This window comes from Chiloscyllium plagiosum, chromosome 43, assembly GCF_004010195.1.
Source record: "Chiloscyllium plagiosum isolate BGI_BamShark_2017 chromosome 43, ASM401019v2, whole genome shotgun sequence".
NCBI classification, from domain to species: Eukaryota; Metazoa; Chordata; class Chondrichthyes; order Orectolobiformes; family Hemiscylliidae; genus Chiloscyllium; species Chiloscyllium plagiosum.
The window spans coordinates 13,243,277-13,315,365 of record NC_057752.1 but is presented as its reverse complement, the minus strand read 5'-3'; the positions used below and the strand labels follow the sequence as shown (position 1 = coordinate 13,315,365).

At 44.5% G+C, this 72,089-nt stretch overlaps 1 protein-coding gene across 1 annotated transcript; it reads left to right on the top strand.

The window, feature by feature from the left end:
• The first annotated feature begins 46,885 nt into the window (after positions 1 to 46,885).
• LOC122543430 (transcription factor Sp5-like) lies at positions 46,886 to 57,175 on the top strand. Its single transcript, XM_043682144.1, has 2 exons — positions 46,886 to 46,920; positions 55,293 to 57,175. Exon 2 carries the CDS (start codon positions 55,358 to 55,360, stop codon positions 56,282 to 56,284), a length of 927 nt encoding a protein of 308 aa, XP_043538079.1. The 5' UTR covers positions 46,886 to 46,920; positions 55,293 to 55,357; the 3' UTR covers positions 56,285 to 57,175.
• The last annotated feature ends 14,914 nt before the right edge of the window (positions 57,176 to 72,089 follow it).

The window sequence follows — 72,089 nt, the reverse complement described above, 5'->3', positions numbered from 1 at the left end:
AGCCACAGGAATGTGACCCTCCCCTTAAGGACAGCTTGTATTATGTCGCAGTATGATGGATTCTTGTATCTCAAATGTAATGTAACCAGCTATAAAATATTGTGGAATAAGCGTCTACTCTTTATCAAGACTGAGCCAGTCTTCTGCTGAGGACTTTGTGAGAAACATCCCTTGCCACTTGGTACCAATATCTCAGACTAATGCCAACAAGAAAGATTGGTAACTGCAAATCTACGCAAGGCATCTGAGTTGGTGTGTCTGGACACGGTCACAACATTGTAAGAAGTTTGAATGGATTCCTTTGCCAATTTCATCAGCTTAGAAAACATAACACACCTCCTGACTCCCCGAAGCCTGTCCCACCATCTCCAACTCACAAGTCAGGAGTGTGAGGGAATACTCCCCACTTGTCCTGGATGGGGGCAGCTCCAACAACACTCAAGAAGCTCGACACCATCCAGGACAAAGCAGCCGCTTGATTGGCCCCACATCCACAAACATCCACTCGCTCCGACGCTCAGTAGCAGCAGTGTGTACCATCTACAAGATGCGCTGCAGAAATTCACCAAAGATCCTCAGACAGCACCTTCCCGACCCACGGCCACTTCCATCTAGAAGGACAAGGGCAGCAGATACATGGGAACACCAGCCCCTTCAAGTTCCCCTCTGAGCCCCTCACCATCCTGACTTGGAAATATATCGCTGTTTGTTCAGTGTCGCTGGGTCAAAATCCTGGAATTCCCTCCCTCAGGGGATTGTGGGTCTACCCACAGCACATGGACTGCAGCAGTTCACCCCACCTTGCTCCCCCACTCAATCAGATCACGACTGATTCGACCCACAGTTCCATTTACCTGCCTTTGGGCTCCATTTCGCCTGACACTCTGAACAACTGGAAATCCAAATAGTGCACGTGTACTAGCTTTCCTTTGTCTAACTTGCTCATTACCTCCTCAAAGAATTCTAACAGATTTGTCAGGCATGACCTCCCCTTGATGAAGCCATGCTGACTCAGCCCTATTTTACCATACACTTCCAATTACTCCACAATCTCATCCTTAATAATAGACTCTAACATCTTAACAATACCCAAGGTTAGGCTAACTGACCTACAATTTCCTGTCTTCTGCCTTGCTCCCTTCTTAAATGGAGGAATTTACATTAGCCATTTTCCAGTCCTCTGGGACCCTCCCTGACCCCAGTGATTCCTGGAAGATCACCACCAATGCCTCCACAATCTCCTCAGCTCTCTCCTTCAGAACTCTGGGGTGTAGTCCATCAGGTCTGAGTGATTTATCCACCTTCAGCCTCCCCAGCACCTTCTCCTTAATGATGGCCACTGCACTAACCTCTGTCCCCTGACTCTCTTGAAGCTCTGGTATGCTGCTGGTGTCTCCCACTGTGTAACCTGATACAAAATTCCTGTTCAGTTCCTCTTTGTTCCCCAGTGCTACGTCTCCAGCCTCATTCTCCAGGGGTCCAACATCCACTCTTGCCTCTCTCTTACCCTTTAGGTATCGAAAAATACTCTTGCAATCTTCCGTTATATTATGAGCTAGCTTACTCTTAAATTTCATCTTCTTCCCCCTTATTGCTGTTTTTTTTTAGTTATTCTCTGCTGGTTTTTAAAGTCTTCCCAATCCTCTGGCTTCCCACTAATCTTCACCACACTGTATGCGTTTTCCTTTTGCTTTTATGTTGTCCCTGACTTCTGAATTTAAATTCAGTGTTAAAATAATTTGAGAATTGAAAGATAGCTAAAGTGACCAGAAAGCTGTCAGATCGTTGCACAAATGCAACTGGTCCAATATCCAACCTTGCATTTTCTTTGCATCTTTTGTGACTTTCAGGCTGCCCCACTGTGTGGAAACAGGCCATTCGGCCCAACAAGTCCACACCAACCCTCCGAAAACCCACCCAGACCCATTCCATTCCTCTACATTTACTCCTGATTAAGGTACCTAACCTACATAGCCCTGAACACTATGAGCAATTTAGTGTGGTCAATTCACCGAACCTGCACATCTTTGGACTGTGGGAGGAAACCGGAGCACCCAAAGGAAACCCATGCAGACACGGGGAGAGTGTACAAACTCCACACAGTCGCCCGAGGCTAGAATCAAACCCAGGTCCCTGGTGCTGTGAGGCAGCAGTGCTACCCACTGAGCCACTGTGCCATCCTTCGGGAATGGAGTCACTGCTGTAGTGTGGGAAACAGGGTGGCCGCCCTTACCCAGTCTGGCCTATATATGACCAACACCCCAATGTGGTTGACATTACACTGTCCTGCAGCATTTCATTGAAACCATTACATTTCAGTGGTTCGAGCAGAAGATTCACCAGCTTTCCCACTGTTGGAAAATTGACATGCCACTGGCAACACAACAAACATGCCCCCACTGCTTTCTCATGCCATTTTGTTAACCTTCTTGCTTCTGTCTTTTGTCCTCAAATGGCTCCGATCACACTGGCTAATATCAATCCTGTGGAGTTCTGTGCTGTTAGACCATAAGACTAAACATACCATCAGATCTAATAGCAGAATTCAGCCATTTGGCCCAGTGAGTCTCATTCAATCACAGTTGATATGTTTCTCAACCCCATTCTCCTGTTTATTGAAAGAAGTTTCAGTAAAAGAGGAGATTTGGATCTCATTACATATGCTCAGGCTGGAGGTACAGCTGTAACATTAAGACCCAGTTCTCCAAGCTTAGCTTGCTCCAAGCAAGTCTCCAACCCAATGGAAGCCTTGTACTTCAGGCGTATAGCACAGGTCAGTGTTCAGAGATGAAGCACTTTATGACGGTGGCTCAGTGGTTAGCGCTGCTGTCACACAGGGCCAGGGACCTGGGTTCGATTCCAGCCTTTGGTGACTGTTTATGTGGAGTTTGCACATTCTGTGTGTTTCCTCCCACAGTCTGAAGATTAGCTGAATTGGCTATGCCATTGTGTCCAGGAGTGTGTAGGCTAGTTTGGTTAGCCATGGGAAATGCAGGGTTACAGGGATAGGGTAGGGAGGTGAGTCTGGGTGGGATACTCCTCCTCAGAGGGTTGGTGTGGACACAATGGGCTGAATGGCCTGCTTCCACACTGTAAGGATTTGATGATAACTATAATCCAATTGGATAGTGTGGTTACTGATGACCCTAACAACTCAGGTAGTTCCTGAGTGTTGTTCTGTAGCTGAGAGGTGTGTAAAGGAACTCTACAATTGGCTCTGCACAGTAGGGCTATTGGAGGGGATAATTCAGGCAGGATTCAAGATCCTGACTACAGAACTCTTGTAACACATAGCCGGGAATGGGTACTTCAATATACTGCTGCCCCCTTGTCATACCTGTGGAAGAAGGGCCACTCGTACAAGTTGTTGAAAGTGGATCTGTAAAGAAAGACGTGCATTCATATAGCACCTCAGGATGACCCAAAAGACGTTACAGCTAATAAAGCACTGTTGTAAGTGCAGGAAATGCAGCAGCTAATGTCTGCACAGCAAGCTCTCATACACAGCAGTGTGGTGATTAACAGAGACAAAGGGATGAATGTTGACCTGGACACTCGGGAAAGCTGCCCTGCTCTTTTTAAAATAGTGCCATCGATCCACCCAGCTGGGAAGGCATGATAAGGCTGGTATCTTCTGCTCTCTCGGAGCTCGGGATGGGCACTTAAATAGGTGCGGTTGGTGCCGGAGCCAAACTCTGCCACCTGCCTGGAAATAGTCTGGGTGGGAAGGCCCTCGATCAAACTTCCTCACCCTCTGCTAATTTGAGGCCTTTAATCGGCCAACTGATGACTACTTCCGGGCTTTTGCCCAGCTGCAGTCAGGTCAGTTGCCACGTAACCTACCTGAGAGCTCAACGAGCTCATCACCTCCAAGACAAGCCTTAATCAAAGGCAATCAGTACCTCATTGAGCAATTGGACACAGACCAGGGGGTGCCTATTGGGTCTCACTCCCCCCTATCTTGCCCCTGCTTCCAGTCACCTGTCCCCTCTCCACATGTTCCCCACCCCCTACTCATTCCACCACAAATAATTTCACCCCAGGCTGCTCTGCATTCCTGGAAGTTTGGAGGTGCAATTCCAGCAGCAGCCTTGACCTGGTCTGTGACGCTGCTGAGCACATGGGTTGCTAGCCTGTGACGAGCCAGCAACCTTTACTGGGCTCGTCACAGGCTAGCAACCGATTTGTCTGGCTGGCTTATCATTTGGCGGGCTTTCCTTGGAAGAGGCAGTGTATCCAGCCAGCAGGTGAGACACACACCCCCAACCCCTAAAGCCTCAACAAGACTCTCACTAAGGGCTCAGTCTGAAATCGGAAATGAAAGATGACATTTCCAACAGTAGAACACTCCTTCAATGCTGCACTGAGAATGTCAGCCTAGATATTGTGCAAAGATCTCTGGAATGGGACTTAAACCCACAATCTTCTGTTATAATAACAGTAAATATCAAACATTGAATTCAACTTCCATCATCTGATTGTTATACCTGAGGGCTTTGATGGAATAAGATGTTTTTGTATAAAGGAAGGAACACACTTGAATGCACATAGAGTCTCTACAGTTGGAAGCAGACCATTCAGCCCATCAAGTACACATAGATCCTCTGAACAAGCATCCAATCCTAACCCATCCTACCCAAAAACCCTGCATTCCCCAAGGCCAATCCACCTAACTTGCACACCTTTGGACTGTGGGAGGAAACCTGCACACAGGGAGAACATGCAAACTCCATACAGACAGTAGCCTGAGGCTGGAATCAAACCCAGGTCCTTGGCACCACGAGGTAGTGGTGCCTACCACTGAGCTACCGTGCCAGCTAATTCAGCTAACCACAGATTGAGGTAAGCTTCGTGAGACCCATATGCAATCAACAAAATGACTGCACTGACATTCCCAATTGTATTTAAAGATGTCACCATGAGGCAACTGAGTCAGTGCCAAGAAATTTGCACCGCCTATTTTCATTCATGTGTGTGGTAGTTTCACGTCTTGGGGATGAAAGGCATGCCTGCTAGTTAGCCAGCTTGGAAAGACAATGCAGCCAGACTCAGGAATGCACACTGAACTATATTTCGACAGCTGCCTTTGAGCAGAGCAGAGAGGAAGAAAAAACATTTATAAGTGAGGACTGGAAGACTTTCTCCCAGCATCTCAGAAGACAACATCCAATAGAAAAGCAAATTAGTGAATAAAATATTCACTGAGAACTCAACCTTTGGCAAACAGGGTTAAGGAGAATCCAAAGGGATTCTACAAATACATTAAAGACGAAAGGGTAACTAGGGACAGAATAGGGCCCCTTAAAGATCAGCAAGGCCAGCTATGTGTGGAACCAGAAGAGATCGGGGAGATATACTAAACGAGTATTTTGCATCAGAGTTTACTGGAGAGAAGAATATGGAAGATGAGTGGAAATTTGTGGAAATAAATAGTGACCTCTTGAAAAATGTCTATATTACAGAGGAGGAAGTGCTGGATGTCTTGAAACGGTTAAAGGTGGATAAATCCCCAGGACCTGATCAGGTGTACCCTAGAGGCCTAGTACCCTGGGCCTCTTGCTGAAATATTTGTATCATCGATAGTCACAGGTGAGATGCCTGAAGACTGGAGGTTGGCTAACGTGGTGCCACTGTTTAAAAAGGGTGGTAAGGACAAGCCAGGGAACTATAGACCAATGAGCCTGACCTCAGTGGTGGGCAAGTTGTTGGAGGGAAAACTGAGGGATAGGATTTACACGTATTTGGAAAGGGAAGGACTGATTCGGGATAGTCAACATGGCTTTGTGCGTGGGAAAGCATGTCTCACAAACTTGATTTAGTTTTTTGAAGAAGCAACAAAGAGGATTGATGAGGGCAGAGCGGTAGATGTGATCTATATGGATTTCAGTAAGGCATTCGACAGGGTTTCTCATAGGAGACTGATTAGCAAAGTTAGATCTCATGGAATGATTTGGAGATACCGGTGTTGGACTGGGGTGTACAAAGTTAAAAATCACACAACACCAGGTTATAGTCCAACAGGTTTAATTGGAAGCACACTAGCTTTCGGAGCGACGCTCCTTCATCAGGTGGTAGATCTCATGGAATACAGGAAGAACTGGCCATTTGGATACAGAACTGGCTCAAAGGTAGAAGACAGAGGGTGGTGGTGGAGGATTGTTTTTCAGACCGGAGGACTGTGACCAATGGTGTGCCACAAGGATCGGTGCTGGGTCCACTACTTTTCCTCATTTATATAAATAATTTGGATGTGAACAGAGGAGGTCTGGTTCGTAAGTTTTCAGATGACACCAAAATTGGAGGTGTAGTGGACAGCGAAGAGGGTTACCTCAGATTACAATGGGATCTTGATCAGATGGGCCAATGGGCTGAGAAGTGGCAGATGGAGTTAAATTTAGATAAATGTGAGGTGCTGCATTTTGGGAAAGCAAATCTTAGCAGGACTTATCTTAATGGTAAGGTCCTAGGGAGTGTTGCTGAACAAAGAGACCTTGGAGTGCAGGTTCATAGCTCCTTTAAGGTGGAGTCGCAGGTAGATAGGATAGTGAAGAAGGCGTTTGGTATGCTTTCCTTTATTGGTCAATGCACTGAGTATAGGAGTTGGGTCGTCATGTTGTGGATGTACAGGACATTGGTTAGGCCACTTTTGGAATACTGCATGCAATTCTGGTCTCCTTGCTATAGGAAGGATGTTGTGAAACCTGAAAGGGTGCAGAAAAGATTTACAAGGATGTTGCCAGGGTTGGAGGATTTGAGCTATAGGGAGAGGCTGAACAGGCTGGGGCTGTTTTCCCTGGAGCGTCGGAGGCTGAGGGGTGACCTCATAGAGGTTTATAAAATCATGAGGGGCATAGATAGGATAAATAGACAAGGTTTTTTCCTTGGGGTGGGGAAGTCCAAAACTAGAGGGCATAGGTTTAAAGTGAGTGGGGAAAGATATAAAAGGGAACTTAGGAGTAACTTTTTCACACAGAGGGTGGTACGTGTATGGAATGAGCTGCCAGAGGAAGTGGTGGAGGCTGGTACAATGACAACATTTAAAAGGCATCTGGGTGGTTATATGAAGGGTTTGGAGGGATATGGGCCAAATGCTGGCAAATGGGACTAAATTAATTTCTGATATCCGGTCGGCATGGACGAGTTGGATCGTAGGATCCATTTCCATGCTGTACATCTCTGTGACTCATGACACTAAATGTGTGCTGTTTTCTAGCTCTGTCACAGCTTTCCTGTCATCAAACAATGTCTGTGCTTATCTTGAAGCATTCAGGCAACATCTGAAAAGCATCCACTCCCCCCCCACCCCCCAAACCTCTCTTCCCTGCCATCTCTGCTAGATCTTGTCCTTCCAATTCTCAAAGAGCCAGTGTTCCAGGAGAGGACAAAGTCAAACACTTCAAAGATGCTCTTGACGTTAATGATTGGGGCGGGGGGGGGGGGGGCTCGCTCCCAATTGTTTGAAATGGCAACAACTTGTCCATTGAACTATATCACGCTGAGTCTTCAAGATGAGGCAAAGGAGCTACAGAGAAGGAAGGGAGAGGGAGCAAATCCTGCCTTGCGGATCCCACGACCTCACGGGACTACATCCTGCCCCCAGGTGCCCTAAGACCCAGGGCCTCGAGAACGAGCCTGCTCACTCACATGAAAATCCACAACAGAAACTCAACAATCCTGTCATCTGGAAATTGACAGACAGCCAATGACGATGGCTACAGCCCACACTGACACAAGCATGACATAATCAAACAGGGAGGCGATGGCCTAGTGAAATTATCGCTGGAATACTCATCTGCACTCCTCAGTTCATCCTGGGGACACGGGCTTGAATCCCGCCACAGCCAATGGTGAAATTTGTCGGAAAAGCCCCATCGGGTTCACTCATGTCCTTTAGGGAAGGAAACTGCCATCCTTACTTGGTCTGGCCCAACATGTGACTCCAGACCCACAGCAATGGGGTTGGTTCTCAACTGCCCTCAGGGCAATTAGCGATGGGCAATAAATGCTGGGCCTAGCCAGCAACGCCCTCATCCCATGAATGAGTAAAGGAAAAATAAACTCCATAATTCCAGTGAAGAGCTCTCAGAGATTTGAGCTGCTGAAGCCAATTACAGACGTAGGGAGGGATAAGAGATGTTGAAACCAAAGAGATCAGGAATTTTAAAATGAAGGAGTTTTCAGCCAGTGTGGTGCAGTTTTCTCCAATAAAGGTCAATGAGCACAGGGATGATGGAGGAATGGCAGAGTTACACATGGTTTTCGGATTCAACTCATCCTCGCAGGTAGGTTTCACCATCTCACGACATTCCTCAGACCGCTTCTCTCATCTCACTCTTTCCAGCCTGCACTGAGTGGGGCTGAGCTACGATGTCGAGTCAACGACACTTGACTGTATACAACTCTTCAACGACCCCTTGAGGACTGACATGGCTCTAGCAGCTGGTGGGGCGGACCAATGAAGTGGGGCAGAGCACTGATAATGCACCAAGAACAGGGATCAAGGTGTTTGTGAAGAAGGAACATGGACTGAGGTATGCTTTTTGTTTCATCACTGCACGGTGCTCAGAAACAAACTTCATATTGCCTGCAAGTTTGATCAAAAGTGGAGATGAATTTAACTGCGCTGAAGACATCACAAGTAAATGTACACACGGGAGTTCAAAGCTCTCAAAATGCCTTGAGGTAATCAGGGAAGATTACCCATTTTAAATATTCTGACGCTCCTTTTATATCAGAAAAAGCTTTTCTCCAGGTCTGCTTTTCAGTTGGCGTGTCAGGAGGCTGTTGAAGTGAAGTATTGATGTCGACAATTAAAGATGGCTGTGGTTCTAGTCTAATGTTATCTCACATGAAGGTCCTTTGATCAAAAAAGCTCCTGATCAGACTTCAGAAGTTGTTCAATGTCTGAGGTCCAGCCTGCACTTGCCGACACAAATTAAACGAGTGCCTTGGGTTCTGAAAGCAATAAATTCCTATTCTTCTTCATATTTCCACTTCAGCTGGCACAGTGCATGACCAATGCCTTTAGCTGAACACCTGTGCACTATTCTGAATAAAACAGGGGATGTGACTGATTCATGTGAGAACAAGAATTATTATGCAACGTGCTGTTAAATAGAGATGCGGCAGAAGGCTTTGGATTGACAGCTTGCTTGACCTTCAGTCAAACTTGTTCAATCCTGTCAATGTACGTGAAAGAATGAAACTCTGTTGTATCCTTCTCCAAGCTCTAACATTATCATGAGTGACCCTACCTGAACTACAGCAAAAAGACATCAGGTGCCTCCACAGTGCCAGACCCCCTTGAAGTCGACCACAGAAGAGTTATCAGAATTTTCATTCAGAATGTTTGAAACTAAGTCGTGTAAGGAAGAAGATTAGACAACTGAAAATTAGTCAGCGAGGCAGAGCTTTAACACGGTGGCTCAATGGTTAACACTGCTGCCTCACAGCACCAGGGACCCGGGTTCAATTCCAACCTCGGGGACTGTCTGTGTGGAGTTTGCACGTTCTCCCTGTGCCTGCGTGGGTTTCCTCTGGGTGCTCTGGTTTCCTCCCACAGTCCAAAGGTGTGCAGGTTTGGGTGAATTGGCTGTACTAAATTGTCCCATAGTATTCAAAGGATGTGTAGGTTAGGATGGATTGGCCATGCTAAATTGCCCCTGGGTGCTCTGGTTTCCTCCCACAGTCCAAAGGTGTGCAGGTTTGGGTGAATTGGCTGTACTAAATTGTCCCATAGTATTCAAGGATGTGTAGGTTAGGATGGATTGGCCATGCTAAATTGCCCACAGTGTTCAGGGATGTGCAGGTTAGGTGCATTAGTCAAGGGAAAAGTAGAGTAATAGAGTAGGGGAATGGGTGTGGGTGTGACGCTCTACAGAGGGTCAATGGGGACTTGTTGAGCCAAATGGCCTGTTTCCACACTGCAGGGATTCTATGATGAGAAAGATAGAGAGGGAAATCCAGAGTGTAGGGCCTGGTCAGATGAAGGCTTGGTGTAGCCATTAAAATGGGGGATATTCAAAAGCCACACTATTGCTTGGTAATGCACCAATCTAAGGTCATCAGTTGCACTTACAATTGTTAGAAAGTAAATATATTCAGATGTGGGCAATTATCTTTCGGAGGAGAAAGGAATACATCCATGCTTTGCACCCTACCAAAGTTAAAAGTATAGGGGATAATCATTTCCCATGGTAACACCTTGAGCAATCAGATCTGACTGGAGGCCTGTGACCAGCAGTGTGCCACAAAGATCGGTGTTGGATCCACTGCTTTTCATTATTTATATAAATAGTTCGGATGTGAACATAGAAGTTAGTAAGTTTATAGATTACACCAAAATTGGAGGTGTAGTGGACAGCGAAGAAGGTTACCTCAGATTACCACAGGATCTGGATCAGATGGGCCAATGGGCTGAGAAATGGCAGATGGAGTTTAATTCAGATAAATGCGAGGTACTGCATTTTTGGAAAGCAAATCTTAGCAGGACTTATACACTTAAAGGTAAGGTCCTAGGGAATGTTGCTCAACAAAGAGACCTTGGAGTGCAGGTTCATAGTTCCTTAAAAGTGGAGTCGCAGGTAGATAGGAAAATGAAGAAGGTATTTGGTATGCTTTCCTTAATTGGTCAGAGTATTGAGTACAGGAGTTGGGAGGTCATGTTGCGGCTGTATAGGGCATTGGTTAGGCCACATTTGGAATACGGAGTTCAGTTCTGGTCTCCTTGCTATAGGAAGGATGTTGTGAAACTTGAAAGGGTGCAGAAAAGATTTACAAGGATGTTGCCAGGATTGGAGGGTTTGAGCTACAGGGAGAGGCTGAACAGGCTGGGGCTGTTTTCCCTGGAGCGTCGGAGGCTGAGGGGTGACCTTACAGAGGTTTATAAAATCATGAGGGGCATGAGGGTAAGTAGACAAGATCTTTTCCCTGGGGTGGGAGAGTCCAGATGAGAGGGCATAAGTTTAGGGTGAGACGGGAAAGATTTAAAATGGACCTAAGGGGCAACTTCTTCACACAGAGGGAATGGAATGAGCTGCCAGAGGAGGTGGTGGAGGCTGGTACAATTACAACATTTAAAAGGAACGGTATATCAATAGGAAAGGGTTAGAGGGATACGGACCAAGTGCAGGGAAATCGGATTGGACTAATTTAGGATACCTGGTTGGCATGGACGAGTTGGACCAAAGGGTCTGTTTCTGTGCTGTACATCTTTATGACGTGTCAACCAATCAGCATCCTTTCCTCATACAGTATAAATTGTTATTCCCTTGTGTCTGTTCTCACGAGTGCAAGATGCAAACCTTCAGTGGAATGTCTCTTTCTCTAGCAACACTCAGGCCAGAATTAGGGGAGTGCAAAGATCTCAGCAGTTTTGGGACTAAAGGAGATCTCCGGTCTAATTCATCCACACCAACCAGGTTTCCCCAAACTAAATGCCTGGGCAGTATGGTGGCTCAGTGGTTAGCCCTGCTGTCTTACAGCAGCAGGGACCTAGGTTCAATCCCCACCTCAGATGACGGTGTGTGTGGAGTTTGTATGTTTTCCCTGTGTCTGCGTGGGTTTCCTCCAAGTGCTCCGGTTTCCTCCCACAATCCAAAATTGGTGCATCATTCAGGGGGAATGGGTCTGGGTGGGTTACTCTTTGGAGGGTCGATGTGGGCCGATGGGCCTGTTTCCATACTGTAGATAATCTAAACTAGTCCCACCTGCCTGTGTTTGGTTCATATCCCTCCAAACCTTTCCTATTCATGTACTTCTCCAAATGTCTTTTAAATGTTGTAGCTGTACTCCCATTCACCACTTCCTCTGGCAGTTCACACACGCACTACCCTCTGTGTGAAAAAGTCAGATCCGTTTTAAATCTTTTCCTTCTCACCTTAAACCTATGCCCCCCGCCCCCTCTAGTTTTGAACTCACCCGCCAGTGGGAAAAGAATTGGTTTACATTAGGTTGATTGTTGGTTTGGACTCAATGGGCTGAATGGCCTGCTCTCACACTGAAGGGATTCTATGAAGTGGCTCCATGTACCAGTAGAAAACTAGATGCAAGAGGTAATGATGGATCAGATTCTAATGCAAGGCAGACAGCTCCACGAAGGCCATGAATCACCTCAAACCCTACAGCGCAACAAACAGTGCTCTCCGCATGAGCTTCATCTCACCGTATCAACATCAATCAATGTTAATCTGAGGGCGTGTCCGCCCTTTCAGGCAGATGTAGGTGAGAGCTGTGGATGGCATTATTTCTAAGATGACCAGTGGAGATCTCCCCCAGCCAATGTTCATCTCTCAAGCTCCACTGCTAAACCCAAGCTATCCGGTTATTATCACCTTGCTGTTTATGGAACCTTGCTGTGTAGAAATCGGTCGTTGTGTTTCGACATTACAAAAGAGAGTACACTTCAACAGTATTGAATTGCTTGCTACACACTTTGCAATATCTTGAGGGTGTAAAAGGTGATCATCTTTCATTGCATATCTGGCTTCCATTTATCTACATCATACTGAACAACTCTAATTCTTTGGTCAAAGACAATTATCCTGTATTGCTGATTGAAATTATGTTGAGGTTGTACAGGACATTGGTGAGGTCTCATCTGGAGGACTGTGCCCAGTTCTGCTCTCCCTGTTACAGGAAGGATATTATTAAGCTGGAGAGGGTTCAGAAGAGATTTACCAGGATGTTGCCGGGATTGGAGGGCTTGGGTTAAGGGGAGAGGCTGGATTGGCTGGGACGTTTTTCACTGGAGCGTAGAAGGTTGAGGGGCGACCTTGAGGTTTATAAAATCATGAGGGGCGTGGATAGGGTGAATAGCAGGTGTCTTTTCCCTGGGGGTTGGATTTTGAGACTAAGGGACACATTTTTAAGGTGAGAGGAGAAAGATTTAAAAAGGACATGAGGGGCAACTCTTTTATACAGAGTTGGGATGAACTTCCTGAGGAAGTGGTAGATATGGGTACAGTTACAATGTTTAAAAGACATTTGGATAAGGACATGAATAAGAAATGTTTGGAGGGATATAGACCAGGAGCAGGCAGGTGGGACTAGTTTAGTTTGGGGATTATGGTCGGCGTGGACTGGGTGGGCCAAAGGGTCTTTTTCTGTGCTGTATGACTGTATAACTGACTTGTGACTATCTGATGGCTCTTCAGCCGTTCAGCTCTCTGGGAAAGGGCAGCCAGGCTATATATTGGGTGAAAGAAAATCACCGTAAGGGAGCACATTGCAAAGGTGCTTTGTCATAGAGCTACCTGCAGGGTTTGAAGGTGAGAAATCCTGACCTGGATGCAATTGCAAAACAGCAGGGAAACATAAAACAGATTGATGGGGTTATCCTGTAAGGAGTGATTGAGTCAAACAGGCTTATATTTGCTGGAGTTTAGAAGAATGAGAGAGGGTCTCATTGAAACACAAAAATGCCTTTGATTTCAGATCCTTTGATCCAAGTGGGCTTGACAGGTAGATGCTAAAATGTTGCCCTAAAAAAGTGGAAGAGGCACATGACGCCACTGTCTCATATAGTCAATGTGCATAATAACCTGGCCGCCATATATATTGCACTGGATGAACTGGCTTTTCATGTTTAAGCCCTGATTTTTAAACTGTGTTGCCTAGTTCTAGTCTCTCACACAAGAAGAAACATCCTTTCGGCATTATTCTGGCTCTACCTTTCAATAAGCTCGCCTTTCAATCTTCGAAACTCCAATAGGTAGACACAGCTGTCCATCTTTTCCTCAATAATAGCCTCACCCATCCCAGGAATCAGTCGGGTGAACTGCTTCCAGTGCAATTACTGGATCACGGAATTGTTACCACACAGAAAGAGGCCTTTTGGCCCATCGTCTCTGCGCTGGCTCTTCAAACCAGCACTATTACCTAGTACCAAACTCCTGCTTTCTCTCCATACCTGACACATTCTCTCGATCTAAGTAACCATCCAATGCCCTCTTGAATCCGTCAGTTGAACCTCCCTTCATTGTACTTCCTGTCAGCGCATTCCAGCCCCTAACGACTGGATGAAAAAGTTGTTTTCTGACCATGCATTTACTTCTTATGCAAATCACTTGAAACCTGTGCCTCTTGTTCTTGTCCTTTTTACGGGAAGGAGTAGCTTCTCCCTAACTACTTCATCCAGCCCCCTCATAATATCAAAAACCTCTCTCAGATCTTCCCTTAGCCTTCTTCTCTCCCAACCTCTTCAATCTATCCTTTCTCCTGTCCTTTCTTATCCAGGGAGACCAGTACTCCAAGGTAGTCTCAACAATATTTTGTACATCTACAGCCAATCATCAACGCTTTCTATATTCTCGCCATAAATGACATCACGTTTGCTTTCGAATCACTTGCTGGACCAAGAAACTAACTTTGTGATTCACTTACCAGGACACCTAGATCCCTCGGGATCTCAGAGTTCTGCAACCTCTCTCCATTTATAAATGAGCTGTTTTTCTATCCTTCCTATCAAAGTGGGTAGATTAGATTACTTACAGTGTGGAAACAGGTCCTTCGGCCCAACAAGTCCACACCGACCTTATTACTCGATTTGCCAGATTTTTGCCCACTCACTTAACCCATCAATATTCCTTTGCAGACTCTTGCATCCCCTTCAAGATTAACTTCCCTAACTATCCAAGTAATTAGCAACATGAGCAACCATATATCTGGTCCCTTTATCCAGGTCACTGATATAGTTTGCAACAAGTTATGTCCCAGCGCTGCTTTCTGTGGCTCTTCACTTGGAACATCTTGCCAACCTAAGAATGACCAATTTGTGCTTTGTCCTTTTAGCTGACCAATCCTCTGTTCATACAAATATGTTACCTCCCTCCATCACCACCTCTTATTGTCTGCAGTAAATATGCACCCAGATCTACCTCAACCACGGCTCAATTTTAAAATTCTCATCCTTTTTTTCAAACCCCTCTGCAAACTTTGATCTCACTTCTCCCTCTCTCTCGAACCTCTAATCCCACAACACTCAGATCTCTGAATCCCTCTCATTCTGGCCTCTTGAGCACCCCCCAATTTTAATCATTCTGCCACTGACAACCAATTCACAGAATCCCTCCAGTGTGGAAGCAGACCATTTGGTCCATCAAGTCCATACTGAGCCTCCAAAGAGCACCCCAAGCAGCCCATCCCCTGACCCTATCTCTGCATTTCCCTTGGGCTAATCCACCCTAACCTGCACAGCTTTGGACTGTGGGAGGAAACCAGAGCACCTGGAGGAAACCCACACAGACACGAACCCGGGTCCCTGGCGCTGTGAGGCAGCAGTGCTAACCACTGACCTGCCCGATTGGTTGTCCCAGCATTAAGCTCTGAAGTGGCCTCCGTAAAGGCTCTCCATCTCAAATGTTTGGTCACCAGTCCTAATATCTCCCTAGGTGGTTCAGTGTCAAATTATATTGGCTAAGTATTTGGCAACACGATGGCTTAGTGGTTGGCACTGCTACCTCACAACGTCAGGGACTTGGGTTCAATTCCAGCCTCAGGTGACTGCACGGTGTCTGCATGGGTTTCCTCCCACAGTCCAAAGATGTGCAGGTTAAGTAGATTGCCAATGCTAAATTGCCCATAATGTCGTTGGGTGGGTTAGCCATAGGAAATATAGGATTTGAAGGGGGAGGTGGTGCTCTTCAGAGGATTAGTGTGGACTTGATGGGCCAAATGGCCTCCTTCTTACACATGGTTGGAATTCTATTATGTTAACCATGCCTGATAAATGCAAGTCGTTATTGGTAAGGGAAGGCCATTGTTTAGTTTTACAAACACAAATCCTCCTCAGAATAAAAACAGCAAACATTACAATGTGACTGCATTTTCCCAGTTTCAAAACATATTCAGGACCCAGCATTGCATCTAAACCAAATTAATATTGCTCACCACGATGAACCACCTCACCCCTCCGCCCCCTCACTCCCTGGATATGGTTTCGTCAATGAAGGCTGGAGAAGCCAATCTTGTCTTCTTAAGGGCACAATTTGAGGGGATGCTGGGAGAGGGAGAGCATTTAACGATCGGACAAAGGCTGTTGCTTGACTAGACAGAGCATAACATTTTCATTAGCCTGAATGGACGAGACAAGCCTGCGAGCGTGTACCTCCTTAAACAGATGGTGAAGGCAGCTGGCTGCATTTTGGTGAAGTGTAACAACTCCAGGCTGGCGGTCAGCTAAGGAGCTGGGAGCTCGGGGGAACAGGGGGAGGAGAAGATGTCAGGATGCTGGGGACAGGGGAAGATCCACGGAAACAAATGGATAGGCGATTGAATCAGTTACTCTCCGCCAGGAACAACCGACATCAAGGACTTGCTTTTACCCAGAACTGCAAAATTCTGCGGATGCTGAAAATCGGAAATAAAGCCAGAGAATGCTGGAGAAACTCAGCAAGTCTGGCAGCCTCTGCGGAGGGAATTAGAATTCAATCGGATTGTCACGTGTACTCAAGGAATACAAGGATACATTGGAAAGCATACAAATTCCTCAGCACCATCTTGAAATACAAAGCCGGAATTTTTTTTTTTAAAAAAGACAAGAAAACAAAAGGACAGAGCCATAAAAGGGGGAAAGTCCAGCTCATGAACTCTTATTGCTTTGAGCTTAGCCCTGTCCCTGGAGCTTTGGTGAGTATCTTCCTGGCACATGCTCCACCAGTCACCAGGAGGAGCCGGCTCTGTTGCTACTGCTACTCAGGAGGCTGGGCCCATTCTCGCCCTGTGGTCGATGCCAAGAACAGCTTTTAAAGAGAAACAAAAAGGAGCAAAGAAAAGGAAGAAAGCAGAGAAAACAGAAGACCCGGGCAAGGAGCTCAAATACAGTGTCACTACTCTGCCACCAATGGGTGGCATGGTGGCTCAGTGGTTAGCACTACTGCTTCACAGCACCAGGGTCCCAGGTTCAGTTCTAGCCTTGGGTGACTGTCTGTGTGGAGTTTGCACATTCTCCTCGTGTCTGTGTGGGTTTGCTCCGGTTTCTTCCCACAGTCCAAAGATGTGCAGGTTTGGTGAATTGGCCATGCTACATTGCCCATAGTGCTAGGTGCATTAATCAGAGGGAAATGGGTCTGGGTGGGTTACTCTTCGGAGGGTCAGTGTGGACTGATTGGGCCAAAGGGCCTGTCTCCACACTGTAGGGAATCTAATCTTGTTAGAAAGAAAGAGATCCTACGTTTTCTTTTTTTTGGCGCAAGTCTCCCACATCTGGATTCCAGTGTGCAGTTTTAGTGTCCATATTTTGAGAATGTGGCACTCGGAGGTGGGGCAGCGAAGGTTCACGCGATTGCTCCTCAAGATAACAGGGTTATCCGATGATGAGAATCTGAGTAAACTGGGTTGATGGTCTTTGGAGTTGAGCAGAAATCTTATTGAGACAGACTCGATTCCAAAGGGTTTTGACAGGGTCCGTACTGAGAGGTGGTGCCCCCTGGCTGTGGAGTCGAGAACACGGTGCCCACGTTGTACGTACCAGCAGCTGTACCTTTTAGGAATGTTTCTCTACAGGCCACGTGGTCTAGTCTGGATGAGGATAGCCATTCTCTGGTCTAAATAGAAGAGCCTTGTGTAGTAACTGGGATATAGTTTACTCACCTTTATCACTGTTTACAGGTTACACGGATATGGCTTACGGTATTTAGGAGGAATTGGTCTTAGGTTTGACACTTTCAAGATCTTCAGCTATCCTCCTCTCCCATTGTCATGACAGTGGCTGGTGCTTATGGCACTCAATCAGTATTAACCCTTTCAACATGCTCAACACAGACTCTCATTCTCAGGAATAATTGATCACTTTGCGTTCAACGGCAGGGGTGGGAGGTGGTCAAAGAAACACCGCATGATATCTTCGGTTCTCTGACAATTCAGCTGAGGGCTGCTAGCTCTCCTTCGGCTCAAACAGAAGCTGATGAATGATGTCGTTTTGTGGATCACCAGGCTGTGCTTTTACTCGCTGAGCCAGAAAGAGAACTCAAACATGGTCTACATTTCAGAGTCGCTGGGTCAAAATCCTTGAATTCCGTCCCTAATGGTGTTGTGTGTGTGCCTCGACATCAAATGGCCTGCAGTGCTTTAACAAGGCAGCTCACCATCACCTTCTCAAGGGAAATTGGAGACAGGGCAAAAACAGCAAGGCTCACATGCTCTGGGTTCATCTTTTGCACAAACAAAAATTACATTGATATAGTACCTTTACTGTTGAAACCGTCCCAAGATACTCCACAGAGGTCTAGTCAAATTTTAAATGACCGTTAAGCCAAGCAAAGTACTATTTATGAACACAGGAAATAGGAGTAGGGTTGGACTGTTTGGTATTTTGAAACTGTTTTACCATTTGGGTGGCACGGTAGCTCAGCGGTTAGCACTGCTGCCTCACAGCACCAGGATCTGGGTTCACTTCCCACCTTGGGTGACTGTCTGTCTGTGTGGAGTTTGCACATTCTCCCCATATCTGCGTGGGTTTCCTTCCACAACCCAAAGATGTGCAGGGTGGGTGAATTGGTGATGCTAAATTGCCCATAGTGTTAGGTACATTAGTCAGGGGTGAATGGGTCTGGGTAGGTTGCTCTTCAAAGCATTTGGTGTGTACATGTTGGGCTGAAGAGCCTGTTTCCACACTGTAAGGAAGCTAACCTCAAATCCATTTTACCTTGATATTTCTTTATCCTTTGAAGTCACTAGTTTCCAAAAATCCATCAAACTCAGTTTTGATGAGGAAACCAAAACTGTACACAAACTCCAGGTGCAGTCTCACCAAAGTTCGATACGATTTCAGCAAGGCAGCTTTGGCTTATGCCTGAAACGTCGATTCTCCTGCCCCTCGGATGCTGCCTGACCGGCTGTGCTTTTCCAGCACCACACTCTTCAACTCTGATCTCCAACATCTGCAGTCCTCACTTTCTCAGAGCTTTCCTCCTGTACTCAAATCCACTTGGATCAAGGCCAAAATCCCACTCACCTTCCTTCATTAGTTTTGCACCCGCATCCTAGATTTACATGGCACTCCAGGGTGCCACATTCCACTTACAGTACAGGCTGCATGTAAGAATTTCCATTACATTAAATACATTCCATATTCATATTGCCCAGGGGCATTTTTGGTGGCTGGAAGTCCCTCAGTACACCATGGTTGGAGGGTCCTCGATTGCGGTCTTTTCTCATTGAGCTCCCTCAGTATAGAACCTTGTATTTAGAGTCTGCTGATCTGCATGCTCTAGTGTACAGCTCCTTGCTTTGGAAGACTGACAAGTTTCATATCGAACAAGAAGTGTGTTTCACGGTCCTTCAGTTGGTGTTTGTCCTGGTGTGTGTGTGCGCGTGTGTGTGTCTCTAGAAGCCCAGAATTCTGCATCATGGGGCTGCTCAGGACAAACATCAACAAAAACCGACTTTTCAAAACGGTGGCTCAGTGGTTAGCACTACTGCCTCACGGCGCCAGGGACCCGGGTCCGATTCCACCCTCTGTTGACTGTCTGTGTGGAGTTTGCACATTCTCCCTGTGTCTGGGTGCTCTGGTTTCCTCCCACAGTCCAAAGATGTGCAGGTTAAGTTGGATTAGCTATGCTAAATACTAATAATGTTCAGGGAGGTGAAGGTTGATGGATTGGCCATGAGGGTTGCAGGGTTGGGTAAGGTGGGGTGGGTCAGTGCAGGATGCTCTTCGGAGATTTGGTGTGTATCCCTGCTTCCACACTGTAGGGATACTAGGATTCTGCCACCACCAAAACGGACCCTATGGACATGGAGGAATTCATCACACGGATGAGACACTCGGAATTTTTTCAAGATGCCAGCAGTGATCCCAATGAGCCCACTGACAAACTGGAACACAGTCAGTCATCAAAGAGATCTGTAGAGGGGCAACTTGGACCCCACCGGAGGGCTGTTGCCCTGGGCTTGACACGTATGCTCAAACCTTTCATTCAGGGGCTTTTGCCCAAAATGTCGATTTTCCTACTCCATGGATGCTGCCTGACCTGCTGTGCTTTTCCAGCACTACTCTAATCTAGACTCTGATCTCCAGCATCTGCAGTCCTCACTTTTGCCTATGTATGCTCAAACCGTCAGGAAATATATAAATGCCAGATTCGTCAGCTGTACCCACAAAGTAGAGCAGAATATCGCTTGATCACAACGCAACGCCATCCATGCTCTCAAAACCAAATCGCAACATTGTCATCTAACCAGCAGAAAAAGGAAGAGCCATTGTCATTCAGAATGGAACGGACTACTGCAAGGAAGTGTACCGACAACTGAATAACCGGGAACACTACAGGCAACTACCGGCTGATCCGACCAAACAGCACACCAGTGAACTAAAAACATTCATCAGGACTTTGGATCCAGTCCTTCAGAGTTCCCTACGCACCTTCATCCCACGTACTTCTCGCGTAGGCAACTTCTACTGCCTTCCAAAGGTACACAAAGCCAACACATCAGGACGTCCCATCGTATCGGGCAATGGGACCCTGTGTGAGAATCTCTCCAGCTATGTGGAAGGCATCTTGAAACCTATTGTACAGGGAATCTCCAGCTTCTGTCGCGACACTACAGATTTCTTACAGAAACTCAGCACCCACGGACTAGTCAAACCGGGAACATTCCTCAGCATCCCCCACAATGATGGCATCGCGGCAACAGCCTCAGTACTCAACACCAACAACTGCCAATCTCCAAACACCATCCTACAACTCATCTGCTTTATCCTTGATCACAACGTTTTCACCTTTGACAACCAGTTCTTCATCCAGACACATGGAACAGCCATGGGGATGAAATTTGTACCCACAATATGCCACCATTTTCATGCACAGGTTTTAACAAGACTTCTTCTCTGCGCAACACTATACACCAACCAACACTATACACCGTACATATTGACAACAGTTTCTTCCTCTGGACGCATGGCAAGGAGAAACAACTACAGTGATATCAACATGTTTCATCCCACCATCAAACTCACCACGGACTACTCTCTACCATCTGTCTCATTCTTGGACACATGTATCTCCATCAAGGACTGGCACCTCAGCACCACACTCTACCGCAAACCCATGGATAACCTCACAATGCTACACTTCTCCAGCTTCCATTCGAAACATATTAAAACAGCCGTCCCCTCTGGACAAGCCCTACGCGTACACCGGATCTGCTCAAATGTGGAGGAATGTGACGGGCACCTGGAAGTACTCAGGGATGCCCTCATAAGAACGGGGTACGATGCTCAATTCATCGACCGCCAATTCCGACGTGCCACAGCGAGAAACCATAATGACCTCCTCAGGAGACAGACACGTGCTGCAACCGACAGGGTACCCTTCGTTGGTCAGTATTTCCCAGGAGCTGAAAAACTACGCCATGTTCTTCACAGCCTGCAACACATTATCAATGAGGATGAGCACCTCACCAAGACCTTCCCCACACCTCCACCTCTCGCCTTTAAACAACCACTAAACCTCAAACAGATCACGGTTCATAGCAAACTGCCTGGCCTTCAGGATAACTCCATACAACCCTGTCACAGTAGATGCTGCAGGACGTGTCAGAGTGTCGACAGGGATACCACCATTACACGTGGGGACACCTCCCACCATGTACGTGGCAGGTACTCATGTGACTCAGCCAATGTTGTCTACCTCATACGCTGCAGGCAAGGATGTCCTGAGGCACGGTACATTGGTGAGACTGAGCAGAGGCTACGGCAATGGATGAATGGGCACCGCACACCAATCACCAGACAGGAGTGCTCCCTCCCAGTCAGAGAACACTTCAGCGGTCTGGGACATTTGACCTCAGACCTTTGGGTGACCGCCCTCCAAGGTGGACTTTGGGACAGACAACAGCGAAGATCGGTCGAGCAGAGGCTGATAGCCAAATTCGGTACTCATGGGGATGGCCTCAACCAGGACCTTGAGTTCACGTCACATTCAGGTGACCCCATTGCATCACACACACTCACACAGACCGTCTGTCATACATAAGCTCTCTCTCTCATACGCTCACACATACACACCCCTTACATTCATACCCACACACGCAGACCCTCTCGCAGACATATACCTCTTTACACTCTCATCACCGCGCCCCCCCCACTCCCCGACACACACACGTTTGTGGGGTGAATTTGTACTTACAGGATTACATTTTACTTTGCTCAAAAACTGCATGAATCAATGTAAGATTCTGTAAATCCCTTTAAGAAATAGAACCTGTCTGAACATTGGGACAGACCTTAACCTTCCATCTTCAATGCATTATCTGAGCGGAGCACAACCACCTGATGAAGGGGCAGCGCTCCGAAAGCTAGTGCTTCCAATTAAACCTGTTGGACTGTAACCTGGTGTGGTGTAATTTTTAACTTTGTCCACCCCAGTCCAACACCGGCATCTCCAAATCATGAGCTGACATGGCACCTATTGTTAAACTTTGCTTGAGAATGCAATTTTAAAAAGGTTTGAGATTTACATATGAAAAGAACTGAAGTATACACACTCAATCTCATGCTCCTACATGCACACACACAAGTTTATGGGGTGAATTTATTTTTGCAGAACTACATTTTTATTTTGCTCAAAAACTGCATGAATCCACGTAAAACTCAAACTATACAGAGGGTTGGTCAGTCTGACATAGCACTAGAACACAGACTTCACACCTATTGTTTCAAAAGCTGAGCTACCTTGAGAATGTAATTTAAAAGAAGTTCTGGGATTTACATATCAAAAGAACAGAAACCAGCATATCCCATTATAAAAGATGGAAGTTTTAATCTAAGATTGCTTACTGTATCACACCTCCCTGACACTGGATTCCTTTGGCTACAAATTCTGTGACAGGAGTGTGGTGCTGGATAAGCAACAGATCAGGCAGCATCCAAGGAGCAGGAGAATCGACGTTTCGGGCATCAGGATGAAGGGTTTATGCCCGAAACGTTGACTCTCTTGCTCCTTGGATGCTGTCTGACCTGCCATGCTTTTCCAGCACCACACTCTCAACTCTGATCTCCAGCATCTCCAAAGATTCTGTGAGCATGATCTTAACCTCCACAACCACCTGATGAAAGAGCAGCGCTCCGAAAGCTAGTGCTTCCAAATAAACCTGTTGGACTGTAACCTGGTGATGTGCAGTTTTTAACATTAAAAAAAGACCACTACCTCTCTGACTAGACTTATTTTGCAAAGAGCAGTGGTTTTGCAGTGGTTCAAGAAGACAACTCACCATCACCTTCTCAAGGGCAGTTAGGGAGTGACAATAAATGTTGTCCCACCCAACAGCACCCATATCCTATGAGTGTTTTAAAGGGGTGGCATGGTGGCTCAGTGGTTAGCACTGCTGCCTCACAGCACCAGGGACCCGGGTTTGATTCCAGCCTCGAGCGACTGTCTGTGTGGAGTTTGCACATTCTCCCCATGTCTGTGTGGGTTTGCTCCGGTTTCCTCCTACAGTCCAAAGATGTGTGGGCCAGGTGAATTGGCCATGCATTAGTCAGAGGGAAATGGGTCTGGGTGGGTTACTCTTCGCAGGGTCGGTGTGGACTGGTTGGGCTGAAGAGCCTGTTTCTGCAGTGTAGGTACTCCAATCTAGTGGCATTGTCAGCACTGCAGTGGTTCAAGAAGCACATTCCAGGCAGAGGTGGGTAATGGTCTCTTCCCCATCACAGCCACTCCAAACAAAAGGTATACAGAGCAGGTGAGACTCTGGGCTTGGAGGAAGGATCTGATGATTTATCTATGCAGTTCCCAAGGAACAAAGGTCTTGCTTTCACTGATTCAAGCCAGTCAAACAGACCAACAGTGGGTTCCAGCAGAAGACAGATGACACAACCAGAGTACCTTCACTGGCGGAGATTGTCACCCTTGTTCTGCTTACATCCTTCGTGATGCGAGAATAGATTCACAGCATAAACTCTGCAATTTCCTGGATTCCTTCGAGCTAGGTAAGCATCACCTTTACGACCCCAAATTAAAAAAAGAGGTTCGGAAATAAATCACAGATTTTGTTTGGCAGCTTCTTCACAGGTAGCCTTGCTGAAAGGCCCACCTGTTCTCCTGTGATAAGGCAACTCCCGAACCCAGACCTGGTCCTTCATAATGGGATTGTAATATTCTGATCACAATCTCACATTGCTTCACAAAGCTTGTACTTGCACTCCTGAGCTTTGTTTACATCAACGTGAAGCTGTTGTTCTTTTGCACTTCAAAAGAATCCTGCCCAAGGATTGAGCTCTGGAGGGAGACAGGAAATAATCAGCAAGGTAATTAGCAAGATGTTCAGAGGAGGCACATTAAAGGTTTTAATTCTTTAAGGTTGTTGTCTCCTGGTTTGCTCAGCGCTTTGATACTGGTTCTGACACCTTGCTCTCCTAGTTACTTGCCTCTGGTTTGTTATTTACTTTCTCGCATTTGCTTCGCTCACTTTGCCACTCAACTCTTTTTAAGTCCTTAGCTTTCGAATCTCCAACCAGCTTTAACATCCAATAACCTGTACCATCCCTTACATCTCTCACAAGATGTGGAGAAGCCGGTGTTGGACTGGGGTGGACAAAGTTAAAACTCACAACACCAGGTTATAGTCCAACAGATTTATTTGGAGGCACTAGCTTTCAGAGCGTTGCCCCTTATAGAATCCCTACACAGTAAGGAAACAGGCCATTTGGCTCACTGAGTCCTCACTGACCCTCTGAAAACCATCCCACCCAGACCCACCTCCATGCGCTATTCCTGTAGCCCTGGATTTCCGATGGGCAATCCACCCTAACCTGCACATCCCTGGGCACTATGGGACAACTTAGCATGACCAAACCACCTTAACTCACACATCCCTGGACACTACGGGCATCATTGGACTGTGGGAGGAAACCCACACAGACACGGCGAGAAAATGCAAACTCCACACAATCACCCGAGGCTGGAATCGAACGCGGGTGCCTGGTGCAGTGAGGCAGCAGTGCTAACTACTGAGCCACCATGCTACCTCATGCATAGTTCCCAGTTTTTAAAAATTGTTCCACCTTTGGCAGCCACACCTTCAACTGCCTGGTTCCCGAGCTCTGGAATTCCCTCCCTAAACCACCCTGCAGCTCTTCTGCAACCCCCCACCCCCACCCCTCCTTAAAATCTACCTCAAACCAAGCTTTGGATTATCTGTCCTGATGTTTCCCCATTTATGGAGTCTGTATCATTCACATATTTGCCAACTGAGCCACTAGAAGGAATAGAGTCCTTAATAATTTTCCTTCATAAGCGATGAAGGCACAGTAAACAACTTGATGGGAAGTTTAAAGAGAAGACTACATCGGCTCTTTGGTTTCTTGTTCATAATGTTAGGAACATTATGAAACTCTGTTTCGGTAGCAGAGTCAGCAGTTTTATTAGTGCAACACAGTAACAGCTCAAGCACACCATCTTATAGACTTACTAAGCTGAAAGCAAGTCTCAGTCTATAGTCTTCTGATCTACTTTGGAATGTTAGAGGGGGAGATTGAGAGGTTTATACTTTTGAGAATCCAAAGATGTGTAGGTTAGGGATGCCCAGGGATGTGTAGGTTAGGGTGGATTGGCCATGCTAAATTGTCCCATAGTGCCCAGGGATGTGCAGGTTAGGGTGGGTTGGCCATGCTAAATTGTCCCATAGTGCCCAGGGATGTGCAGGTTAGGGTGGATTGGCCGTGCTAAATTGTCCCATAGTGTCCAGGGATGTGCAGGTCAGGGTGGATTGGCCATGGGGAATACAGAGATACGGTGGGTGGATGGGTGGTGGTGGTGGTTGAGTTGCTCTTCTTCAGTGTGGACTCACTGGGTTGAATGGCCTGCTTCAGCATTGTAGGGACTCAATGAATCTATGAACTATAAACTGCAGGCATTCAAAACGCTCAACTAATCCTCACTGGGCCACTAACTATGTATTTTTGTAATTGTGTCTTCTCTCCTGCTCCTCTACGGTGTCCTGCACTATTGGCCTTTGCCCTTCACATGGTCTTCTCAATAAAGTAAAAAGACTTCCTTTGCTATCTGGTGCTTGACTGCTTTCCGTCGCTGCCTTGTGGTGACATTGAGAGAGAACAGACCAGTCACTGACATGCCTCTAGCCTGCTGGCGATTTTGAATTGCTATAAATCCAATGCACGTCCCAACCACATATCGTCGAATGCCCTCCCAACACAAGGCAGTGAAAACAATCGCATCCCGGGCTCAGTGACTGCCCCAACAATTTCACTCAGACAAGGGCTCAGGAGCTAGCATCTTCACAGGTTGCTAAGGCTTATTAGAATGACAGACTATGCAACATTGATGAGGTTCCTTGATGCTGATATTTCATTTATAATTACATTATAGTATGGGAAGATCTGGGGATTATCACGTAAGTGGCCTTCAGGTCCTGTCAGGATATTTCATGCATCTGGGGGGAATTGCGGGCAGGAAGTTAGATACAGAAAATGCAGGAGAATGGAAGAGTTCTTTGAATGTGCCTGTGAGCAGATCAAATGGGTGACCATCTACTGGGGTTGGAAGACTTGATTTGATTTATTATTGTCACATGCACCCCAGTACAGTGAAAAGTTTTGTTTTGTGTGCAGTACAGGCAGATCATACCATACTAAGATCACAGAGCAGGAGGGAGGAATACAATGTTACAGCTATAAAGAAGGTGCACAAAAAGCAAGATCAACAGTAGATTTGAAATTTGAGTGGTTCCATTCTCCTTCTCCTTGGATGCTGCCTGACCTGCTGCGCTTTTCCAGCAACACATTTTTAAGCTCTGATCCCCAGCATCTGCAGTCCTCACTTTCTCCTGGTCCATTCAGCAGTTTAATAACAGCGGGGAAGAAACCATTCTTGTATCTGTTGGTGTGTGTGCTTAAGCTTCTGCCTGACAGAAGAGGTTGGAAGAGAGTGTACCCGGGGTGGGAGGGGTCTTTGATGATGACTTGGGCCCCCTCTCCAAAGACTGGAGCACATTTTCGAAGTTGAGAATTCCAGTGTGGGACTGAGGGAGATGCAAGAGGTGCCAGATCAAACATTGCAGTGTCATTGCGAGAGGATGACATGGAGGGCCCAGCTAATATTTAATGCTCAATCATTATCACAACCACCGGAAGCCCCAGAATGGTTTCCCTTCAATGAAAGACTTTTAACGCTTGTTGGAATGCCAGAAAACCAAGAGCCAATATGTGCAAGAAATGCTGACCTTTGATGCTCACATCCCGTGAATGAATTTAAAAAAGCAAGAATCCTATGATTTTGGACTTTAATTACAGAAGGATAGTCACTTAGGATTTTTATCCTTGTCTAAGATGGGGACCATAAAGAATCCCTACAGCATGGGAGCAGGCTATTCAGCCCAACATGTCCACACCAACCCTCCAAAGAGCATCCCACCCAGACCCACATCCCCGACCTTTTCCCTGCATTCCCACGGCTAATCCACCTAAGCTTTGGACACTGTAGGCAATTTAGCATGGCTAATCTACCAAGTCTGCACATCTCTGGGCAATTTAGTATGGCTGATCTACCTAACCTGCACATCCCTGGACTGGGGACATCTTGAGAATGTTAGACTGCTTTGAATCCAGCAAGGTAGAAGGTGAAAATGGAAATCTTTTCAAGGAGGACAAAGGATTGGCAGATGAGAACTTCCCCTTGATTTTAAATCCAGAAGTGTGAGAAATAAAAAGGGTACGGTGGAGGTGGAACCCAATCACTTTGTCAGACACCGGCAGTACGCAAGAGTCTTAAAACTGCATTATAAAAGCAACAAAATTAGTACTCACTTCAAAAGACATGGATTACTTGAGGACAAGTAGTATGCCATCTGTCAAATGTAACAGTTACACAGAGAAACATTAAACTGCACAAATAAAGGAAAGGTAGTGGAATTGCTGTATAAAAGTTTTCAAATTTGCTAAACATCTGGCTCACAGTACCTGAAGGAATGCAACAGCATAGATCGTTGGGATTAAAGGATTGAAAAGAGAGAGCAATTGTTAATAGATGTTTGTCACGTCCCCTGTAGCCAGAATATATGAACTCTGGTTTTGAGGGCACGATGGCAACAAAGAAGCAACTGTGGTCAACTCTAATGTGACTGCACACCTCCAGTTCTGGCTACACTGCCGATTTTCATGGCTTCACGATTGGCAAATGTGCCTTAAGTTGCTTGGACCTCACGTTTTCTCAAGTCTTGTTACTGTTCTCTCTCCATGACAGCACTCCTTAAAAGTTATCTGCTACATCTGTAATACAACCTTCCGTGGCTTGGTTTCAAATTTTGTTTGATAGCTGCTCCTGTGTAAGAGCTTGGAAAGCTTTCCTATGTTGCTGAGGAGTATAGAGTCAGGAACCTAGATAGGACAGCTAGCTGTCCGATAACATTTAATGCAGGGAAATGTGGAGTGAAGCGTTGTAAGAACAAGTGGACACTAAATTATAAAAGACACATATTATTGAAGCTTTTCATCTTGTACTCATCAGGACAGATGCAAGAAAACCACAATGTGAAGAAGGAGCAACAATCTCTGCAGTATAAGGAAAGGGTGCCGATTGGTTGGCAACTCAAATGATTGGTCAAGGAATTGTCATGGGGCGTACATCAGTGAATTATTGTTCCCATGCTTTGCTTAATTCAAAAACAATATCATGCCCTCCCCTGTTTACAGAGGCACTTGCATATGGAGCACATGTCAAATACATTTGCAAACCAGACTAATAATCTTAACTTGGTTGTTCGTGCAATTCTTGGCGCACTCGGGATTGCTCAACAGGAGCTGTCCAATTGCTGAATGACAGCAAACATTAGAGCTTATTTTCTGAATTTTACCAGCAGTTGAACTAAGTGCAGTCAGCCTGTAGTGGATAGTTGAAGTGATGTGCCATTTGATATAACCTGCCAGTCATTGAGACACATGGCCTTCAGCTTTGAATTTACATCAGCCTTGAAATTTGAATACCACATTTCATCTCGCCCCACCTGCTATTTGCAATAGACAGAGTACTAGCCAAACTCAACCAGGCCATGCTTGTAAAACTCAGAACGCCTTGTCTAACGGTAGGTGTGATTCTGCAATTGAAAAACGTGAAGACGGGGAGGAGGAAGCAGATGAGATTCACAAAGACAGCACCAGGGTCCAGATGCTTTAATTAGGAAGAGAGACTGGAGAAAATGGGGCTCCATTCATTAGAAAGTGAGAGTTCAGAGATTTGACAAACGCACTCAAAATTAGGAAGGTTTAACATCATCACCAATGACAAGAGCAGTTAAGAGGTTATTAAATGACGAAATGCAGACCAGAGACAGTGGTAGTATCAGGATGATTTTAAGAAAATATATTTGGATATGAACATATTGAGTACATGGAAAGGATGGTGCGGAAACTTTAGTGGAGTGTAGGGATGTTTGGCTGAAGATGCTGTTTCAGGTGTTGCTTAAAAGATATTGGTGTTAAATTTCACCCAAGGGACCTTTCAATGTGTTGTTGAGCAGTCACATCGCCCTCCAATTCTTTGTTGGGTTTACTCCCTGGGCAGGGTTCACTCAGCAGGAGGTGGGGGCTTGATGCCATTAGTTCAGAAACTCGGAGATCAACGAGACTGGCAGCAGGGTGGGAAGAACTGGAGCCCTACGTATTGGAAGCTCTGTCAGAGTCAATGCCTTCAGAAACATCACATTGCATTGTGAACACCGACCAACCCTAGCCTGGGATCCTCAGGCAAGTCAGCCCCTTTCTGTCTTGTTAGACAGAGAGATTTTACAAAACTCAGAGACCTCTCAACAGAAGAGCTCCAATATCGGCTGTCGTGGAAAGAACTATCAGAACCATTGTCACCCCTCCCCCACAGCCCCTGAGGAATAAGGTCAGTCCCATTCATGAGCTTTTAAACAGGCGGAACCATAGCGCCTTTTGTGTTGCCTTCAAAGCCTCCTGAGGATCTGCTCAGTTTGGGATATTGATTGCAAAGTTCAAAGTCACTTGTTGCTGTATCAAAGGAGAAAGGATTGCCCCCACTGCCCTATGGTTTCCTCGCTTTTATTTCAGAGCTGGATTCAAAAGGTACAAACTGTGCCAAAAGGAATGATATCTGTCCAATAGCAGTGGAGATACTTAACTGTGTGACCACCACTGTGAAAAGTTGTTCTTTTCTTTATTAAAAAAAAGCGATTACTTCAACCTGTCTCCATCCAGGGGGGGGGTCAACCCCTCAATTCACAACTCCCTGCCCTCCCCCCCCCCCCCCCAACATTTTCCTTTTTGGGTGCTGCCTCATTCCAACCTGAAGTCTCATGCATAAAGAGGCTGGCAGTTGCTCAGTATCCAAAATCAAAAGGCCTTCATGTGGCAGCCTGAACAGTCAAGACTGCAGTGGTCAGACAGTAGGATAGTGAAACTCAGTATTTATACGGAACAAGCTTGCATGGTCTTTCACAACCACAGGATGCCCCCAAAAGCTTTACAGCCAATGACGTGCTTTTGAGGTGTCGCCACTTATTTAATATTGGAAACAGCAGCCAATTTGCACATTGCAAGATTGCAAAAACAATACGATAATGACCAGGTAGACCATCTTGGTGATGTTGACTTAAACAATGAGTGTTGGCAGAGGACACCCTGGGCAAGTGGTGAGCGATTGAGGCTGGAACTTGATAAGATTGGGAAGGGCAGAGGTTCGGTCAGCACCATCTTGGTATTTTCGCCTTTCAAAAAAAAACTTTTGGTTTTCTGGCAAAGCCAAACACAAGACCGATAGTTGTGCAGCTTGCACCAATTTGCGACGTGACTGAGCTCCTGATGCGCCTCAGACGGGATGGTAAAAGAAGCAGCAGTTTACAATGATACAGCTCCTTCCATTTCCCTGCACTCTGCTGCAGTACTGTGCCCAGTTCTGGTCGCCCTGGTAAAGGAAGGACATTATTAAACTGGTGAGGGCTCAGAAAAGATTTGCCACGAGGTTGGCAGGAATGGAGAGTTGGAGTTACAAAAATTGACCAGAAAGGCTGGGACTTTTTTGACTGGAGCGTAGCAGGTTGAGAGGGTGATAAAATCATGAGGAACATCGATAAGGTGAATGGCAAAGGGGCTTTTCCCCAGGGTGGGGGATTTCAATACGAGAAGGCATATTTTTAAAGTGAGAAGAGGAAGATTTGAAAAGTACATATGGGGAAACATTTTTTTTAATACACAGACTGGCTCAAGTGTGGAATGAACTGCCAGAGAGTGATGAATGTAGGAACAGTTACAATGTTTAAAAGGCATTTGGAGAAGTTGATGAATAGGAAGGTCTGGAGGAATATAGTCCAAGTGCAGGCAGGTTAGGCTAGTTTAGTTTGGGAACAAGGTTGGAATAAAGGGTCTGTTTCCGTGCTGTACGATTCTATGACTCTCCTTCAAGATTGATGGGATCTTTTACATCTACCCTAGAGGGCACATTGGGCCTTGGTTGAACATCTTACCCCAAAAGACAGCACAGCATACCCTCATGACTACAGTGAAATATCAGCCTATTGTGCTCACCCCCCAGGACAGGACTTGAATCCATAACCTTCTAACTCAGAGGCAAGTCTGATATCCACTGAGCTACAGCTAAAAATGCTCCACATGTGGATGAGTTACTGATTTCTTTAGCAAACAGAAGAGCTAGAATTAAAGGCATCAGAAATCGACATGGAGCAATGAAAGTTTAATCACCACGACGCTACAAGCAACATAGGAGAAAATAATGGTCATTCACTTTAGAACATAGAACAGTACAGCATAGTATAGGCCCTTCAGCCCCTGATGTTGTGCCGACTTTTTATCCTACACTAAGACAAAGCTAACCTACATACCCTTCACTGTACTATCTTGGAGGTCCTGGGTCTCCTTCACCGCCGCTTCCTCACCACCCGACGCCTGGAGGAAGAACGCCTCATCTTCCGCCTCGGCTCTCATTTATATCTCTCCACCTTCAGGCTCTCTGCCTGTATTCCTGATGAAGGGCTTTTGCCCGAAACGTCGATTTTACTGCTCCTCGGATGCTGCCTGAACTGCTGTGCTTTTCCAGCACCACTCTAATCTAGACTCTATCTTCCTGCGCTTTTCCAGCAACACATTTTCAGCTCTGATCTCCAGCATCTGCAGTTCTCACTTTCTCCTCTATCTTCCATGTGCCTATCCAAGGGTCGCTTAAATGTCCCTAATGTATCTGGCTCTACTACCATTGCTGGCAGTGCATTCCACACACCCACCACTCTCTGTGTAAAGAACCAACCTCTGAAAATATCCACTAAACCTTCCTCCAATTACCTTAAAATTATGTCCCCTTGTGATAGACATTTCCACCCTGGGAAAAAGCCTCTGGCTATCCACTCCATCTCTGCCTCTCATCATCTTGTACACTTCTCATTCTTCTTTGCTCCAATGAGAAAAGCCTTAGTTCCCTCAACCTTTCTTCATAAGACATGCCCTCCAGTCTAGGCAGCATCCTGGTAAATCTCCTCTGGACCCTTTCTAAAGTTTCCAGATCCTTCCTATAATGAGGTGACCAGAACTGAACACAATATTCCAAGTGTGGTCTAACCAGGGCTCTATAGAACTGCAGCATAATCTCGTGGCTCTTAAAGTCAATCTCCCGCTAATGAAAGCCAACACGCCTTCTTAACAACCCTGTCAACTGAGGTGGCAACTTTGAGGGATCTATGGACATTGACCTCAAGATCTCTCAGTTCCTCCACACTGCCAAGAATCCTGCCTTTAACCTGGTAATTTGCAATCAATTTCGACCTTTCAAAATGAATCACTTCACACTTTTCCAGATTGAACTCCATCTGCCACTTCTCAGCCCCCAGCTCTGCATCCTGTCAATGCCTCGTTGCAACCTACAACAGCCCTCCTCACTATCCACCACTCCACCAACCTTTGTGCCATCGGCAAACTTACTAACCCACCCTTCCACTTCCTCATCCATTTATAAAAATCACAAAGCGCAGGTCCCAGAACCAATCCCTGTGGAACATCACTGTGGAGCTCCAGGCGGAGTACTTTCCATCTAACACCACCCTCTGTCTTCTATGGGCCAGCCAATTCTGTATCCCTTACCTCCTTACTTTCTGAATGAGCGTACCATGGGGAACCTTATCAAGCGCCTTGCTAAAATCCACGTACACGACATCCACTGCTTTGAACACTTTCACTCAATCCTGCCTACATTCTGTTCACATTTGATCATTCCACCACATGCCTCTGTAGTCTCTCACACTACTTTCCATAAACATGGGTATCCAAACCTCTGCTGCCTGCATCTTAACTCAAACCAAGTCCAGTTCGTGTGCACTGGAAGCAGGAGTTGGCCATCCGACCTTTTAAATGGCAGAGCAGTCTCAGGCAGATCATAGCCTCTAATGGAAACGTCGATTCTCCTGTTCCCTGGATGCTGCCTGACCTGCTGCGCTTTTCCAGCAACACATTTCCAGCCCTGGTAACTTTTACCCCTTCACTAAAGGAGTTAATCTCCTCGGTCTTAAAAATGTTAAAGAGGATTCTGCTTCGAGCACCTTTTCAGGAAAACATTGTAAAGATTCACCTCATGTTTGTTGTAAAATGGGCAACCACTTATTTTTAAACAGTGACCCCTAGGTCTACATTCTCCTGTAAGGGAAACCATCTTGTCCACATTTACTTTGACAAGCCTCCTCAGGGTCTTATAGAATCCCCCCAGTATGGAAACAGACCTTTCAGCCCATCCAGTCCAAACCGACCCTCTGAAGAACATCTCACCCAGACACCACCCCCAATGACCCTATCCCTGTCCACCCTGAAGATGCGGGATCTTGTCAAATGCTTTAGTAAAGTCCATGCAGACAATATCTGCTGCCTTATCCTTAATCATCTTTGTCATCTCCTCAAAAACATCTGTTAAGCCTTTCCTCCCAAGGCAACCCATCCATTCCAGGTCCCTATTTTTGTATTCAATTCCCCTCACAATAAATGGGTAACATTCTGCTACTTTTCCTAATTACTTGTTGTATTTGCAAACTAACCTTTTGTAATCTATGTATTAGGAGACTCTCCCTGCGGAAAAAAAAACCAGGTGGACTATCCCTCATAAACTTATTCTCCAAATGCAAGTAAATCCTATCCCTGAGAATCTTCTCCAATAATCTCCCTACCACTCATGAAAAGCTCACTGGTGGAATATTTCCTGGATTGTCCCTATGTTTCGAACAAATTTCTACTTACTCTTTTAAACTCCAGGAGATTTGAGCCTAGTCTGTACAGCCTTTCCTCCCAAGGCAACCCATCCATTCCAGGTCCCTATTTTTGCATTCAATTCCCCTCACAATAAATGGTAATATTCTGCTATCTTTCCTAATTACTTGCTGTATTTGCAAACTAACCCATTGTAATCCATGTATTAGGAGACCTGGATTCCTCTGCATCTCAGAGCTCTGCAATCTTTCACCATTTAGATAATATGCTTTTTTAAAAATTCTATTCAGCCCCTGTTATCTCTGCAGGTCTCTAGCACAGATATTCCTGATAGGTCACGAAAGTCAACCCTATACATACATACATACTGCCTGCCTGCCTAAAGGCTAAAACAGGATTACAAGGTGGGGGTAGGGGGTGGGGAAAGAGTTTGGACAGGCAAGTAATTTTTTCCCAGTGATCCCTGCTGGCTGCAATCATTAGACAGAAAACCGGAGGTCTGGCAGCATCTGTGAAGTGAGAAATCAAGTAGACAGCATATTGTAGGTGGTGTTTGGTATGCTTGTCTTTACTGGTCAATGCATTGAGTACAGGAGTTGGGAGGTCACGTTGCCATTATACAGGACATTGTTAAGGCCACTTTTGGAATACTGCATTCAATTCTGGTCTTCTTCCTATAGGAAAGAGGTTGTGAAACTTGAAAGGGTACAGAAAAAGATTTACAATGATGTTGCCAGGGTCGGAGCGTTTGAGAGGCTGAATAGGCTGGGGCTATTTTCCCTGGAGCTTCGGAGGCTGAGAGGCGACCGTATAGAGGTTTATAAAATCATGAGGGACATGGATAGGGTAAATAGACAAGGTCTTTTCCCCGGGGTAAGCGAGTCCAGAACTAGAGGGGCATAGGTTTAAGGGGAGAGGGGAAAGATTTAAAGTGGACCTAAGGGGAAACCTTTTACATGCAGGAGGGTGGTGCATGTAAGGAATGAGCTGCCAGAGGAGTTAATGGAGGCAGGAACAATTACAACATTTAAAAAGCATCTGGATGGGTACATGAATAGGAAGAGTTCAGAGAGATATAGGCTAAATGCTGGCAAATGGATTTATTTCGGAGACCTGGTTGGCATAGATGGGTTGGACTGAAGAGTCTGTTTCCATGCTGTACAGCTCTATGACTATCACTCTAGATAGAGTTAACATTGAGTCCAATATGACTCTTCTTTGAAACTGCGAACTTCCTAACACTTTGCCACCAGCTATTGATGGCAGAGACTGCACTTTACCGGTGTCTAGTTGTCCACATCCTCAGGAGCTGATAAACTACGTTTACCAGTCACAAGTCATATACTGTTGGTGTAGTTCCTCTGTTGTTTTTAAACTAGTTGCTTCCTAATACACTCTCAAAATCATTTGTGAACTCAACCATCCTGTTTGGGTAAACTATGACTTCTGAACTCAAATTTTAAAATTATTGTGGATTGGTTATAAAGATGGGGCAGATCAGTCAGAGGTCAGGTCAGTTTTCGTTTGTGTGAAACCAAGGAAAGCGATGGGACCAGACGGAGTACCAGGCCGTGGCCTCAGGGCACGCGCAGATCAACTGGCAGAGGTCTTCTCCGACATCTTCAACCTCTCCCTGCCTGTTTCAAGAGGGCCAACATCATCCCTGGGCCTAAGAAGGCTCACGCAGCGTGTCTCAATGATTACCGCACAGTGGCCCTAACCTCGGTGGTCATAAAGTGCTTTGAAACGCTGGTCATGGCATTAAATCAACTCCAGCCTCCCCACTACTCTTGACCCACTCCAATTTGCCTATTGGACCAACAGATCCACGTCAGATGCCGTATCACTTGCCCTTCACTCCTCCCTAGAACATCTTAACATCAAGAACAGCTACGTAAGAATCCTATTCATTGACTACTGCCTTCAACAGTATTATCCCCTCAAGGCTGATTACTAAACTTAGTGATCTCGGACTAAGCCCCACTCTCTGCAACTGGATCCTCTGTGGCCTGTGGGTCAGGAAACCATCAGTGAAGATCGGGGACAATATTTCATTCTCACTAACACTCAAAACTGGAGCCCTCCAGGGGTGCATACTCAGCCCCCTACTGTACTCACTGTATACCCATGGCTGCGTCACCAAATACCAGACTAATGCCATTTACAAGTTCGCTGATGACACCACCATAGTCGGTCGAATCTCAGATGACGATGAAACAGACTACAGACCTATTCCAGTGGAGCACCTGGAAAAATGGTGCACTGAGAACAACCTAGCTCTCAATGCCAGCAAAACCAAGGAACTCATTATTGACTTTCGGCAGGATGTTACTCATGCCCCCCCCCGCACACACACATTAACAGCACAGAGGTGGAACGAATGGAGAGTGTCAAGCTCCTGGGAGTGGTCATCCACAACAAGCTTCCTTGGACTCTCCATGTGGACGCACTGGTTACAAAGGCCCAACAACATCTCTTCTTCCTCAGGCAGCTGAGGAAATTTGGCATGATGGCAAATATCCTTGCCAACTTTTATAGGTGTGCCATCGAGAGCATTCTGTCTGGATGTATCACTACCTGGTGTGGCAACTGTACCATTCAAGATCGGAGACGGTTACAGAGAGTGGTGAACTCGGCCCAGACAATCACAAAGGCCAACCTCCCATCTATAGAATCCATCTACCAGGCCCGCTGTCAAGGAAAGGCCGCCAGCATTCTCAAAGATCCATCCCACCCTGGCAATGTTTTTCTACAACCTGTACCATCGCGGAGAAGGTACAGAAGCCTGAACACATGCACCAGCCGGTTTCAAAACAGTTTCTACCCTACTGTTGTTAGAATACTGAATAGACTCCCAAACTCTTAACATGCGCCTGTACCTGTGTGTTTGTTTTTGCTGCTGTTTACCTATTATTTACTTCTCTATGCTACTTAACTCTGTGATCTGCCTGGATTGCTCCCAAGACAAAGTTTTTCACTGTGCCTCGGTACACGTGACAACAAATTCAATTCAATTCAGAAAGTGCCATTCAATTGGGGAGGATGATGAGAGGGGAGAGCTGTGCTGCTTTATACCGAAATAACAGCAAATGCCAAACAGATAGAAACTTCCGGCAAATCTGGAGTTGAGGAGAATCAGAGGACAAACTCTCCACAAGTCAGGAGTGTGATGGTATACTCCCCACTTGCCTGGATGGGGGCAGCTCTAACCACACCCAGCCCTGTTCCACAGGGATCAGTGCTGGGGCCACAACTGTTTAATGACTTGGAGGAAGAAGTGAATGGACTGTCGCCAAATTTGCAGACAACACAAAAATAGATGGAAATGCAAGTTACGAGAGAGATACAAACAGTTCAGAGAGAAATATTGATAAGTTAAGGAATTGGGCAAAATGTTGGCAAATGGAGTGTAATGTGGGAAAATCTGAAGTTGTTCATTTTGGAAGGGAGAACAAAAGAACAGATATTATTTAAATGGGGTAAAACTGCAGAAAGCTGCAACACAAAGGGACTTGGAGGGGACTGGTGCCTGAAACACAGAAAGCTAGCACACAGGGGCAGCAGGGAATCAGGAAGGCTCAGGGAATGTTGGCCCTTATTCCAAGGGGGTTGGAGTGTAAGAGTAGGGAAGTCTTACTGTAACTGTACAAGGTGCTGGTGAGACCACGTCTGGAACACTGCGAGCAGCTCTGGTCCCTTAAATAAGGAAAGATGTCATTTCATTGGAGACAGTTCAGAGAAGGTTCACTAGGATGATCCCTGGTGTGGAGGGATGAGGAAAGGTTAAACAGGCTGGGACTCTACTCACTGGAGTTGAGAAGGATGAGAGATGATCTCAGTGTAACATGTTGGATTTCTCAGGGGCTTGACAGGGTAAATGCTGAGAGGAGGTTTCCCTCCTGGGAGAGTCTCGGACCAGAATAAAGGGCGCCAATTCAAGACTGAGATGAGGAGGAATTTCTTCTCTCAGTTTAGAACTCCTTGCCACAGAGAGCTGTGGGGGCAGAGTCCTTGTGTATATTTAAGGCTGAGATAGAGAGCTTCTCAATCAGTCGGGAATCAAGGGTTATGGGGAAAAGAGCAGGAGAGTGGACGTAGGGAACGTCAGATCAGCCATGATCCTGTTCAACGGTGCAGCAAACTGGAGAGGCCAAACAGCTTCCTCCTGTTTCTATTTCTGATGGTCTTAAGATACTTGACGTCATCCAGAATGAAACAACCAGCTTGTTTGGCCCCACATCCACAAACATCCACTCCCTCTCCCACCGACGCTCAGTAGCAGCAGTGTGAACTGTCTACAAGATGCACTGCAGACATTCACCAAAGCTCCTCAGACAGCACCTTCCAAACCCACAACCACTTCCATCTAGAAGGACAAGGGCAGCAGAGACATGGGAACACCACCCCCTGCAAGTTCCCCTCCAAGCCCCTCATCATCCTGACTTGGAAATATAACACCGTTCATTCGGTGTCGTGAATGATATTGACTGGGAGATACATTCTGGCCTTGATTCTAGGACAGACTCTCAGTCCTTTGTTACAGCGGGTGGTTTTTCACGTTCACCTGAGAGAAGGGATTTATACAGAGGTGGATCAGCAGCTGGAGCTGTGTACCCCTTTTACAGAGGAGTGGGCACGAGGAAGACCGGCTAAGGTCAGACCAGTGCACTCATTTCAGAATTAGCTGGATGCTGCACTAGGGAAAGTGAAGGGCTAATATTCCAGGCGAATGGAATCAAACAGACTCCCGGTCTCATTCATCTGTAACCTTCAACTCTGCTCACCATTTTGACAGAATGCTGGAGGTAAGAACTGGGGCCTGATTGTGTAAGTAATCAGGACATGTACATCATAGCACAAAGATTTCTGATAGGTTGATTTTACAGTCAAACTAATACATTTAGTGCAGAGAATCGCCAAACACAGCCTGTACCAAGTGCTGCAATACAGAGAGTCAATCATCATGTGACAACATCTGGGTATTTGGGTCGTTTGCATTTTGCACTCTTAAAGGGACATCTATCTGAAAGATATAACAACACACGGTGCTCCAGGAGGCCATGTACAATAACCATTAATCACATTTATGTTGCCCCTTTATCATAGAACAAGTGCCCCAAGAACGCTGTGAATTAAGATTGGATGTCAAACCACATAAGGAGCTCTTTCAGCCAACTGAGCAAAAGATTGGGTCAAAGCATTAGGAGTTGGGAGGTCATGTTACGGCTGTACAGGACATTGGTTAGGCCACGTTTGGAATACTGCATTCAATTCTGGTCTCCCTGCTGTAGGAAAGATGTTGTTAAATGGAAAGGGTTCAGAAAAGATTTACAAGCACGTTGCCAGGATTGGAGGGTTTGAGCTATAGGGAGAGGCTGAATAGGCTGGGGCTGTTTTCCCTGGAGCGTCAGAGGCTGAGGGATGACCTGATAGAGCTTTATAAAATCATGAGGGGCTTGGATAGGGTAAATAGACAAAGTATTTTTTTTGCTTGGGGGTGGGTGGGTTGCAGAACTAGGGGCCATAGGTTTAAGATGAGAGGGGAAAGAGATTTACAAGGGACCTAAGGGGGAAACTTTTTCACACAGAGTGGTGCATGTATGGAATGAGCTGCCAGAGAAAGTAGTGGCAATTGGTACAATTACAACATTTAAAAGGCATCTGGATGGTACATGAATAGGAAGGGTTTGGAGAGATAGAACATAGAACATAGAAGAATACAGCGCAGTACAGGCCCTTCGGCCCTCGATGTTGCGCCGATCCAAGCCCACCTGACCTATACTAACCCACTATCCTCCATATGCCTATCCAATGCCCACTTAAATGCCCATAATGAGGGAGAGTCCACCACTGCTACTGGCAGGGCATTCCATGAACTCACGACTCGCTGAGTAAAGAACCTACCCCTAACATCTGTCCTACACCTACCCCCCCCCCCCCTTAATTTAAAGCTATGCCCCCTCGTAATAGCTGACTCCATACGTGGAAAAAGATTCACACTGTCGACCCTATCTAAACCCCTAATCATCTTATACACCTCTATCAAGTAAACCCTAAACCTTCTTTTCTCCAATGAAAACAACCCCAAGTGCCTCAGCCTTTCCTCATACGACCTTTCTACCATACCAGGCAACATCCTGGTAAACATCCTCTGCACCCGTTCCAGTGCCTCCACATCCTTCCAATAGTATGGCGACCAAAACTGCACACAATACTCCAGATGCGGACGCACCAGAGTCTTATACAACTGCAACATGACCTCAGTACTCCAGAACTCAATTCCTCTACCAATAAAAGCCAGTACGCCATATGCCTTCCTCACCACACTATTTACCTGGGTGGCAACTTTCAGAGATCTGTGTACATGGACACCAAGATCCCTCTGCTCATCCACACTACCAAGTATCCGACAGTTAGCCCAGTACCCCATCTTTTTATTACTCTTACCAAAGTGAATCACATCACAATTAGCCACATTGAACTCCATTTGCCACCTTTCTGCCCAGATTTGCAGCTTATCTATATCCCGCTGTAACCTGCCACATCCTTCCTCACTGTCAACAATTCCTAATCCAAACTTCCAACTCACCCTCCATGCCATACCTCCGTATTTTTTGCAGTAGTCTACCATGGGGAACCTTATCAAACGCCTTACTAAAATCCATATACACCACATCTACTGCTTTCCCCTCGTCCACCTCCTTAGTCACCTTCTCAAAGAATTCAATAAGGTTTGTGAGGCACGACCTGCCCTTCACAAAACCATGCTGACTATCCTTGATCACATTATTCCTATCCAGATGTTCATAAATCCTATCCCTTACAAATAAATCCTATCCCTTACAAGATATGTGCCAAATGGGACTAGATTAACTTAAGATATCTGGTCAGCATGGACGAGTTGGACTGAAGGGTCTGTGTCCGTGTTGTACACCTCTATGACTCTATCCTTGCATAGCTGTAGCCAGTAAAACTGCTGGCTGGGGTTTTGCATCACGAGTTTGCTGCAATAGCCAGCGACAGCCATACACCTCGAGTGAATAACAAAAGTTTCTGATTTGGGGATGATAACCACATATAAATCTTCGAAAAGTGTCAAAATTCCCTGTAAAATAGCAAGAATCAACTCATTTTCTAAGCACAAATGTAGTAACCAGTGAAATATCTGGAACCACTCTGACTTCCATCATCTGACTACACTTGGGTTGACCCCTCTTTCTGCTGTCCTCAACTTTGCCCCATAGAAAAAAAATCCCTGGAGCTTCTCATCTCTGATTAAACAGCTGTAATACTGTCATTCTCTTTTCTGAATGTCACTTTTTACTCTTGCGATTTCAACAAGCTCTTCACTCGTCTTACAGTTCGTTTCTGGGATATTTTAGCATGGCTTAGCATCCACATCTCAATGAGCTCGACTTTATCCCATAGATTTTACCATCTAGGTTTCTGAGGCGTACAGGAAAATGGACAGATTGCAATATCTTAAATGAGATTTTTCCCCTTTTTACTTGGTAACACACCATTCACAGAACTACTCCTAACTTCTGGGTCATACCTGCCACCTCTATTATCAATTGTCCCAAATAGACAAATCTAATCATTTGACACTACCCAGTATAATTATTAAAATAAGTAAATCTGTAAATTATAAATGCCATTGTTAACATTTGTGCTAGTACATGATATTTATTTTGGAAGGGAGTGCACCAGCCCTGAGCACCAAAATGAGGGGCGATTTTACCTCAAGAAGGGAGGCCCCTTCTTAGCGCCTTCAAAAACCGACTGAACATGAAGCTGCAAATCCGATGGCCTTTCTCACTGCGAACTCGGACCAAACGACTATCCCCATCGAATTCGTGAAGCGGTTTGGTAAAGGTCGAGTTACTGTCCTCACGGATAATATATACATTAAAAGTGAGGTTTGCTGCAAAGATTGAAGGTGAATTTTTTTAAAGGTATCTCGAATCGAAGGTGGGGTTTTTAAATCGCGATTTTGAAACCAATTGAATTAAAATTAAACACTTTTTTTTGGGGGGGGGTGTGTTTGTGTTGTTTTGAACCCCTTGACTGGGTTTAAAGCTTTCATTTGTGACACTGTGAACGAGGGCTGATTTCCTGTGGGATGCTTCCCTTTTTTGATCAAGTCAAGCCAATTATCTCAGTATGTGGAGATCTCCCAGATGGTGATGACTTCTGATTGAAAAGGGCCCAAGCCATTCAAATCACTGCGAGGCGGCTGACTTCTAAAGCCTTGCCTTTTATTGGCTGATAAGGGGCCAAAAACTTTTGTCTTTTTTGGGGGAAAAAAAGAAGCAGATTATATTCCAATGAACAAAGCTTGGAGCCAGGAAATAGCCAAGGATAGGTGATTTTTTTTTGTTTGAAATTAGCTTGCCAGTGTTGAAAGCCTGTTCAGGGTCTTGGTGAATGGGCTCACTTGTGGGGGTGAGCGTTATCTGCAAGTTCCTTTTGCAGGTCAGTGTGATTTAATATCATGTTAAATATGTTCAATGTCAAGTTGAGTTTACTATCTGTTTGTCCTGCTGTTGATGCTTTTTTTTTTCAAATTTGCCCTCAGCATGTTTTTGTTTCAAAATCAAGAGGTTTTTTTTTTGTGTATCGATTTCTAAGCAAATACTGGTTCATTTCCCTTTTTTTTTTAAAACATCTATTGCTGTTTAAGTGCACCTTTTTCATCCAGTTAATTTCCACCACTTTTAGATCCTGAGATTAGTCAATCTTTTCCCGTGCTGTGAATTTGAATTTCTCCTCCCTCCCCTAAAATGTGAAAAGATAATTAGCGAAAACTACACTATGGTGTAGTTTACAACTAATTGCATTTTAAGTTGCATTTATATAGCGTCTCTCGACCGCACGGCGTCCTAAAGTTTAATGTGGGTTTTATAAATCGGTTTATTTTTAGAAACTTCGTTAGGTTTAGCATCTAGATCCGACGCTAAATAACCCCAATCTAATCACGATACTGCTGTGAAAGCTTAGGAGCAGCTTCGTTACTTTGTCTCCTTGAAGTACTTATCCGTTCTCGAAGGAGTAATGCTAGCTCTCGTGTTTGGTTGGGGATTCTGGTTTTTCACTTCAATCGCGTGGACAAAATTCGCACTTTAACCCGAATTATGCGCGTATGTGTTTTAATGGGCAATTTCATCATATTGATTCAATGAGCACGCAACCAGCTTTTTTTTTATCAGCGTTTTGGAATGAATTTTCTTACTCGAATAGAACTTCCTGCTGAAGATAAGTTGATTGTGTGCTAATTGTAAGTAATTGTGAGCTGTTTAACGTTTTAAATGAGTAAAACCTGTTGAGTAGCCAAGTGGATGGGGGAAACAAATGTAAAATGCCCAACCTTTCCCAGTTTTTGTTCTGGATACCTTTTTTTTTTAAAAACATGGAATGTTTTGCCCACAGAAATAAAGCCATTTAGCCCATTGTGCTATACCTTTTTTGTTCTCTATTCCAAAATTATCTCCCTTTCAAGTACATATCCAATTCCTTTTTTTAAAATGAGTTACTTTTGGATTTGTTTCCAATGCTTTCAAGCATAACTTGCCAGAAAGAGTTGTTCCTTGTTTTGTCTCTGTCTGCCTTCTGAAATCTTGATTACTTGTATGTTGTGAAATGGGCTTAGCAACATCCAAACTAGGATGTAGATATGAAAGCTGAAAATGTGTTGCTGGAAAAGCGCTTCTCCTGTTCCCTGGATGCTGCCTGACCTGCTGCGCTTTTCCAGCAACACATTTTCAGCTCTGATCTCCAGCATCTGCAGTCTTCACTTTCTCCTGGTAGATATGAAAGGGTTGAAACAGTGAACCTCCCTCACTATGGAGACCTAATGTGGTTTTTAATACTTTTTTTTGAAAAGTTGAGGGTAAACGGTGAAAAGTGTTTCCTTTCCCTTGGTTGTTGAATTGGTAGCTGTGAAGGTGGCCCCCACTGAGCTCAAAGCAGTTTCACATAACAGTTTGAACTCTAGGGGCTTCAAGTGTGGAGTTCAAGTGGCTGAGACAGGAGTTAAGATTAATTTTGTGTAGGAATCTTTTTAGTTCAGCAGCTGGAATTGATGCAAGTGCAATGGTTTTCAAGATCACACATGCTCTAATTTCTAAGGTGTTCTGATTAAAGTCAAATCTCCAACTGATTTAAGAGCTTCAAAGTGGCCAGTGTTTTTTTTTACCCCAATTCTCCCTCCCTGTCCTACTGTTGAAACCTGTATAGCTCAAATGAAGAGGATTAGGTAAAGTTCTTTTCAATACAGATACTGTTTTCTATACAAGATAAACCAAATCCACCCCCAACCCCAGAAAGTCAATAGTTTTGCTCCATGAGTCGCTGGTGTGGATTAATGGACTGAATGGCCACCTGTGTTGTAAATTAGTCCTTTTCTTGTCTCTATATAAATTGAATGTTTCTCAAGTGCACAAATGTGTTCAAACCTCACTGGCATTGCCTTCTCACCTAATCTTTCTTTTGGGCACTTTTTTGGCTTGCTACACAAATGTAAACTGTATGTATTCCCCTCTGAATTTTTTTTTGCAATTGTGGATGGTCACTTTTTCATCAAATCTGTAGTAAGTGCTGGTGGTTGCAATGACCATTGCAAAGGTGTTTTTAACAGCATAGTATAGTGCAGGAGGGCTAATGTTTGCATAGGTTAGCACTGAGCTGATGAAGATTTAGCCTTTTGTTAGGGTGTGCTGTTACATACACTTGACCTTACCCAAAATAACAATCACTCACGTAGAAATCTGAAGTGAATGATCGTAAGGTTTGCTGTCAGCCTGATGTTAACATTACGTGATCCTTGTATGAATGTTTGTTTTCATCAGAGGTTTATGGCTGCAAGTGCTAATCCAAGGGTGGCCCAAATATTACCTGAGACACTGGGGATAGTTTCTTTGCTTTCTGCAAAATACGCTTAACTGGATGTACTGTCTTGTCTTTCAGCTGAAGGACAGCACTTCCAACAGCTCAGTAGTCCCTCAGTATGGTGCAGGAATGTCACCTTGATTGCTTTCACTCGACTAAGTGATTCTGTACCAAAACCACCTGACTTCAATAAGAGTGCAAGCAATTTGAGCACAGTTCACACTTATGAATTTGGAATGGGGTGCAGTCAAAAACTACCATTTAGTCTCTGTGGCCAACTTCTAAAGCACACAAAGGGCTACATTCCACTAAAGACTCATTTAGAATTCCCATTGTGAAGTCTAACCAGGGTGTGAATTAGTGGAGGCTAAATGAGTGCATTCTTTGAATAAAATGGCTTTAACTTGTATTTACATACAATCACACTCTCAGGTTTTTCTTTAAAAACTTCACTGAGACTAGATTAAATTGTACTGAGTTACCTTTTTCAAACCTGCATAGTAAGTAAAGTTACCATAGTCCCAGAAGATGATAGATCCGTTTCATCAGACTGCTCTCTCTCATTAGACAGGGGTGACTGGTGGTGATTTTAACTTGAGGGTCACCATGCCTTCAAGGTCAGAAGTGGAGGCCCTCATAGTAACCTCAGCCAATGCGTATGCAAGTAGACACCCCACACACCCCAGCCCTTATTCATTTAGCTACCTAATATTTGATTTTTTTTTAAATGTAATGAGTATAAACCACTTATGGTAACTGCTCTAGTGTTGGGATAAATTTGTCTTTAACAGCGACTACCTAAAAAAATTTACATTTTTGAATATAAATGTAGAACTGTCTTTGTCTCTATCACACTATAGAAATGATCAAAATTCCCTGGGTGAGTATGTATGGATTAATTTTGTGATCTTTGCACTTCAAGCAAAACAATGTAATCAATTAGATTTGCTTTAATAGATGAGTAATTCAAAGTGGTGTTCTTTCTATTTGGTCGAGTAATCCTTTGTCAGCTAAATATTTTCTTGTGAATTCTGGCTAATTGGAAGCCTTTTGGCATGGTTTACAGCTGTTAGTTACCATATTGGCTGAAATTACCTTCTGAAACACATCTTGTGTAATTTCACCTGCTGCAATGGGATTTTTGTGACCATGAGTTGTGGAGATTAAAAAATTTAAGCAATAATTTTTTTAAAAGTTCTCTCAACTAGTTAATTATGTAACAAAGTTCTTGCACCAAGGCTAGTATTGAATCTCAAGAACAAAATATGTTGCATTTTGGCAAGTATCAAAATTACTTCAGTCATAAATTCTCATGAACATTGCAAATGGAGTTTTTGCCCATGGTGAACACTTTCAAAGATTTTAAAAATTTGTTAGTCAGAAACACTAGGGACATGTAAGCAACTCTTGGATAGGCATGTGGATGATAGTAAAAATGTAGATTTGTTTCTCCTTTGTAAAGTTGGAAAAAAGGTTGGCACAATATCGAGGGCTGACGGGCCTGTATTATGGTGTGGTATTCTATGTTGCAATCCAGCCCCTCTTTAAGTGAGGAACAATCTTGAGACCATTCTTGTCTTCCTAAATTCATGCTCCTACTTCAATTCTGTTCAATGCCTGCAGCTTAATTTTAAATGTTGCCAGGATTTTAAAACTATTCATGCTTTTTTTTCTCTAACTTTCTCTTCTCTCAAAGGTACAGACCTTTGGGGAATTAAGTGGCTTGCTGTTGACTTGAGTTCATGTGGAGCAGCCGGTGTTGGACTGGGATAGACAAAGGTTAAAAATCACAACAGCAGGTTATCGTCCAACAGGTTTATTTGGAAGTACAAGCTTTCAGAGCGCTGCTCTTTCTTCATCAGGTACTTGAGTTCAGATATTTGGAGGTGGACAAGATATTTGAATGCATTATATATTCTAGGTAGTTCCAATCCTATTAGCGGATATCTACCTATGTCATTTTTTTTAACGTGGGTTGGTGGAACATATTGTCTTAATCTGGTTCACTAATCCCCCTTTTTGGGGCAGGGAGTCTGCCTTCCTTACCTGGTCTCGCCTACACGTGCCTCTAGGCCCACAGCAATGTGGCTGCCCCTTAAGTGCCCTCAGCAATAAATGCCAACCTAGCCAGCAATGCCCATGTTCCATGGATGAAAGAACTAAGGTGGTCAGTTATTGCTAGGGGTGTTGACATGGTTTGCTTTAACTAATTGTCCAATTCAGGTTCCATTCTAGTCGAAATACTCTTTGGAAAATAATCCCCACAAATCAACATGCTCAGAGCAGAAATAGTGATTCAGTAGCAAAATAATGAACTAATCTACTTCCCTAGAGGAGGGAGTAAAATCATGAGACTCCAATTCCACAAATGATCATATCTGACTTTCTGGTAGCCCAATCAGAACTCTTTTCAGTTTCAAGTTTGGCGTTCCTGATGCGGAAATCAATGTGGACACGAGACTCCATTAAGCGAGACCGTTTATTTTGAGAGATGAAGGTTGGTGTAGGAACCACAAGAATGGCCATGCGTGGGGAAGAGGCATGGTCGAAGTGAGGTCAGGTCCATGACTTATAGAATTCAAATAGTTACGATGGTCCTGAACAAGCATGTGGATCATATGAGAAACAGCTGGTTGAGTTCCCACTGACTGTAGTAAAAGGCTCGGACCCAAGTGTAATGGGGTGAAATTGGTTGAGAAAGATTCACCTAGGTTGGGTCACAATTTTTTGACTTAGAAAATGGCTGCCTGAGTGAAGTCCTAATTAAATATCCAGACCTTTTTTTTTCCCCAAGAAGGTCTAGGTACTATTAAAGGCGCCCCAACGCCTTATTTTCACCATGGACATCCAGTCCCTGGACACCTCCATCCCCCATCACGAAGGACTCCAAGCCCGCCACTTCTTTCTTTCCCGCCGTACCAACCAGTACCCTTCCACTGACACCCTTTCCTGAAGAAGGGCTTATGCCCGAAACGTCGATTCTCCTGTTCCCTGGATGCTGCCTGACCTGCTGCGCTTTTCCAGCAACACATTTCCAGCTACTATTAAAGGAGCCAAGGCCAACTTTAACCTACTGCGAATCCTCTTACAAGGATGCCTTCCTTGAAGAAGCTCTCTTCCTCCCTCTACAAGGATTAAGTTGGATGCTGCCTGACCTACTGCGCTTTTCCAGCAACACATTTTCACCTTGCATGTTGACCAGGAAGCAATTGTGATTTTTGCAAGGCCTGCTCAGTTCCATTAACCTTTTACGAGTGAAAGTAGAGGCAGAAATCAGGAGGCTGGGAAACAAAGGAATCTTCAAATCAGTCCAGTTTGTGGAATGGACAGCACAGATTTGTGAAACCCAACAGATTGGTTCACCTTTGCGGGGACTTTGAACAAACAGGTCAACCACTTTTTCTTTTCAGCTGGATAAAAACTCAATCCCTTGCTTAGAGGATTTATGTGTAAAGATGGCTGGAGGGTTGTTCTTCACAAAGCTGGACAAAAGCCATGTGTACCTGCAGTTGCAGTTAGAACAGGATTCTTAGAAGAATGCTACAATTACTAACTATAAGGATTTGTACCAATATGAGACTGTCATTTTGCAGGATTGTCATCCTGTACCACCTTTCAGTGGAAGATCGGGTGATCAAAGGTATCCCAGAGCTTGGGTCTTTCCTTGGGCTGGTGAATTATTACGGAAAGTTCATACATCATCTGGCCTCCATTCTGGCACCTTTTGCATGGACTCTCAAATAAGGGTCAGCTGTGGAAATGGTTGTGTAGGTAAGCTGTAGCTTTTCAGGGAAGTAAAGAAACAGCTATCCTCCTCGATGGTGTTGGCACACCGATTCCAAGTGAGATCTGTTAACATACGATGCCTTCCTGTATGGCGTTGGGTTAGTATTAACTCATGGGGTGGCCTAATGGAGAGGAACACCCAAAAGCAAATGCATTCAGGACTTTGGCTAGTGCAGTGCATAAATATGCCCAGATGGCGAAGGAAGGTTTGGCGATCACATTTGGAGTCAGGAAATTCTACCAATACCTGTTTTTACAGGTGTAAATTCGTACATAATAACAGGCCACAAACTCCTACTTTGTCTACTCTGAGGATGAGGCCATGCTGCCCGTGGCTTCAGGCTAAATTTAGAGGTCAGCTCTAATTCTAAGTGCTTATAAATTACGAATCAGAACACCATCTGTGAGGTCAAGCAGGAAATGAGTGAGTACGCTGAGCTACCTCCTGGCGGATCCAGTGGCCGTACCACTGGTGGTGTAAGAGTCCGTAAAGATTTAACATTTTTACAATTGCAGCTGATGATATCAGACTCTGGAGAAAGTTTCAGTCCTGGCAAAACTCTCTCCTCTCTAGCGGCTGGCATCCTGTCACCAAGTTTCCCTTTATTTACACATGGACGGTCCTTGACACTGATCTGGCTTGCTCAACCAGCTGAGTGAGCAGGATGTCTGACGCTCCTGTTTTGTATCTGTCAGGACTCCCTGATTCGGCCAGATTCCTAGCCCAATCTGGGAACTCTGGAGGGCCACCTGGCTGACCTTGTTACAATTGATACAAAGCTGCTCCTTTAAAGAAAGGTTCAGTTAGGAATTTTCTGTGGGGAAGCCATCAGTTCCTTTATTGGAAAGGGAAGATGGCATTTAACCTCAAGCCTGATCTATTATGGCTGACTTTGTACATTTCATTTTGACCATCAACATAGGTTCCTTATCCTGTCATAGTCTTGTGAGCACTAAAAGTCACTTGTTTGTATTTTCAAATAACCTCCAGTTTAAAAAAAATCACTTAAATATTGTGCAGTCTTTAAATTTTGAGAGAACTATTTTAAGATAATTACAGATGAAGAAAGTAATTTTAAGCCCACACAGTTTGTCCACCTGGAACTCAACCACTAAGCATTCAATTGCTCTCAGACCATTTGAAAATTTTTGCCTCCACCACCCTTGTCTATTCCATGTCAGTTGTCCTTTTTTTCTTTTTAAAAAAAAAACATCTTGATGTCAATCCTTGACTTTAGCCTTTTGAGTTTTCGCCTGGGGCCAAGTCCTACAATCACCACTTAATTCGAGATTTGGAAATGCCGGTGTTGGACTGGGGTGTACAAAGTTAAAAATCACACCGCCAGGTTGTAGTCCAACCGGTTTAATTGGAAGCACACTAGCTTTCGGAGCGACGCTCCTTCATCAGGTGATAGTGGAGGGCTCGATCGTAACACAGAATTTATAGCAAAAATTTGCAGTGTGATGTAACTGAAATTATACATTGAAAAATTGATTGTCTGTTAAGCCTAACAAATGAAAGGCTTAACAGACAATCAATTTTTCAATGTATAATTTCAGTTACATCACACTGCAAATTTTTGCTATAAATTCTGTGTTACGATCGAGCACTCCACTATCACCTGAAGAAGGAGCGTCGCTCCGAAAGCTAGTGTGCTTCCAATTAAACCGGTGGGACTATAACCTGGTGTTGTGATTTTTAACTTAATTCAAGGTAGTGTTCCAGCTTTGTAACATCTCTCTGTTCACTTGCAATAAAATAACTGGTTTATTCGGGCTGAGGTAAAGTTCCATGTAGTGTTGAACTCACTTGAGCAGTTGTCATATGGGTAAACTAGGCAGTAACTATTGGTAGTCTACTCAATTAGTTCTTGGGATGACAGCATAGAATGGGCCTATAATCTCAAATTTAGAAAAATGAGTGGTGATGTCATTGATTTTTTTTTGTATAAAAATTGGGAGGGCTGGATGGAGTATATGTCTCAGATTTAAGAAATTGATCATTCAGGACTGAAAGTTCTTCACTTGGTTGTGAATCTTTTGGAATTCTCTATCCAAGGGCTGTGGATGCTCAGTTGTTGACTATCTTTGCACGTTCTCCCCGTGTCTGCATGGGTTTCCTCCCAAGGTCCAAAGATGTGCAGGTCCGGTGGATTATGTTACGAAATGGTGGTGAACCTCTCTGTTAATTAAACCAAGTGCCTAGAAAAGCTCACCTCCTCTCATAATCTTAAAATGAGCGTCAGAGAACTCCCAAATCCCACTAGTTAAAGAAAATAACATCAATTTATTTTTTAACTCTCTCAAGTGAACATTAAATAGCAACTATTCACAACTCCAAGCCCCCCTTTCTCTTAACTGCTTATTATCTGCCTTAACTCTATAACAATATGCTGCTCCAATAAACACTCTAATAAAATTACATCAACTTAATTTCAAAATTGCACAGCTGCTATCATCTTTGGTGTCTGTCTGTCTTCTGGCTGAAGATCTTCCTGTGTTGTCATCTTATTACTGCAAATATGTTTCCTATATTCCTAATTTCTTGGGTCTGTCTCTATGGCAGTTGTTCCCTGCAATCTTCAAAATGTCCGCCCTCTTATATCCCCAACATTGGATAGTCTGTGGTTCAATGTTGGTGAAACAATAAAATCAAACCTCTCTATTGGGTCTTAGTATCCTGGGACACAATTTAAACTGGTTGAATTCGAATTGTTGTCAAAACAGCAACCAACTCCAGTATCTATTTCACAGCCACTTGTTATGTATTGTCAATTTTCCAGTACACTTTGGGACTGCCATCTAGTCATATACACAGATGTTTGTAATCTCTTGGTTCAGAACAGCATTCACACTCCAGTACAGTACATTGCCTTCAACTTCATAATGATTAGCCATTGGTAAATGTGGGGATAGGATGGTCTTTGGGGGGATTGTGCTGACTCAGTGGGCAGAATGGTCTGCTTCCACACTGTTGGGATTCTATGATCTTCAACACAGATCTAAGGGAGTTAAGGGGAAATGGGAATAGTGTAAGAAAAGTGGAACCAAGGTTAAAAATCCAACCAGGATCTTTCTGAATGACACAGCAGACTTCTGAGGCCACTCATTTCTTTTGTTAGTGTCTTTGTCTTATGAACCGTTTTGGTAGTCCTGGCATCTGTTCACTTGCAGCAAGGTGGCAGTGGTCACCTTGGCTGATTCGTCTTGGGTTTTTTCCCCACAAAAGGTGTACGTATGACCACATGAATTAAGAACAGCAGTAGGCATCTCTGCCCCCTTTTTTTTCTTTTTTTTTTTAAGATGCCACACCATGCAAAATAAAAAGCTGACTCCACATTCCCAACTATTCCTGATAACCTTTTCACCTCGTGGTTCCTCAAACTTCCTCTGCCTTTCAAAATATTTCAAGACTTTTTTTTTTCTTTTTGTTACTAAGATGATTAAAGCAGAGAGTTCCAAAGACTTACTACCCTCAAATGTGCCTTGGTTTAAATGGGCAGCATCACCTTTTTTTAGTTTGAAACAGTGACTCCTACTTCTAGACACCACTACCCCCCCACCCTGTCAAGTCCAATCTTTCCTTTTGTAAAATAACCCAACCAATCCGGATAAGACTCTGATAAATCATCTCTTGATCTACTTCCAATACATTTTACAGTCCTCCTTCTTATGTAACAGAGACCAATACTGTAAACAGCCCTTATTATCTGTGAGGAATGGGACACCGACCTCTTGTGGATAACAAATTTGGATAACATTCAAACAGCTACCCCTGTCTATCGTGAAGCACTGTGTAGGGCCTGTCCATTATGTTGTAGACCAAGCCAAACCCCCTCCAAAATATATTCAGAAGATCGTCTAGACCCAACTTTTTTCTTATTTTAAACCCAAGTGTAAGGTGTTGTATTCCAGATGCAATTCAATTGGTCAAACTACTGTTGAGCAAAACACACACTATTTCCTCCCACATTCCAAAAAATGTGCAGGTTGGGTGAATTGGCCATGCTAAATTGCCCGTAGTGTTAGGTGTGGGGAATGGGTCGGGTGGGTTGTGCTTCAGCGGGTCGGTGTGGACTTGTTGGGCCGAAGGGCCTGTTTCCACACTAGGTAATCTAATCTAAGTAATTGTCTTAACTGTAACTATCAATGTTTAATGAACTAATCGATACATTAACTAAGTGTTCCAATATAGTAACACTCTATAGACACACCCTTGGCAAAAGGCAAGTTCAGTGTATTTAAAAAAAGCTGACTCTCAGTTCTCCAGTCCGGGGAGCGGGTAACAGAACAGCGTGAGAGGACAGTAGCAGGGAGCGATGTACTGCAGCTTCCACCCAGCTTCGTGACTCCAGCAACTGCTACTATAATACAAAAACTAAAAATCCTGGTTCTGTGGGAGCTTGACCCCACCCATTTCAGGCAATTTGGGTAGCACTGCCAAGCCAGCATTTATTGCCTGTTTCAGAGAACACCTCTGGGACACCCGCACCAACCGCCCCATGGCTGAACAGTTTAACTCCCCCCTCCCACTCCGCCAAGGACATGCAGGTCTTTGGCCTCCTCCATCGCCAGACCATGGCAACACGACGCCTGGAGGAAGAGCGCCTCATCTTCCGCCTAGGAACCCTTCAACCACAAGGGATGAATGCAGATTTCTCCCAGCTTCCTCATTTCCCCTCCCCCCACCTTATCTCCAGGTGTCAACCCTTGAACTCAGCACCGCCTTCTTGACCTGCAATCTTCTTCCCGACTCTCCGCCCCCATCCCCTCCGGCCTATCGCCCTCACCTTAACCTCCTTCCACCTATTGCATTCCCAATGCCCCTCCCCCATGTCCCTCCTCCCTACCTTTTTATCTTAGCCTGCTTGGCACACCCTCCTCATTCCTGAAGAAGGGCTTATACCCGAAATGTCGATTCTCCTGCTCCTTGGATGCTGCCTGACCTGCTGTGCTTTTCCAGCAACACATTTTTTCCGGCTCTGATCTCCAGCATCTGCAGTCCTCACTTTCTCCTAACTAAAGCATAATCTACTTTTAAAGACTCCATTCCTGTCCAGCTCCCTGCTACTAATGTACAACTCAGATTTTTGAAGGCAATAAGTCCGAGTAGTGTTCACAACTTGTGCATTTTTTTAAAAACATAATTGTTCACCTCAATCTTACCTGCAAAAGGGAGGGAAAAAAAGTGAGCAGAAAATGTATGGCTGTGACTTGTTCTGATCTCCATGTTTCAATACTCAATTCTGTTCTCATTGGATGATACGCCAATACAATGGTGAAACTTGCACCTGGTCAGTCTACATGTGACAATGCTAATGTCTCTCTTTTATCCCTTGCAACATCCCCAGTAGTTAGGAAGTTGCAACTTGATCAAATTGTACACTTGTGACTACAACTGTACAAGGTGCTAGTGAGACTTGTGCATGAACCATAAAGCTAGTGCATTAGGGTAGCAGGTAACCAGGAAAGCTAATGGAATATTGGTCCTTATTTCAAGAGGGTTGGTGTATGAGGTAGGGACATCTGTACAAGGTGCTGGTGAGACCACATCTGGAGTACTGTCAACAGTTCTGGTCCCTTATTTACAGAAAGATGTCATTTCATTGGAGACAGTTCAGAGAAGGTTCACTAGGATGATCCCTGGTGTGGAGGGATTGCCTTATGAGCAAAGGCTGAACAGGTTGGGACTTTTACTTGTTGGTATTTAGAAGAATGAGAGGTGATCTCATTGAAACGTAAGATTATTAAGGAGCTTGACAGGGTGAATGCTGAGAAGATGTTTCCCCTCTAGCATAGTATCCAAATAAAGGGACGTCAATTTAAGACTGAGATGAGGAATTTCTTCTGAGGGTTTAGAGTCTTTGGAATTCCTTGGCACAGAAAGCTGTGGGGGCAGAGTCCTTGTGTATATTTTAAGGCTGAGATATTCTTGATCAGTTGGGGAATCGAGGGTTACAGGGAAAGGGGAGGAAAATGGACATGAAGAATGTTGGATCAGCCATGTTCCTGTTCCTATTTCTTATGGTCTCACTGGTCTTCTAACAGAAGATTCGGTCCCCACTGACTGTTGTTTGAGTGACAACTGAGTTTTCTGCCTAAGCATCTCAAGTCAAAAATATGCAGTTGCTGTTCACAATGTTAAATTTGTCACTTTTTTGTTTTGATCACCTCTTTTGAATTAACACTTGCTATTGTAAATTGCTATGTCAACATTTCTTTGTCACAATGCCATGGCAGTTTCTGTCTACTAGGTGGGTCTGAGTGGGTTTCAAGAGGTACCCATTATATCTCCCTCTTGTAGAATAACTTATTTTCATCAACTGATTGTGGGGGAAACTAAAGTGTAGTGATGTTACGAAAAAGTGACTATATTTTTGTTCAATTTCAAACTTAACTTTATTTACTCTCTCTTCCATTTCCTTTTTCTTCTCCTCTTTCCCCCCAGCTCCCTTTTTTTTTTGTAGGAACATCCCATCTTTTTCTTCACGAGCATCAGCAACGTATTTGTCCATGTTGGCTGCTACCTGTGGAAGAGTCGGACCAGTTGGACCAACCTCTGCAGACGTTCCTCCACTTCAATATGATACTTCTATGGAGTCCACTTCAGGAATGTTCCAGTTTTGGAGCAATGAAGCATTTGGAGGCTCTCGCACAATGTCGTTCGGTCCTCCAAAGGCTCAGTATTCCTGTGGAACAGCACCATCAGCTTTAGGTTCACGTGAACTCCCCCTGACCCCTCCAGCAGAATCAGTCTACACGTTTGAGCTGTCTTCCGTGAAGATTTTGACTAGTTCGGTTCCTGCAAGTTCTGCTTATTCTTGCCCCGATGCTGGTAATGGAATTGTTCCAAACTTCTCCAACTTCATTCCCAGTTCTTCTGCTTTGCAGTCTAGGCATGTATCTCCAAGTCATGCTGATGAAATCCCTTGGTGGAGCATGCAACAGCCCAATCCCCTCAATCTTAACCATCTCCAATTTGGAAGAGCCTTGATTCCAGGCCATCAAACCCAGTTGCCAACTGCACTTCAGAGCTCTTCCAAGAGCCTTATAAACTGTTCCAGGCGTTGTAGGCGATGTAGGTGCCCCAACTGCCAGTCTCCCAACAGCAGCAGGGAACAGGGGAAGAAGAAACAGCATATCTGCCATATTCCTGGCTGCGGGAAAGTCTATGGAAAGACTTCCCACCTGAAGGCTCACCTGCGATGGCATGCTGGGGAACGCCCCTTTGTTTGCAACTGGCTCCTTTGTGGGAAAAGTTTCACTAGGTCTGATGAGTTACAGAGACATCTACGGACACATACTGGGGAAAAGCGCTTCTGCTGTCAGGAATGTGGCAAAAGGTTCATGAGGAGTGATCACCTCTCCAAACACACCAAAACCCACCAAAACAAACTGCTGAAGCACATGATGACTCTGGAGAACATCAAGAAGGAATAAGGAAAAGCAGCTTCCCTGATGGCTCTGGCACACGTGCAGTTCATGTGCTGCTGAGCCATGCAGTGCAGGCAGTTCTGAAGTTGGATCCCTGCTCTGTGTTGAGTTGGCTGATCTCAGCCAGGGTGGCAATAAGGGATACTGTGTTTAGCTTAGTGTCCCTGGGCTAGGGAAGGGACAAATCAGCCAGAATTCCCACTCAACCACTGAATATTGAACTTTTTTGCTGTGGAGTTACACATGAATGTTGGACAGGCTGTGCCCATGAAACCTTAAATTGGTCACCTATTCAACAGAAAAAGTGGGGTGGGGAAAGATACTGATTTGAGACCTACTGAAGTAGGAAGCATGAAGGACAAAAACAGTATTTTGTGGAAACAAAAGGGATAAACGAGGAGGCAATTCAAGTATTTTGGACTGAAGGAGAAATCTGGTTGATAGTGGTCTTAAAATAACATCGGTTGGTAGTATATTTCTAAACCATTCTGTATTAGAAACCGCATGATGTGATGACTCTGAGAATGGTTGAAAGTGATCTACGAATTGACAATAGATCTATTTTGAACATTCAAAATCCTAAATTATGGACCACTCTTCTTCTTCTGGCAGAACTCTACATTGTGCACATTGAAAGTGGCAACTTTTGATCATCTTTGTCTTGTCTCTTTAAAAAAGATAATCTCTGACTTACAGCTATGGGCAATGTTCCCGGGAACTGATTTTCAGGGACAGCATTGACTGCTGTTGTGTAGGCTTGTACGCTGCTTTCCTTTTAAGACTGAAGTCATTAATGTTAGAAATTGACTTGATTCCATATCTTGTGTTTGAACCATCCAAAGGTCTTAAGGAATGTGCCAAATATGATATGTAAATAAAAAGTTCCATGACAGAACAGTTTCCAGAATGATCTGATTTATTGCTCAGCAGGAAAGTACATTCGTAAGCTTGGGGGAGAGGCTTCAAGTCTGTTTCCTTGGTATCTACAATTTGAAAATGCAGTTGGTAAGATCAGGATGGAAATCGAGGAATTCGGTCTCCTGCTTGAGGTCAGCAGGCAGTGTTGAGGCCAGGAGTAGCTTGAGTGCAAGTAGAAAAGTGTCTGTGTTGATTTTGATATCTTTAGGAATGGAAGTGAAGGATTGGTGAAGAGAGGGTGAGAATCTCCTGAATTGTTATGGAGCAGGAGGCGGCCATTCGGCCCATCATGTCTGCACTGGTGCTTCAAATGACCAAATGCTATCCTCCAGTCCTTTCCCCACAACCCTGTACATTTGAAGATTGATTAAATAGAAATAATGCGCGCTCATTCTCAAACCAGCCTGTACCACACTCCAGCAATGCATTCAGACCTGAAGTACTCATTGTATGAATTTTCTTTTTGCTGACTTCCTACATTTTGCAAATAATTTGAAATCTTTGCTGCTTTTTTTTTTTTTTGCATCTTCTTTGTTTAGGAGCAGTTGGTCATACGCTCCATTTCAAGAGTCCTCACTATTTTAAAAGCTATTAAATCATCATATATCCTTAGATCATAAGGAAAATGTCTCCAATCTGTCTTCCAAACTCATAAGTTTCTCAGTCATTAGAGTCCTAGAGATGTACAGCATGGAAACAGACCCTTCGGTCCAACCCGTCCATGCTGACCAGATATCCCAATCCAATCTAGTCCCACCTGCCAGCATCCGGCCCATATCCCTCCAAAACCCTTCCTGTTTATATACCCATCCAAATGCCTTTTAAATGTTGTAATTGTACCAGCCTCCACCACTTCCTCTGGCAGCTCATTCCATACACTCACCATTCTCTGTGTGAAAAACATTGCCCCTTGGGTCTCTTTTATATCTTTCCCCCCTCACCCTAAACCTATGCCCTCTACTTCTGGACTACCTCACCTCCGGGAAAAGACTTTGTCTATTTATCCTATCCATGCCCCTCAAGTTTTCATAAACCTCTATCAGGTCACCCCTCCGCCTCTGCTCCAGGGAAAACAGCCCCAGCCTGTTCAGCCTCTCCCTGTAGCTCAAATCCTGGCAACATCCTTGTAAATCTTTTCTAAACCCTTTCAAGTTTCACAACATCTTTCCGATAGGAAGGAGTAAGTGTATAAGTCCTGCTAAGATTTGCTTTCCCAAAATGCAGCACCTCGCATTTATCTGAATTAAACTCCATTTGTCACTTCTCAGCCCATTGGCCCATCTGGTCAAGATCCTGTTGTTCGCTGTCCACTACACCTCCAATTTTGGTGTCATCTGCAAACTTACTAACAGTACCTCTTTTATGCTCTCATCCAAATCATTTATATAAATAACAAAGTAGAGGACCCAGCACAGATCCTTGTGGCACTCCACTGGTCACAGGCCTCCAGTCTGAAAAACAACTAACCATTCTGTAAAATCTATCTATACCTTTTCCAATGTGTTCACAACCACACTATAGTGTGATGCCCAGCATTGTACATTATACTCCCAGCTTAGGTCGTGTCTTGTGTGGATCCCTGATCTTGTGTTCCATTGATTAAAGCCTATGATACTGTATGCTGTATTCATGATTCTCTCCACTAGTATTGCCATTTTTAATGACCTTTGTGCACATACACCAAGGTTTCAGTTCCTTTAGCATTATTCCTTTAATCTATCCTCTTGGCTAGCCCTGGGCTCCGTCTAGTGACCTATGCGCACTCTATAGCAAGTATATCCTGCCTTTTGATAGGGAGACCAAAAATTGGCCGATTTGTTGCAGCATAGTCAGTGATTAACAATGCTGCCCCTCAGCACCAGGAACCTGGGTTTTATTCCACCCTTGGGTGATTTTGCAAACTCCAGACAAGCATTCTCCCTGTGTCTAAGTGGATTTCCTTCAGGTGCTCTGATTTCCGCCCACAATCAAAGATGTGTGGGTTCGGTGGATTGACCGTGCTGAATTGCCCACGGTGTCCACTGATGCGCAGGTTAGTGGGTTAGCCATAGGAAATGCAGGGGGATAGGACAGTGGGTGGGTTTGAGTGGGATGCTTTTTGGAGGGTTGGTGTCGACTTGGAGGGAGGGGGGGGGAGCCAATCAGCCCACCCACACTCGGGGATTCTGAACTGATGTTAGAGTTCCCTCTTGTTTGATCTGATCTGATCTGTTCCATTCCATATTTAAGTACTTGATTCACCTGGAAAGTGTCAAAACAATTTAGAAGTATGAATAGTGAAAATAAGGGTGCTGCATTCAGGAAGTGATTCCTTGGTTTTCTCAGCTGAGGTAAACCAGTATTAGCACTCCTTTTCTCCCCATCATACTTCCACACAGGCTGGCTGTATGTTGAAACAAATATGAAAAGTTCAGCTTTACAAGGATACATTCCTTGCAATGACTCCAATCCTTTTGATGTTTTTAATAACAGTGGATAACTTAGAAGTAATTCCTGAGACTATTTATCTACATGCCTGCTCCCCCATATAACTAAAATCAGTTTAAGTTAAACACCGATTACAAAGTATTCTTTCGTAAAGAAGATGTTTCTAAATATTATAGTCAAGTATTTTTTTTAATGATTTTTGTCCAAAGTATGTAATCAAGTGCGAACTTTCTCCTATTTGCCTTCCATTCTGTCATTGAGTGTAGCTGAATGGGAGAAGTTCTGCCTCCGAGACCCAGTTAAGTATCAGCCAAAATGTTTGTGCTCAGGTCTCTGAAGTGGGACTCGAACCTGTGAGTACCTGACTTGGATATAAATTAATTTATTCAAGGCAAATTATAAGATGCCAACTTGGCTTGCAGCATAGGCAGCTGGAGCCCATTTTTAAACGATCACCATTTGCAATCTGAACAGGAGTAGGCCCTTTGGCCCCTTTTTAGCCTGCTCCACAAGTCGATTCCTGACATTCCTCATGTCCACTCCTGCCCTTTCTCCTATAAGCCTTGTGTATGCACAAGGGCTCTGCCCCTCGATTGGTTGTGGCAAGGAGTTCCAAAGACCCTCAACCCTCAAGAAATTCCTCCTCCTCCTCTCAATTTTAAATTGGCATCCCTTTATTCTGAGACTGTATGTCCTTGGTCTTGGTTTCCCCCCATTAGGGGGAACATCCACTCTAATGTGATGCTTTAAAACTCCAATTTACAAGAGGCCAGAATTGGAGGAGCACAGACATCTGAATGTTTCCTGGGGCTGGAAGTGATTACAGATAGGGAACGACAAGGCTGTGGAAAGGTGAGAATGTCCATATCGAGGTGTTGCCTAACTTGAAATCAAATAGGTCAGCAAGCATAGGGATGATGAATGAACGGGACTTAGTACGAGTATAGACATTTATGATATTAATATTAGTGATGTTATTCTGTCACTGTCTTTTTTTTTTTTTCCCCATCCCTACTAAGTTGGAGTAGGGATGGGAAGGATCTTGGAGGGGGGTAATGCCCACAGCACATCAGGTTCACATTCTCCGAAACTGGAGTCACAGGTAGATAGGGCAGTGAAGAAGGTTTTTGGCAGACTGGCCTTCATCAGGGTACTTAGGATTGAAGTTGGGAAGTTATGTTGCAGTTGTTGTACGGGATATTAATGAGGCTGCACTTTGAGTATTGTGTTCAGTTTTGGTCACCTTGTTATTGGAAGGATGTTATTAAACTGGAAAGAAGATGGAAGAAATGTAAAAGGATGTTGCCTGGATGTGGTCTGAGTTAAAGGGAGAGAGGCTGGACAAGGTAGGACTTTTTTTTTCTTTTAGTGTAGGAGACGGAGGGGTGGGGGGTGGGGGGACGGGGGGAGGAGATCATGAGAGACATGGATAGAGTGAATGCACTCAGTTGTTTTCCCAGGGTTGGGGAATTGAGGATTAGAGGAGAAAGAATAAAAGGGAACCTGAGAGGCAACCATTTTACACAAGAGTGGTACACATGTGGAATGAGCTGCTAATGGAAGTGGTTGAGGCAGAAACATTAACAATATTTAAAAGGCATCTGGACAAATACGTGGATAGGAAAGGTTTAGCAGAATATGGGCCAAGTGCAGGGAAATGGGTTAGCGTTGATTTGAGGTTTTGGTCGGCTTGGGCCAAAGGGCCTGTCTCCGTGCTGTAGGAATCTGTCACATCCTTCTCACTTTGCCATATGGGTGAGGTCATGACCATTGTTCCAGTAATGGATCCAAATCTTTGAAATGTGCCTGTATTGGATGTTTTGGGAAGGACAAGCTGATCACATCATCTCCACGGAGCAGGTTTGTTTTGTGTTTTTAAAAAAAAAATCCCCAAAACGTCAAACTCCGCATCATTGTGTTTACCTTCTATGTATTAACAGCAAAGAGGGCCACTCAGTCCTTCAAAACTGCAATCTCATTCAATAAAATCATTGCTTATCTGTCTGTTCTGAAATCCACCTTTCTGTCTACCCCCAATAATCTTTGATTCTATTGTCTACCAAGAATCCTTTTAAACATATTCAATGATCTTTCTTCCACCACCTGAGGCAGACGGTTTGAAAGTTACATAGCCCTCTGCAGTTTAAAAAATTCCATAGATTCACTCCCCTCAGAAGAAGTTCTTCCCTATCTGTGTTAAATGGGTGACCCCTTATTCTGCGATTGTACCCTCTGGTCCTAGACTCTCCTATAAGAGGAAACAACTGATTTACCCTAAATCCCTTCTCATTCTTCTAAACCCCAATGACTACAAGCCCAACCTTGCTCAGCCTCTCTTCATAAGACAGCCGCTCTATACCTGGTGTCAGCCAAGTGAACCTTCTCCAGACTGCCTCCAATGTCAGTCTATCTCCCCTCATGTGGAGACTGTTACAACTTACTCAGGTAGTGCACTGGAAAGCAAGTACTGCTATTCCCAGAATTGTGACAAAAGTTAGTTTTTAGACTAAATCTGCAAAATCCCCAAATGACCTGATTTTTAAGACCCAGGTTGGTAGAAAGCGTAAACCAGGTTTCTGTACTTAACAAGAATGACTGTTTCTTACCAGTTTTATAACTATAGCCAGGGTAGTTAGTTCACTGAGGAACCATCTCTAACTTATCCAATTCAAAGTCATAGTTTGCATTTATTGCTGAAGGAAAGGTAAATTGGTTTTCATCAGGTTTACAGTAACTTCTTGTAGAGAAGAGAGAGGGAGTTTTCTGGTTAGTTCAGACCTGCTGGTTTCTCTTCTGGTCTGACAAAGCTGCTCTTGGTCTTGTTCACAGCCCAAGCTGACAACCAATTGCATCACTGGCAGGGAGAGAACCTTTGTCATTAGTTTGGTTACTGGTCTCTAGTCAACAATCAGTTTCACTTCTAAATAGGTAAAAACAATGACTGCAGATACTAAAAACCAGATTCTGAATTAGTGGTGCTGGAAGAGCACAGCAGTTCAGGCAGCATCACTTCTAAATAGCCCTGTGTGTCTGCACGTCACTAGAATCAACCACTTCACAAACCGGGTCCACCATAGGCATCACATTCCTTACTGTCTAACCATGCAGCCATCCTTGGAGAGATCCCTGGTTTTCAAAACCATTGGTTCTCGTTTCAGTCCACAGTTTTACAAAGCACAGAAAGAAAAAGTCCCAATCTTCAGGTTAAAGATAGATCTAGACAGCTACAAACTAATGAAGCCCTTGACTACAGAGAAATTGGGAAGGAGTTTAAATACTGAATTCAGAAGGCTAAAAGGAGCCATGCAATGTCTTTAGCAAACAGGGGCAAGGAAAATCCCAAGGCTTTTTATGCATATGCTAGATGAGTGGTGCTGGAAAAGCACAGCAGTTCAGGCAGCATCCTGAATATATATGCATATATTGAAAGAAAGAGTGACTAGGCAAAAGTAGGCCCCCTCAAGGATAAAGGAAGGAAGTTATGCGTGCAGCCACAGGACATGGGAGAGATTCTCCTTGGTGAATAGCAATATAAAGACATACATGACTGAGGTTGGGGATGAGTGTGTAAATACTCTACAGAATGTCAATATATTGAAGGAGGAAGTTTTGGGTATCCTAAATTGTTAAGGTAGACAGGTCCCCAGGGCCAGATGGGATCTATCCCAAGTTACTATGAGAGGCAAGGGAAGAAATAGCTGGGGCATTAGCAGATGTCTTCACATCCTCTTTGATGACGGGCAGGATTCCAGAGGACTGGAGATTAGCCAATGTTGTTTGCTTCCTTAAGAAAGGAAGCAGGGATAATCCAAAATATTATTGGGGGGGAAGCCTAACATCTGTGGTGGGGAAGCTCTTGAAAAAGATACTGAGGGACAAGATATATCATGTATTTGGAAGAAAAGGGACTAGTTAGTGACAGGCAGCATAGTTTTGTATGGGGACAGTATGTCTCACCAACCCGATTGTCACCGCTTCAAAAAAATTCAAAGATTGATGAGGGAATGGCTGTGGATATACTTTATGTGGACAAGGCATTTGATATAGTCCCACATGGCAAATTAGTACAAAAACTAAAATCTTATGGGATTTGGGCTGGACTGGCTAGATGGATACAAAACTGGCTTGGTCATCGATGGAGGATAATAGCACAAGGGTGTTTTTCAGAATGGAGACTGGTAACTAGTGGTGGTCCACAGGTATCAGTCTTAAGCCCTCTGTTAAATGATCTGGATGAAAATGTGGGTGGTCTGATTAGTAAGCTTGCAGATGACACAGTGATCGAAGTTGTTGATGGTGCTAGTGACTGTGAAAGGATACAACAGGATATAGATAGATTGGCGATTTAAGCACAAATGGCAGAAGGAGTTTAATCCAGATAAATGTGAGGTGATGCGTTTTGGAGGATCAAATTTAGGTGTGAATTATACTATAAGTGGCAGAACCCTTAGGAACATTAACACACAGATGGATCTGGGCGCGTAGGTCCATAGTTCCCTAAAAGTGGTGGCACTGGTCACTAAGGTGATTAAAGAAGGCATATGGCATGCTTGCCTTCATTGGCCAGGGCTTGGAGTACAAGAGTTGGCAAACCATGTTGCAGCTATATAAGACTCTTGCTTGGCCACATTTGGAGTATTGTGTGTAGTTTCGGTCACCATGCTCTCAGAAGGAGGTGGAAACTTTGGAGAGAGTGCAGAGAAGGTTCACCAGGATGTTGCCCGGTCTCAAGAGCATTGCCTCTGAGGAAAGGTTAAAAAGTGTAGGATTGTTTTTCACTGGAAAGACGCCAACTGAGAGGAGACCTGATAGAGGTCTACAAAATTAGGAGAGGCAGAGATAGGGTGGATAGTCAGAGACTTTTGCTAAGAGTTGAAGTTTCAATTACAAGAGGGCACAGGTTCAAGGTGAGAGGGGAAAAGTTTAAGGGAGATGTGTGAGGGAGGTTTTTCACTCAGTGGTAGGAGAGGCAGAGATAGGGTGGATAGTCAGACTGCCAGAAGAGATGGTGAAAGCAGGCATGTTGGCAATATTTCAAAAGCATTTGGATGGTTACATGAATAGAGAGGGAATAAAGGGATACAGACCGAATAAGGGCAGAAGGTTTGTTTTCTAGTTTAGTTTAGGGCATGATGATTGGCACAGGCTTGGAGGGCCTAAGGGCCTGTTCCTGTGCTTTGTTCTTTGAGAACAGCTGTGGTCTTAGTGCTTTAGACAGTTTCAGCAAAATCTCCCTAATTTTACACTCTATTTCCTTTGAAATAAAGGTCAACATTCCACTGGCTTTCCCTATTCTACTGAACATGGATGCTGGTTTCTTGATTGATGGAAAAGGGCTTGCAGATCTCTCTGAACTTGCCATAGGAGCCTTTCCACATCCACCTTATAGACCCAATTCTGTAGGACGTGGAAGGATCCTTTGGGACCTTGGATGGAGGTGAGGGAGGAGGTGTGGGCGCAAGTTTTGCAATTCCTGCAGTGGCAGGGGAAGGTGCCGGGAGTGGGGTGTGGGCTGGTGTGGGGTGGGTGTGGATCTGACGAGGGATTCATGGAGGAAATAGTCTCTCTGAAATGCTGATAGGAGTGGGGAGGGAAATATATCCATTCTGGTGGGGTCTGTTTGTAGGTTCACCAGCACCATCTCCCACCTTTTCCTCCGCTACATTGATGACTGTATTGGTGCTACTTTGTGCTCCCATGAGGAGGTTGAACAGTTCATCAACTTCACTAACACCTTTGACTCTGAACCTCAATTTCACCTGGACCACCTACCTCCCCTTTCTGGGCCTCTCCATCTCCATTTCCATCTCTGAGGACCGACTAACCACAGACATCTACTACAACCCACAGCTACCTTGACTACACATCCTCCTACCGTGCCTCCTGTAAAAATGTCATCCCTTATTCCAATTCCTCCGCCTCCGCTGCAATTCTATCATAGAAAATTCCAAATGGCATCCTTCTTCAAAGACCACAATTTCCCCTCCCATGCGGTCGATGATGCCCTCCAGTGCATCTCCTCCACTTCCTGCACCTCTGCCCTTGAACCCCACCCTTCCTGACGCAACAAGGAGAGAATGCCCTGGTCCTCACCTACCACCCCACCAACCTCTGTACATATTGCATCATCCTCCGTCACTTCCGCCACCTACAAACAGACCCCACCACCAGGGATATATTTCCCTAACTACCCCTATCAGCATTTCGGAGAGACCATTCCCTCCGTGATTCCCTTGTCAGATCCACATTCCCCACCAGCTCTCACCCCACTCCCGGCATCTTCCCTTGCCACTGCAGGAAGTGCAAAACCTGTGCCAACTGTATCCGTTACACCCGATGTGGTCTCCCCTACAGTGGGGACACAGGACGCCTCCTTACAGATTGTTTCAGAGAACACCTCTGGGATACCCGCACCAACCAACCCCACCACCCCATGGCTGAACACTTCAACTCCCCCTCCCACTCCACCAAAGACATGCAGGTCCTGGGCCTCCTCCATCACTAAACCCTAACCACCTGACGCTTGGAGGAAGAACACCTCATCTTCCCCCTTGGCACTCTGCAACCACATGGGATTAATGTGGATTTCACCAATTTCCTCATTATCTCATTCCTGATGAAGGGCTTATACCCGAAACATCGATTTTCTTGCTCCTCGGATGCTGCCTGACCTGCTGTTCTTTTCCAGCACCACACTTTCGCCTCTGACTCTCCAGCATCTGTAGTCCTCACTTGTCCTCACTGCATCTCCATCCTTGTTATGTCATCTTCACAATGTACATTCTACCTATTTTTGAGCCATCTGCAAACTTAGCCACTGTGCCTTTCATCCCCTCATCTGAATCATTGATATAAATTGTAAAAAGCAAACTGAGGCCCCAGAACAGACCCTTGAGGGACCCCACTTGTTACATCCTGCCAATCTGAAAAAGACCTATTTTTGCGCACTCTTTGTTTTCTGCCATTGAGCCAGTCCATGTTGGTATATTATCCCCTTCACCATAAACATGCTTCTTTGAGCAACTTTATATGACAATAGACAATAGGTGCAGGAGTAGGCCATTTGGCCCTTTGAGCCAGCACCACCATTCATTATGATCATGGCTGCTCATTCACAATCAGTATCCTGTTCCTGCCTTATCCCCATAACCCTTGATTCCACTATCTTTAAGAGCTCTATCCATCTCTTTCTTGAAAGTATCCAGAGACTTGGCCTCCAGTGCCTTCTGGGGCAGAGCATTCCATATATCCACCACTTTCTGGGTGAAGAAGTTTCTCCTCAACTCTGTTCTAAACGGCCTACCCCTTATTTTTAAACTGTGTCCTCTGGTTCTGGACTCACCCATCAGCGGAAACATGCTTCCTGCCTCCAGAGTGCCCAATTCTTTAATTATCTTATATGTCTCAATCAGATCCCCTCTCATCTTTCTAAACTCAAGTGGATACAAGCCCAGTTGCTCCAATCTTTCAACATATGATAGTCCCGCCATTCTGGGAATTGACCTTGTGAATCTATGCTGCACTCCCTCAATAGCCAGAACGTCCTTCCTCAAATTTGGAGACCAAAACTACACACAATACTCCAGGTGTGGTCTCACCAGGGCCCTATACAGCTGCAGAAGAACCTCTTTGCTCCTATACTCAATCCCTCTTATTATAAAGGCCAGCATGCCACTAGCTTTCTTCACTGCCTGCTGTGGCAGCTTGACAAATATCTTCTGGAGATCCAAATACAGTATATCAATGGGCTCCTAAATATCCACAGCACATGTTACTCCTTTAAAGAATTACAACTTGAATGAATAAAACAATAAATCGTTTAATCACAATTTCTCCTTCATAATACCACTTTCTAATTCCTCATGTCTAGTATTGCTTTGACAGCGATGACAAAAACTGTGACCTATGATAGCATTTCTCACATATCTATTTGAACATTATGTTTCTTCTAGTTGGGGAAGGAGGTGGCACTAATGTCACAATCAGACTCATGAAATATGTAAAATTATACCAATGATCCTGAAATAGAGGCCAGTACATTATCACACCCGTTTGAATGATTATCAGTTGTGCCTACTCCTCTTAGCTCTAACAGATGTGATACCAGATTATTGATATTTCACGTGGGAACCAGCAGATCACCACTCAATCTGTAGTAGAAGACCAATGTAACTTTGGAGGAAAATACGCCCTTGAGTTTTAAGGTCTGAAGCAGGGCCGCAACCTTCTGATTGCGAGACTGCAGAACTAACCTCACATTTTGGCACAATTTCAATAGAAACCAGAAACCATTTACTGAATTTTTGTCAGAGGCAAGTTATCATTCAGATGTAGCTATTAAAGCTAACAGAGCCTTTAATGCAGGAATGGTAATAGCCCTTTGCCACTCAAGGGTCAAAGCCTCAGTTCACCATGGAAACCTTACGACCCTTATAATAGTCGAAAGACCCTCATCTGAGAAGGTGCAATAGAGTTTCAGAGAAAAGGTTAATGCGACCATCCAAATTGAGAAAGGAAACAGATGACTTCTAAAGGGTTTTTTTTCTTCTTGACTTTCTGACCCATTAACCCTGGTGAGTGATTCTGTAAGGAGGAACAAAACCACACACGGTAGGGTTAAGCTCCTGTCTGAAAGTTATTGTCTGCATAATTGAGAGGTACATTCAGCTGCCTAACAGCTATCGAATGGAGTGGCAAAGTCAAATGTTAACTGGAATAGGATGCTACAAATACAGATGCAAGGTTCAAATCAGGGCCTTCGGAACTTTTATTGAGAAGGCTGCCAAAGGATTTATGCAGACTTTCATCAGTTTAATTTGATGCTTTACATTGACTCATATTTATGGGGGCTTGAGCTGAATAAAGCAGGATGGAGCATCCCATTACAAGAAGGTACTACAGGTACACAATACTTTATCTGAAATCCTTGGGGCCAGTTGTTGTTTGGAATAAATGACATTTTCACAGTGAAATAAAATTACCTAACAGAGATGCACATGTAACTAGTACGAGCGCTGAGATACAATTGACACCTGCCAGTGCTGGGCCACACCGTCACGTCACATCTGAGTGACATGGTTCGAGTGGGTGTGGAGTTGGGTTACATGATCGCACACCAAAATGATGCTCCACACTCCATGAAAAAAATTTTGGATTACAGAGCCTTTCGGATAAAGGATTGCATACCTGTACTTAGCAACGTATCGAGGTTTGTACAGCAAACCAAGATGATGTCAGTCCTGCACAGGCTCAGAATCACACCACTGAGCTTCTGCTAAAAGCAATGCTACCATACATAACTGAGGTTACCAATGATGCCACTGCTGGTATAGACGCTTAGCAGTCATTTCTCTTTTATCGATGACAGGCACTGACCAATGTAATTCCTCAAGGAAAGGGGTGAGGGTGAGCAAAACATTAACACATTGTCACAGTGTTTTGCATGAATTGAAATTTGTGGAGTGTGGAAGACAGAATATTGTCCAGGGGAGCACTGGAATTGTCAAGGTATAACAAAGGCAAGGATGAAAGGTTTCAGCAGTAAATGAACTGAGGCAGTGTTAAAGGCAGGTGATGTTACAGAGCTGTAGTCTGGTCTGTTTTTGTGATGGAGAGGATATGGGGTTGAACTCTCAGCTCAGGGCTGAATAGTAGGTGAGAGCAATTGGCTTCAACCTGAAATGGTGACTGAGGAGGAGCAGTTGCATTGTTGGCAAGGATCCAAGATGATGTTTTATGGTAATCCTCAGATTGAACTAGACACAATTCTGACAGCCAAACGTGGGTGTTAGATAAACTGTCAGACGTGAAAACTAATGTCATGTTTTTGGATGATGTCACCAAAGGGCAGCATGAAGATGAGTAATAGGAAGGGATAGATCCTTGGGGGAACATCAGAGCCAGCAGTTCAGGAGCCAGATGAGCAGTCATACCAAGTTCAGGGGAGGTGTGAAACATTTTCAACCTGGTACAGGTCTTAGAGGTTGGATGCTTTGGGCAGTGGTCATTCTCTTCTATCATCACAGAACCCCACCCTACTGCAGCAGAACAGGTATAACAACAGTCATCTAACTACAAGATAAAGCAGAGAGCAGCTGATGCTCAGTTTGAGTTCAGGTACCTTTTTTTTTATTTATTGATGGAATGTGGGCATCACATTTACTGCCCATTCCTGGTTGCCTCTTGAGAAGGTGGTGGTGAGCTGCCTTCTTGAACCAGTGCAGTCCATGTATCTGCTGCCCCTTGTCCTTCTAGGGGGTAGAGTTAGTGGGTTTGATAGTTGCTGCTGAAGGATGCTTGGCAAATGATGCTTTCCTCATTCAGTGAAGAAGAGGGAGTACATGACGCGTGCTTTTCTAAACATCTTGTACTCTGAGATGCATAGCTCAGTGCTCCATTGGATCCTGGGAGCTCCCCCCCTCTCCCTCCCCTCGAGCTAATAGCACTATGGGCATAGCTACACCACAAGGACTCCAGCGGTTCAAGTAGGCAGCTCACCTTCTCAAGAAGTAATTAGGGATTGGCAATAAGTGCTGGCTTAGCCAGCGACACTCCCATCCTCTGAATGAATAAACAAAACTTAGACATGTATTACTTCTGCCATTCTTTTTTTAAAAATTTTTTTTCCACAAGTTTACAAAAGAAAACTTAAAAAAAAGACCCAAGTATAAACATTGATATACAGTTAAATCTTAAATAAATGATCACCAAAATCTATCAAACAAGAAAACAGAAATACTAAGAGAAAAAAAAGACAAAACTCAACTAACTACTCGTCCAACTTACAACTAACCAGAGTGTATCATTAAAATTCTTACATTATTCAAGAGAATAAAAAACCCAACGGATAACACATAAATTGAGCAGTGATATACATGCTCGGAATGTGTTAACATCAGATCACAACAAAACCCGTATTTATCCAAAACATCCCGAGCATAGAGCATATAAAATTCACAAAAATAAAAGCTCTTTAGTACATTCAGATCAATATAATAAAAAAAAATTCTAAATAGTAAAAAAAAAGTATAAAATGTATTTAAATGGAGATCTTCCCCCTTATTCCCAGGGGGCATCATTTCCTTTCCAAAAACCCCATCATAACCTCTCTCAACCAGTGCTCCACCCTTGACCCAGGCACCCCACGATAGGATAAAGAAAATTCAAGTATACTACTGAACTAGAACTAACAGTGAGTACCCTATCCCCCACCCACACCAACACCTGGATATATTTGGTAATGTTAATACCATATATGAACATATATGACTATAAAAGTACAGTCTCAGCAAATAATAACTAAATATATTAATACAAAATAACAGTGGAAAACAACCCCGCTCCCAAGGACAAAGAAAATAAGATAAGGTAGCCACCTTCCCCCCATCTACATTAACTAGACCCCCTGACCTATATGTATATATAAATATATATACAAAAAAAAGGGGGGAAAGAAATCGCTAAGTAAAGGATGAATAAATAAGTCCTTCTTCCCACCCCCCTACCCCGGAGATAATATTAAACAGTAAGATAATGAAAGGAAAAAAAAGGGGGGGTAGACTGAGGTGGGGGTAGGTAACCAGCTCAGTACTGTCCCCATGACTTGTCCGGACTTGTCCTACCTGCCTAGCTCCCTTTCCACCTATCCACTCCACCCTCTCCTCCCTGACCTATCACCTTCATCCCCTCCCCCACTCACCCATTATACTCTATGCTACTTTCTCCCCACCCCCACCCTCCTCTAGCTTATCTCTCCACGCTTCAGGCTCACTGCCTTTATTCCTGATGAAGGGCTTTTGCCCGAATCGTCGACTTCGAAGCTCCTTGGACACTGCCTAAACTGCTGTGCTCTTCCAGCACCACTGATCCAGAGGTAGGGGTAGGGCAAAACAACATCAATTAACTCTTATAGTTTGTCTAAGAGAGTCCAAAAGTTCCTTGGCCTTCTCCGGTGATCCGAAGTTAAACACGGACCCTTCATGGCTAAAGCGTAGTATAGCTGGGTAGCGCAAAGAGTATTGAATGTTTAAATCCCTTAAACACTTCTTTGCTTCATCAAATGCCTCCCTCTTTCGAACTAAAGCTGGGAAAAAGTCCTGAAATAACATAACCTTGGATCCTTGTGGATCTTTCCCAAGATTTCTGGAGGCTTCCAAAAGCATCTGCCTCACCTTATAGCTCCGCAGCCGGAACAGGACCGGGCGGGGGCGCTGGTTCGAGCCGGGCCCATGTATTGTGACCCGGTAGGCCCATTCTACCCCTACCTGGCCTGAACTTCCGCCATTCTTATATGACCAGAAATCCCTTGCCCTAACAGTCCTTGGTCATGGAATTGACATCCGCACCTGTGATATCATGAGGAAACAGACAGAGAAATCCCTTTGAAAGCCAAAGGCAGCCTTCCCCATTACATCATGTTGCAGTTTTGTCACTCATTACCATGCCCTTTTCCCCCCCTCCAAATAAA

Bases quoted from the DNA above. Each gene is read 5' to 3' on its own strand.
- LOC122543430 (XM_043682144.1), top strand. From the start codon at position 55,358: ATGTTGGCTGCTACCTGTGGAAGAGTCGGACCAGTTGGACCAACCTCT.